The following is a 72,089-nucleotide window of genomic DNA, read 5'->3' on the forward strand; positions in this document are numbered from 1 at the left end:
AAACAAGCACATTTAATTTAACACAATCCATTTCCTTGTTGTTACAATGGGCCTTCTTTACGCGGATTGAAAACGGTGTTAATCGCCGGCAGCCGCATCGCACTTTCGTATATCCTTACTACTATTTACGAGGTCTATCTCGAAGCTTGCCGGAGATGGCCGAGTTGTTACGATTGCGGCTTTTCACAATCGGAACTCGCTAGTCTATTACGAAAACATGCGGGAGCTGGCCGAGTTGTTACGATTGACGCTTTTCAATGAGGAGCATTCAATCGGAAGATCTCGGTCATATCCAACTGGCACACGATTGCGTAAGCATTTTTCAATCTTCACATGACAATCATGTGACTTGTTTTGACATTTGGATTGTAAACATACAAAATGGTGGATCGTTTGGTTATCATCCTTTTTCTTTTGCATGGTATGTACGTTTCTTTAGACTTAGTTAAGTTGTTACAGACATGGCATATTAAAAAATAACCTTTACAGTACTGCAGTATGATTCAGTCTACCAGTACACATTATCATAAAACTGCTTTAAACACTAAAGTTCTGTTTTATTGTAAACAATGGCTCTGTCACGTACGCTATGCCACAGGAACGCAACACAAAACTGACGTGAATGATTTTCATCTGTATTGATATTACTCGTATATCCAATAACATACAAAGTGTATTTTCACGACTTTGTATGTATTTTCACGCTCGTATACAGTACAATGGCTACTAAACGCCAGCTCCATCACTTATTCGTGGTGCAAAGAAAATGAGCTTACGACACTTCCGTAAATATTGTCACTGGTTTATAACTTATAAACATTAAGTTTGGCATCATGTTAATTGCATGAGTGCACCTATCACCTAAAAGAAGGGTTTAAGCACCTCCAGGGACACATTCTCTTGACCTCGCAGGACACCAGTGCTGGGGTGCGTTTCAGATAGATTTTACGAACTGCCATTATCGTAAATTTACGATCGTAATAACGACCAACTTAATGATAATCATTAAGGCGTTTCAGAAACGTCTCGTAAACTCTCCGGTCATACGTAAAAAATAACGATAAAGCACAGCGTTAAAGCGAGTGACCCAGTCTGAAGTGAAATGACGTTACGTCATATTAATCTGATGAGCGCACCTGTCTTTTTTATCAATGATAATTATAGTAATAACAATATTAATAATAATAATAATAATAGTAATAATATTAATCTCTTGAAGGGAATCAATTAATGTAACTCTCCTTTTTATAATAATTGACACAAATGATACAAGTCGTGGTCTCTATTATGATTAACCGTCTGCTATTTATGTTACTATTGTATCTTGAGTACATCATCATCCAATATTTTTTGTGATGGAGGCAGTGGCGGGTTCCGACGCGCCCTTTAAAATTTGTGTAATTATTATGAAAATTGGACAACAACAAAATACATTGTTTTTTTTCAGACTGGTGATTTTACTTTAAATTCGTCTTTGATAAGTGAAATATTATAGTATGCTTATTATGAATGTTCTGTAAAGTAAATGCAAACGTGCAGCATGGTGCTAATGATGATAGTCACGATGATGCGACGACAACGGCAATGATGATTTAATAATAATGCGACAACGACACTATAATGATGATGCGATGACGACGATAGTGATAATGCGGCGACGACGAAGACGAATATTATGATTATTATAATGATAATGCGACGACGACGACTAACATGATGATAATAATAATGATGATGCAACGACGGCAAGGATACTTATTATGATGTGACGATGACGACAATGATCATGTCGAGATGATGATGCGTAGATGTTGCTGATGATTGATGATGTGGATGATGATGAATGTGGTGAAGTTGGTGGTGGTGGTGGTTGTGGTGGCTGTGTAGGATGATGTTGATGATGATGATGATGATGACTGATTCCAATCACCAACAACCGACCTTAGTTCAAATAACGAGTAAAGTTCATACGTTTATGCATCAAAACTGTGACTGAGAGTTTATTGTATTGGGAAACAGTTCGAAAATACAATTTTGACTGGTAAGATTTTTTGTATGAAGACAATTCATAAATCCATCTTTAATGTGTCAATCGTTGTATTAACAGTTAAATAAACAGTATTTCAGATCCATTCAAAATACATGATAAAATCTACATTTGCAGACATGCTTCAAATACACAAAATGACAGAAATACAGCTATTTTACAAGCTCGTCTCATCAAAACACATTATTCAACAAAAAAGTATCTTAACTGGTGCAGATTGCCATAGTGGTTAAGTGTTCAGAGTTTCATGCAAATATTATCTATTATCTATTTCAATCATGTTATGATATACACTGGAGTATACACTTTATGTAGCATTCTGTGTTTATACATGAGCCAGTCAAAGTAAAAATAAATGTATTCAGAAATATCAAAAGATTCACTTAATTTCTATAAAAATATAGTATGAAGGTTTACATGATCAACCATGGTAGTGTGTGTTTTATATATTATCATAAGTTTGAATAAATGTATCATTTAAATTTTCTAATATAATTCAAAAGTGTTTAAATCCTTAGAGGAAACATGTACAACTGGATATACATCACAGTTGAAACTGTATAAACATATATATATATTTGGAAAATCTAATGCTAATGGCTTTTAAATGCAAAGTCAAACTTTTTCATTTCAAATAATGAACGTTACACACAAATGCCTCACTGCCTATTTAACAGTTTAAAGTCTTATGTTGTGTTGGGATATGCAATTAATTTCATGTTCTGTGTCAATATATCTGTAGTTATCTGCTTGGTCTGATATCTCCAGTGTATGTAGGTATAAACTGGAACCATTAAGGTGAGTATCTTGAAGACTGACTGTGAGCATATTCTAACTGTTTGAAACCTTGTGATTTCTCAGTGTCCTGAAAAACACAAAAAGTTATAAAATATTGTTTAATACCGCACAATATAATACATTTATGAAAACGCCTTTTAATGGTTAAACTACAAGCAACACATAATTTACATTACCATTTTTCAACTGAAATAGTTTGCATATTTTATGAAAATTATTGTCTTTTTAAAAAAAATAAGTAGGGTATTTAAGAAAACATGAAAAACACCATTCTGGTCACATTTTATTTCTCGTTTAATGTTCATTTAAGTTAAATAACAATTCTGTTATACCAGTTAATTGCTCAAAGTAAGATGCCCAACATTGTATCAATATAAAATTCATCTAATTGTATTATTCATAAAATTGGTTTATATCCTATTGCATTTTATCATTTCCTACCTACTTCTACATTTCCCTCCATTGCCAGCTTGAAGCATTCCTGATAGTTTTCTATCACCAGCCTGAAATAATTAAATAAAACAAATATTTAACAAGCAAAAAAACTAAAAAAATGAAAACATAGAATATCAATAAGCATCTGTACATAGCCTGTGCATTAACTGCAGGTACATAATCTGGTTTGGCAGTTTAGTTTCTACATTTATTTAGTCCTTATGACAATGTGTTCATATGCTGAATAAACCTCTATTATTATTTATTGAACCAAGATTAGAATTTAATTCCATTTTCCATACCATTATTAAACAGAGGTCAATGAAGAGCATAGCATATTCCACCAAGACCATGACACTTCTGTTGTCAATTTTCATTTCAGTTTTTATTGTACACTTGGCATCAAATGGTATGACTGAAGAAGACAAGATTTAACCTTTGTCAGTTGAAACTTGAATGCTTTCATATGTACATATACTACAAAGTTATACATAAACCATATGATACCTTACTAAAACAAGTTCAATTACAAGTAAAGGTGAACTAAAATGATTACATTGTCACCTGATAGTGTCCATGGTATTATAGTTGCCAATAATCAACTTATTTGTTGTGACAGTGTTGTTTACACTTACAGTACAATATATTTACATTTAGCATCAGTTTAAGATGTGTAAAAATAAGAAAAATAATTATGTTATATCATGACATGACAAAATGGTCGCACTGTTTAATAATTCATTGACTCATGCCACAAAGACTGGTAATATTACAACAAAATGTATATACAGGCATTTATTTATCCGAATTAAAAACCATCCGAAATAGAAGAATTTCAAGAAAATGTTTTACATGACATATTAAACAGCAAAGAAACCAAATCAAATTCTACATCATATTCCATGTTTTAGATGTACACAATATCAGCACATTAACTAAATATAACAAAATGCTTACATCTTCTACAGTTAAAATCCTTTTTTGACAGAACGGCGGAAGTAGAACATTTTCGTACTGTCTCCAGCTACAGTACAGTACTATTAAGACCAAACTTTACACTCTTGTTCACTAGGAGTGCACTATTAGTGAACAATTTGTGCACTATTGATAAACTAATGTAGTCTGTAGTTTATTAGATAAGCCAGTATTGATTTTCCTGGTCCACTCAGATTGGCCTTACTATATTGATTTAATTTTACTGATAAGATCATTTTCTCTAGTAGTTCATTGTTTAACTTGTGACAAAACATTTTAGTATACTGCATTTATTGATGACTTTATGATGTTCATCATTTAATGGGCCAGTAACTAAAGACAAGGGGTTTCTACCCATCATTTACTTGTCATATTTGTCATTTTTTAAAATTCTAATGTAGGTGAAATAAGAATAAAACATTTCTTAAATAAATACAATAAATTTCTTTGTAAGCCAATATTTGAAAATAGGGTTGTTATACATATAATTGTGCTACTATTGTAACATCCAAACATTTTTTTTGGTAATTCAGATATTTAATTAAAGTCAATTAGTGATTACAAAATAATAATTCTGAATCCTAAGTATATAAGTGAACAGCACTATTATATATTCAAACTGTGAATGCAAAACCAATGTTTATGATAAAAAAGGTAATTGTAATTTAAAAGAAGAAGTGTTGATAAAAAATACCTCACCCTTAATTAGATTTAAAAATAGAAGCTCAGGCTATTTCTTCAGAAACAGCTTTTTCATACATGCATTACATTATAACTTCATCAAAAAGTTTATTAATACTTAAATGAATTTGCAATTGTCTGTAACTTTCCTGTATAGATGTTACTAACTATATTCACGACTAATTTCATTACTTTTCATAAATAAACATCTTAAAAGCCTAGTTTAAGCATTTGATACTGAATGTATCTATTTATCTTTATCTATAAAAAGAGCACAAAAGGGAATTATCCTACCAAATGGCCCACTTACCAGGCATTAAAATTGAATTTCAGAAAATGATAAAATGCTTATTCATATTTTTGTAATGAGATTACCCATTGTAACAATGTTAGCCCCGATAGGTCGAGGTAATAAACAATACACAGGAAGTATCAGGAACCCTGCTGTGATTACATTAAAAATGGCAAAAAAGGGAATTATCCTATGCATCCAACCATTAAACAGGCATTACAATGAATATAAGTGCTATTAAACTTGCTATTTGATGTTAAAATACATGATATGCATGGTAAATATTAAATATCTCTACCCAAACATCTTAACAATTTGATTAACAAATGATGAAAAGTGTCGTAAAGAAATAATATTTTTATTTTATAATGCAGTTGCAACACAAATTATAAACTATTTTCCATCTTTTATAAAAACATATTTGTTACCATCTCTTCTCTAAAACCAAATTTGTAAAACATTTATTGAGTTTCCTTCAAAGGCCTAGTTTTAAGAAGATTGTCATGTTAATTCTCTGCTGTGTATCCCTGGTTTATTGCACTGCTGTCATTGCAGGGCCAAATTCCTGTGTATTTGTTTATTGGCTCGGGGCCATTTGGAGGTGACAGTACAAAATAGCATTGTCTTATTAATACACAATATACTCTTGCATAAACAATATATGCATAGCCAATGTATTAATTTGACAGATGAGAAGTAAATAATAAACAAATAAAGTAACATTTAATACATTCATGTTGTATGATATAAATCATATAAATGGGATATTATTAATAATATCGAACATTACTCTTATTCTTACTCTAAAGCATTGTTATAATGCTTTTAATATGATTTAAAAAGTTATCAAAATGAAACAATAAGTCAAACACTGACAGATCTGAGATTTGATAGACAGCAGGAGGCAATAAAGATAAAGATCAATACACATAATTGTGTACTATGGGGGGCACTTAAAGAAGGCTTAGGGTAGCCTTCAATGGACAGTATTTCATTTAATAATGTCGCAGCAGAACCAATTATACAAAACCTCTAAAATATTTGTTTATTTAGTATGTGTTTCAAATCAGAAATGCAATTAATAAATCTGGGTACAATTTAGAAAATATACTATTATAATTAATGGTGTACTTATTTGATAATGATTGCTGCTAGGCTGTCACCTTAAATCATAATACATTTGTTAAACAAAAATAAACATAAAATTGAAAGTTTTAGAATAGATGGAAGAAAATCTTGGTTTATATAACCTTTGAATGAATCAACAACGGCACAACAATTTCAGTTTGAGCTTGGAACAATCAGGCATGAACTTTGATGATTAACTATTTCAAATAACGAACAATTTGTAATTATCACCTTGTGAAAAAGTTTAAATAAAGGCTCATGAATTCATTTCATCGTTATGTTCAATAAGTGTTTGAAGATGAAACCCTTTAACCCAGAACCAAAGTTATATCATTATACCTATCAATTAATATCAAAATAATGCAAAGCATATTTATAAAGAAAACAAAAAAAACGTTTAAATATCTTTGTTTTGACAATTTCTTTTTTATATAACAACATCAGTTATTTAATTTAATAAATCTATATTAATTACATGAAAGGTCCAAATGGATTATAATTATTCTATTAACATTAAAACATCTGTTTAAACTACACACATCATTCTAAGTTTCACTGTAAATATAGCTTTTATGACAGACTGAAGAAGCCTTATCTGGTCAGCCCCTTGTCTACATTTAGTCTTTCCCTGGTCTTCCCCTTGTCTTACCCTAGTGCACTACGAAGTGCACTGATGGTGAACTGATAGTGAACAAGAAATTCACTAACTGTCAAGTTTGGTCTTAACAGTACTGTATTTTTAGACATAGTTTGAAAATTGCACACAAGCGAACATGCTACACCCAATATTAAACTATCAAATGTTGATAAAAAGTAAAAGTATACTTTGATTTGGAGAAAATCTTCATCCGCCATCTTGATCGTTAAGTTAACGAGTGCCTCTTACCGGTCGTAGGTTTACGAGCAAAATTAACGATAAAGCAGGTGCACGTTGCGTCTCTGAAACGGTGCCGATCGGTAATTTTGGTCGTACTACCAAAATCAGCTAACGATCGCCTTAACGATCGTCTCTGAAACGCACCCCAGGTTTCTCTGTTTGCTCACCAAATCAATTTGAGAAATATCGAAATCAACCTTACTGTTTAGCTATTATCACAAACTACAATAAAGTATGCACTTAATAAAGTATTTGTTTCTATCATAAGCGGCAAGCCTGTCAGTCAAGCTGAGTTAAAGTTTGAACTTAATTAAGAATGTACCTGTTTCTTTAATAAACCTGTCAGTCAAGCTGAGTTAAAATTTAAACTTAAAGAATGTACCTGTTTCTTTAATTAGCCTATCAGTCAAGCTTAAATAAGTTTGAATTTAATAATGTACTTGCTGCTTTAATAAACCTGTCAGTCAAGCTTTAATAAAGTTTGAATTTAAGAATGTACTTGCTTTTTAATAAGCCTTTTAGTCAAGCTGATATGAAGTTCAAATTTAAGAATGTACCTGTTTCAATCATAAGCCGGTCTGTAGGTATAACTATTGAACACATGGCATCAAAGTTCTCATGCGTCTTCAGAGAACTGAAAAGGAAAAATCCTACATCAGAAGATTATTGCTAAGAACTCAGGCCCCCGTTTCTTGAAAATTCCTAAGCTTAACAAACTTAAGTAGCTTATTTCATTTATCCAAAATACATACAAAAAATGATTTGGATTAATGAAAATGGTTTATTGTTATTATCATAAAAGTGTGTGTATACCATGTGATAAATTACGTCATAAATGCAACATTTTGCTTCAAATGATAACTTTAACAAAGATAACTTTTATGTTTCTTCATCATTGTATGGTGTATATATATATATATATATATATATATATATATATATATATATATGTATATATATATATATATGTATATATATATAACAAAAAATCAAGCGCAGTGCTTCCCGTGCAAAGGAAAATAACCACTGCGCCTGGCCAGTGACCAGTATAAATAATTAGCAAGTGATTAAGTAGATTACCGCAATAGCCGTCTGGCTTATATTTCTTTTTAAAACCTGTTAAGTATCGATTGTTTAACTATTCTCGAACATCACAACGGTTCGATTACAACATAGATTAAAGAAAGTTGAAAGAAATTTGTTCATTATTGGCAAAAATAAAATCTGGGTAATCGGTTTAATACCTGAAATTATGTTTGATTTGAAAAATATATTCAAGTTTATTAAGAAGTAAGAATAAACAAATTTATAAAACACGGATATGAAGGCAAAATTTCTATCAACTGGAAAAAATCCCGACAGCTCTGGTTTTGACCTCAGTCATCAGGTACTACAGGGGAGGGAACTCAGATATACAATATTAATTCAAATGACAATGCGTTTTTCTCCCTTCTCCGCTGCTCTAAAAGCGAAATTAGCTAAACGACGAGTCAAGAGTCTTGAGCATGTTGCAAACGTATATTTGTTAACCACTGATATAAATTTGTTCATTTTGTCCACGATCGACAAAGGTTCAGGGCAATATTAGGATGCATCAATACATACAGGAATGATTAGTATGTTGGTGGTTCGATCCAGAGGAATTTTGCGCGAGGATCTTGTAATTTAAGAAATAGACCTTAAACATAAACTTTTTAATATGTTCAAACCATTTTCATTGTTTTGGATGCATAAGGTTTAGGGGGCATACCCTGGTAGTAAACGAAATAAGACGTATGTTTGAAGTGTAGAGTAGATTTGTCAAAAAAATCCTAAATGCTTTATCCGTGGCTGTTCATTGTTTATGAAATCAAAGTTTTTAAGTTTTAAATAAGGTTTCTTATGCAATTGAGTATAATTAATACTCGATACTTTTGTAATTATTTGCGTATCCCATGTGTTAAATGAGTACTTCAAGTGACTGATACTCCATGGTTTTGATTTTATTGGGTATCGGCATTAAAATCTAAAAGTATTGTCACGTAATGCTACTGTTCACTTAACTTGTTGGAAGTCTTTAAGCTATTAAACAACAACCGTTCGAATGTCAGTTCTTTATTGTTCCAGTTCTTTCTAAGTATAATAATCAAGTCTAAGTACAGCATGACATTTAAGGTAATCCCGCATCCTAACTGCCGTCCATTAAGGACCCAGATCCGCTTTCTTGCCTTCTCTAACCCAACTGTTTTTACATGGTGGTGGTGTTAGTAGTTTATACTCCGGGTCCCGGCGTGAGCACATTGAATGACTGTTTTTACATACAAAATCATCTCTCTTAAGTACTACTTTTTTGTATAAATATGACAGCTTTACAACCCAAGGAATACACGTTTTTGTAATTAACATGACCATTTTGTACATTTGTACCAGGTCGGCTGTCAACCACTTCCATATTCAAATGACAATAAAATATGCCCTACATTACTAAACATACAGTGTGTAGACACATATCCATTTAATTAAATCTTAATTATATCTTAACTATAACGTTTTTTAACGTATTACGTCACAGTATTTGTGAAGGAATTGATGTGCAAGCATAACTATCTTTAGATGTTTATCACGGTAAATTTGTTGTCATGAAACACTGATTAAAATGCTGATGCCAATTTGTATAAAAATTTAAGCATTATCATGTCTTACTCATTTGACTATTTAATAATAAAAATAAAAACGAATATGATCTGTTGTACAGATAAAAAAATACTAGCTTTTATAAATAGAATTAATAGCCACGTGGCAACAAATTTCCCACTTAAATGGCGCCAAAATATCGCGTATATTTTCTATCGCCCTGTGACATCGTTCGCATTCATATAACACGCATGTCTTGTTCAGGGGCTTCTTGCCTTGACTCCCTCCGGTTCCTGGCTGTGGGGGACTGGGGTGGCCTGCCCACTTTCCCCTACGAAACCCCCGTGGAACTTGCGGTGGCTAAGCAGATGGCGGATGTGACAAACACTTACCACACCAGCTTTAACCTAGCACTCGGGGACAACTTCTACTTTGATGGGGTGAAGGATGTGGACGATAAACGATTTAAAGTATTTATGCTTTAGTTTATCATCTTAATTATTGACGAGGGAAAGATGTATGTCGATCTATGATGAACGGTACATAATACTCGTGTGTGACCTTTCTATGAACTTATTTTGCATTTAGAATTCTGAAAAAAATGTGTAAGAACGGGTTAAATGCAAAAAGCCTCTATAAATTGTTTGTCTTTTTTATTTTTTGGAACATAGATTTAATATTGTATTCTTCTTATTTTTTAAGAATACATATGTTATTCATAGCATGTAAGGAATGGAGAAATGTGACTATCAGTTAGCATGCGTGCTCCCTCATAATGCTCATTATAACAATAACTTTGCTTTAAGAAGTAACTTCTTTTTTGAAGTTGTCGCGCCCGAATCTTCATATTGCATGGACTCACGGACATTATTATTCAATCCAAAATGAATATCTTTGTTCTTTTCTTTGTCTTTTCCTTGAAAATACATTTATAATCATCATATTAAACTGAGTTGTGTTTGTCGAAGAAATGTATGATAGTGATAGTGTGAATGTATGTTTTGTATGTTGCTTAATATGTATAGTACATGTGTTTTTGTAATACTTTTTGTGTGAAGGCCATGCTGGAAATAAGTAGTATGTCTGTAATGATTGTACACTTAGTATGTAACCTTCGTTAAATAAAGTTGTTATTATTATTATTATTATTATTATTATTATTATTATTATAAAATGATTGTTTCTAGAACATGTGCATGTAATGCATTGGTAATTGTTTCACCCTTTTTTTCTAATATATAAGCTGAAAAATACTTATCATCGACTGATATTATTTTAACATGATTAATGTGTCTATGATCTTTTGGTTATACTTAGTTCTAAATTGTATGAACACAGCACTGTTTTGTTTTAAAATTATTCAAGTATTTTACGCGCCTTTGTATTGTTAGACACAATGATAACCAAAACAATATCTTAAATTTGTTTTTTGTTTTCATTTTTCAGCTAAACTTTCGGGTCTTACAAGGCTCTCATTCATGCTAGAGTAAAAACAACAACATTCCTCTCTTTACAGGAGACATTTGAGCACGTGTTTCACTATGAGTCCCTTATGAACCCCTGGTATCTGGTGGCCGGGAACCACGACCATAACGGCAACGTCAGTGCCCAAATAGCCTACTCCAATAGGTCCGAGCGATGGTAAGTAAACCACTTCCTCGCCTCAACACTACAAGTCTCACTTGATAACTTTTACCACTACAAACCTCTACCGAACCCCTGGTATCTGGTGGCTGGGAACCACGACAATAACGGCAACGATAATGTCCAGTTAGCGATAGTAAGGGTATGATCCCACAAAGAACCGAGTAAAACAGATGGAGCGTACGTCGGTGGACAAGCTTCGCCACTATTTTGCCATGTACCACCTGAACTTAGGTGTTAAGTATGCTTACACGCCCGTTATTTACCAGTTTAACTGCTCCAAGTCATATATTTATTGCCCCTTCGAATGAGATGGGGGCATATAGGCTGAAAATGTTTGTAGGTTGGTCGGATGGTTTGATGACCGGTCGGTCGGTAAAACATGCCTTGTCTTTACTCTAACAGTAGTACGTTTTTACAATCAAACTAAGCAATTTGTTGTCATTGACAAACAGTTGACCTATTTTGGGGGGTCAAAGATCAATATTATTATAGAACATTGTGCTTTGTCCTCACACAAACTTTACAACAGTTTGACCAAGGACCATGAGACCCGAGTATGTTGCCCTTGAACATAATATGAAGAGTTGATTCTTACAACTCGATAACGGTGACATATATGTATCTTATAGCAGATGAATGGAAGTCAAAAAAACTGATTTAAAGTTGACTAGTGATACTTTAATATGTATGTCTACACCGAAACAAATATGGCGATATTCTTTACAAGCATCTTGTGGAATACATGAAGTATAAGAAGAGCAACAGTCATCCTATAAATCATTATCTACACAATGCACGTTGACCCGAAGTAGGTTCATGGTATATTGGCATGTTATTTGCGACAAGAGGAATATCTTTAAAGTATGTACATGTGTGTCGTACATAATTAAAATTGAGTAGAGAATGCGATAAAACATGGGCCGTAATCATAAATCAAAATTATAGTCCGTGTATAAATGCATAATTTCATATAGTTCGAGCGTGGCCCTCATTTCCCATGTTTGGAGTGTCGTACTTGTTCTCTTTCCCGGCCATGTTAACAAAATTGTCCGTTGACCGCTGACGACTTCCTTTACTTGCGTTCCACGGGAAGGCCATCTTGCGAGGACTGGGACAGGGATCACTTGGGCAGTCAGACTGTTCGTGCCCGATTTTTTACAGCTATTACATACCCAATCTTTTGGGTAGTCTTGATGTTTATGATCATTTTGGTGACACTTTTTACAGGAATGTTCAACCTGGCTACCAATCACTTTATTTTGCCCATAGTGAAAACTCTACATACAAACAGTATGCATACTAATTAAGAACAGCAGATCACTCCTTTTGATTTGATGTCGAAACATTTTTTACTTTACAATTGGAACTGAATCGAATTTGTCAAAAATGCGTTTTTTTCTATTAACACTCATGCTATAGAGCACATGTTTCTGACGAAGCGGTTTGCAGAGTGCATGATGTTGTATTAACACTTCATGTATTTACTTGTTTTAATTTTGTTTGATATATGAATCTCTTCCTATCATTTACGTGTTTGCAACCCCTTACGCTTACCTTCGATTTTTCAAGTTTGGACATTTTAAAGTTGATACAATTACTCTTTAGATTTGTGTTTTAGGAACTTCCCTAGCTGTTACCAACAGAGTTTCCAGTTCCGGGGGGGGGGGGGGACTTGGTCGACATCAGAATGATTTACACGATGAGCCGCTATATATTAGCACCGACTTCGATTCTTCATGAACTATCTTTCTTCAGGAACTTTCCGGACTATTACTACGCCCTGAGTTTCAAGATCCCTGGAGGGGGCGTGGTCGACATCGTCATGATCGACACGGTGCTGTTGTGTGGTAACACTGACGATGACGTAGTTGGAGACCAACCGCACGGACCCTCGAATGCCAGGGTGTCGGACGACCAGTGGAGCTGGATTGATCTACAACTGCAGTCTTCCAAGTAAACATAAGTGGCTGTTGTCTTGCTGTCTTGACGATAAAGATCGAGGTTTTGCAATGCTCTAGGTGTTTGTGTCCCCGAATTCGTGCGAAAGTTGTTTTTAGCATAACTGGAAATGTGTTCATGCTATTCATATGACGCATTACACACGTGTTACCAATGACAACACGTACATGCCTAGGGTGTCCGTTCACACGGTCTGAAATATAAAGTTACAGGTATGTTGATGCCCTTTTATCATCTGTGTCCGGTCACACTGATTGTTCTTGTTAAACTAGTCTCTCAGCTTATTTGGAAGCCAGATCATATTCAACAATACGTCCGTATTACTAGACTCTAACCTCTAGATATCTTGCATTTAAGTGTTCAAAGATAATCTTTGCTGTTGATTTCAGAGCGGACTTCCTTCTAGTAGCCGGCCATTTCCCAGTGTACTCTATAGCGGAACATGGCCCTACGGACTGCCTAATAGACAGGCTGAAACCTATGTTGTACAAGTACGGAGTGACAGCTTACCTTTCTGGACACGATCATAATTTACAGGTTTGTTTAATAGAAAATATTACAAATGCCCATTCTTTGTACTAGTTCAACTGACATATTGACATACTCAAACATACTCTTACACGATGTTTAGGACTGTTGGTTTTGGTCACGTCCCGTTCAAAAACTTATGAAAGGTTGTAAAATCATATCTTTGTTGACGTTTTTCACTTTAATATTTCAATAATACTAAACTCGTATGCGTTTTTGCAGCATATAAACAGCCAAGAAAATGGGAAAACGGTGGACTATTTCGTGACGGGGGCGGGCAACTTCGTTGATGCCAGCGAGGCCCACAAAAGCGACATCCCGAGTGGCACCCTGAAGTATCATTGGGCAGAAATCAAGGAGCTAGGTGGCTTCTCTTACCTCGAGGTCACGCCCAACAACATGACCATGACCTTTGTTAATGGGCGCCGTACACCGTTGTACACATACACGCTGTTTCCGAGAAAGTAGCTGAAAGCATCCTCGTTTGATAACGTGGTGAAAGGCTTAAAGGGGATAACAGGCTTGATTAAAAAAATGGTGACTATATAGAGAGAGCAATATAATTTCGGTCCAATTGAATAAACGGAACCTTCTGTTAGAGCATTAGCAAGTAAACATTAAAATGAGCTCCGCGCGACTTTTAAGAAAATTGCGGAAGAACTCATGATTTATTCCAAAAATATTCCTTTTGTCATCCATTTACAATTCCAGATCATAATGTGCATAATTAATTTCAATATGAATATGTGTATGAAAAGTGTGATTGTACATTGTTGTAGCTGGTCTGTGAGGGTATCATGAATTGAACAACATTTAAGTTTGTACATTGAAAATTTTATCCATCAGTCTGTGATCAAAGTAATTTGCAAAACCGGTGCAGTTATAATAGCAAAATATGTGTATTATGATTTGTTCATGATTTTATTGACATTGTGGAATATATCATTAAAATTTGATGTGGTCTCAGTGCCAAAGATTTTATTGACATTGTTGAATATATCATTTACATTTGATGAGGTCAGTACCAATTATTTTATTGACATGTTTCGTCTTATGTGTATTAATCTATTAACCTTGATAGAACCAATGTAACTGATATTTTAAATGTGTGTTGTCAGTCGCAATAACTGTTCTGTTTAAATGTGCAGGCACTAGCTTGTGACTGATGCGAAAATAATTTTACATAGAATGTACATCTAAATAATGCATAAAATACGCAATACCCCAGTTTTCCAACACTTTTGTAACTTTTTTACTTTGTTTTTACCATAAGTTTTTAATGCAATGGTTTTTTTTCTGAAATAAATGATGAAGTATGTTAATGTATTATCCTGTAGGTATTCAGAAATTCAGAAGTTATTTGAATAATTCATATATAAATCATTTCAATGTTGTCCCTTTACCATGCTCTTGAACGCCTGAAATACTCATAAATCTTGTTATAGTACAATGTGTGTTAGCAACCATTCCAGTTGCAAGTTTGGTTTTGTATTTTTTAACTTTTTAAACTAATGTTTATTTATAAAGTTCATTTAATGAATAAACGCTGTTGACCTGAATAATTTCTTTCTTGATTACTTTGTAAGTGTACAGTATGATCTAAACACACAGATTATCGTCGATCTGTTCAAATAGTTTTTGAATATGTCAGGCATAAGCTATTAAGACATTGATGCGTGGCTGATCGGGAGCGCCCATAATTTCTCTAGTTATATTGACCTTTACCTTTTTTACCGTTACCAACGTGTTTATTAAATTAAAAGACTCTACTCCGAGCCCTTTAAAAGTTACCGATCAGAAAAGAAAGTGTAACGCCGCTGACGACAGTTTGACACTGCGGACGACAGTGTGACACCGCGGACGACAGTTTGACACTGCGGACGACAGTGTGACGCCGCGGACGACAATGTGACGCCGCGGACGACAGTGTGACGCCGCAGACCGCGGACGACAGTGTGGCGCCGCGGACGACAGTGTGACGCCGAACGAAGTAATCCGTGTGTGTCGGACAATCTTCGGCACAGTAACATTTGTTTTACTTTCATGGACAATTATTTGTCTGTTAGGTCATATTCAACTGAGTGGATATAATTTAATGACAGAAGATAGAAAATCAGACACTCGTCAGCTATAAATATACTGTGAAAACTTAGTCCCAGTTTCTTATCACAAACTATGTGAAGTGGACTGAAAGTGCCAGTGTCTTAAAGTCGCGAAGACCTTATGGATGTTATTTAACAAGGTTTTAAACTATGAATTTATATTTTGATTTACTGTCGACGTTGGTTGCACTTGCAGGTAAGACTCGATTTTATATTTCCTTTATTACTGAAACAATGTTCCAACAACTATTAAGCATTTCATTCGTCAAGGCCTCATTGACAGTAATTGTAAAAGTTCGATATATATAGTAACCTTGCATACTAATGGCATCATTTCAGGATCTGAACTAGTGATTCGAATACTGCAAACCCTCATATACACTTGATCACTTCTAGGGGTAAGCACGATATCTTCCTCGAAACCCAGGTTCAACGATGGCCACCTACGGTTCATGGTTTTGGCCGACTGGGGCGGGCTGTCATTCCATCCTTTCACCTCACCCGTGCAGAAGGCCGTCAGGGACCAGATGACGTCATATGCACGTGAAAACAGCCCTGAGTTCCTGCTCGTGTTAGGGGACAACTTTTACCTATATGGCGTTAACAATGTTGATGACCCTAGATTTATGGTAAGGCATTGACATGTAATTTTCGTATTGTGTTCAAGCGTTATCAGTTTAATTGCCATACATTGCCATAGTGTTGAGTGGCTGTGATGACTATACATTTCATAAGTATGTTTACTTTTTCATCTGATAACACTAAAATATTTCTTTTAGAAGATTTCGTTCGAATTGTAGATATTTAATGTTTGGTCCTTTCGGATAATTCAAAATGACCTTGTGATTTAACACATAAAATATCCTTTATGTCTCAGCTAGACAGCGTTTGCAGTGCTTAAGCATGCGCTAGGGAGCGTTGACAATGGTTAAGCCTGCGCTAGGAAGCGTTGACAATGGTTAAGCCTGCGCTAGGAAGCGTTGACAATGGTTAAGCATGCGCTAGGGAGCGTTGACAATGGTTAAGCCTGCGCTAGGAAGCGTTGACAATGGTTAAGCATGCGCTAGGGAGCGTTGACAATGGTTAAGCCTGCGCTAGGAAGCGTTGACAATGGTTAAGCATGCGCTAGGAAGCGTTGACAATGGTTAAGCCTGCGCTAGGAAGCGTTGACAATGGTTAAGCCTGCGCTAGGAAGCGTTGACAATGGTTAAGCATGCGCTAGGGAGCGTTGACAATGGTTAAGCCTGCGCTAGGAAGCGTTGACAATGGTTAAGCCTGCGCTAGGAAGCGTTGACAGTTTAAAAGCCTGCGCTAGGGAGCGTTGACAATGGTTAAGCCTGCGCTAGGAAGCGTTGACAATGGTTAAGCCTGCGCTAGGAAGCGTTGACAATGGTTAAGCATGCGCTAGGGAGCGTTGACAATGGTTAAGCCTGCGCTAGGAAGCGTTGACAATGGTTAAGCATGCGTTAGGAAGCGTTGACAATGGTTAAGCCTGCGCTAGGAAGCGTTGACAATGGTTAAGCCTGCGCTAGGAAGCGTTGACAATGGTTAAGCATGCGCTAGGGAGCGTTGACAATGGTTAAGCATGCGCTAGGAAGCGTTGACAATGGTTAAGCCTGCGCTAGGGAGCGTTGACAATGGTTAAGCCTGCGCTAGGAAGCGTTGACAATGGTTAAGCCTGCGCTAGGAAGCGTTGACAGTTTAAAAGCCTGCGCTAGGGAGCGTTGACAATGGTTAAGCCTGCGCTAGACAGCGTTAACAATGTTTAAGCCTGCGCTAAAGGCGTTGACAGTTCTTAAGCCTGTGCTAGGGAGCGTTGACAATGGTTAAGCCTGCGCTAGGAAGCGTTGACAATGGTTAAGCCTGCGCTAGGAAGCGTTGACAGTTTAAAAGCCTGCGCTAGGGAGCGTTGACAATGGTTAAGCCTGCGCTAGGAAGCGTTGACAATGGTTAAGCCTGAGCTAGGAAGCGTTGACAATGGTTAAGCCTGCGCTAGGAAGCGTTGACAGTTTAAAAGCCTGCGCTAGGGAGCGTTGACAATGGTTAAGCCTGCGCTAGGAAGCGTTGACAATGGTTAAGCCTGCGCTAGGAAGCGTTGACAGTTTAAAAGCCTGCGCTAGGGAGCGTTGACAATGGTTAAGCCTGCCCTAGACAGCGTTAACAATGTTTAAGCCTGCGCTAAAGGCGTTGACAGTTCTTAAGCCTGTGCTAGGGAGCTTTGACAGTGCTAAAGCCTGCGCTAGGAAGCGTCTACAATGCTTAAGCCTGTGCTAGGGAGCGTTGACAGTTTTTAAGCCTGCGCTAGACAGCGTTAACAATGCTTAAGCCTGCGCTTAAGGCGTTGACAGTTTTTAAGTCTGTGATAGGAAGCGTTGACAGTGCTTAAGCCTGCGCTAGACAGCGTAAACAATGCTTTAGCCTGCGCTAGGGACCAATGACAGTGCTTAAGCCTGCGCTAGACAGCGTTAACAATGCTTAAGCCTGCGCTAGGGAGCGTTGACAGTTTTTAAGCCTGCGCTAGACAGCGTTAACAATGCTTAAGCCTGCGCTAAAGGCGTTGACAGTTTTTAAGCCTGTGACAGGGAGCGTTGACAAGGCTTAAGCCTGCGCTAGACAGCATTGACAGTGCTTAAGCCTGTGATAGGGAGCGTTGACAGTGCTTACGCCTGTGCTAGGGAGCGTTGACAGTGCTTACGCCGGCGCTAAGGAGCGTTGACAGTGCTTAAGCCTGTGATAGGGAGCGTTGACAGTGCTTACGCCGGCGCTAAGGAGCGTTGACAGTGCTTACACCTCTGCTAGGGAGCGTTGACAGTGCTTACACCTGTGCTAGGGAGCGTTGACAGTGCTTACGCCTGTGCTAGGGAGTGTTGACAGTGCTTACGCCTGTGCTAGGGAGCGTTGACAGTGCTTACGCCTGTGTTATGGAGCGTTGACAGTGCTTAAGCCGGCGCTAAGGAGCGTTGACAGTGCTTACGCCGGCGCTAGGGAGCGTTGACAGTGCTTACGCCTGTGCTAGGGAGCGTTGACAGTGCTAACGCCTGTGCTAGGGAGCGTTGACAGTGCTTAAGCCGGCGCTAGGGAGCATTGACAGTTTTTAAGCCGGCGCTAGACAACGTTTTAAAATGCTTAAGCCTGCGGTAAAGGCGTTGACAGTTTTTGAGCCTGAGCTAGGGAGCGCTGACAGTGCTTTAGTCTGTGATAGGGAGCGTTGACAATGCTGAAGCCTGTGCTATGTAGCGTTGTCAGTGCTTAAGCCTGCGCTAGGGTATCGTTGACAGTGATTACGTCTGTGCTTGGGAGCGTTGACGTGCTTTAGCTTGTGCTTTGGAACGTTGACTGCTTAAGCCTGTGCTATGGAGCGTTGTCAGTGCTTAAGCCTGCGCTAGGGAGCGTTGACAGTGCTTAAGACGGCGCTAGGGAACGTTGACAGTTTTTAAGCCTGCGCTAGACAGCGTTAACAATGCTTAAGCCTGCGCTTAAGGCGTTGACAGTTTTTAAGCCTGTGCTAGGGAGCGTTGACAAGGCTTAAGCCTGCGCTAGACAGCATTGACAATGCTTAAATATGTGATAGGGAGCGTTGACATTGCTTACGCCTGTGCTAGGGATCGTTGACAGTGCTTACGCCGGCGCTAAGGAGCGTTGAGAGTGCTTAAGCCTGTGATAGAAAGCGTTGACAGTGCTTACGCCGGCGCTAAGGAGCGTTGACAGTACTAACGCCTGTGCTAGGGAGCGTTGACAGTGCTTACGCCTGTGCTAGGGAGCGTTGACAGTGCTTATGCCTGTGCTAGGGAGCGTTGACGGTGCTTACGCCTGTGCTAGGGAGCGTTGACAGTGCTTACGCCTTTGCTAGGGAGCGTTGACAGTGCTTACGCCTGTGCTAGGGAGCGTTGACAGTGCTTACGCCTGTGCTATGGAGCGATGACAGTGCTTAAGCCGGCGCTAAGGAGCGTTGACAGTGCTTACGCCGGCGCTAGGGAGCGTTGACAGTGCTTACGCCTGTGCTAGGGAGCGTTGACAGTGCTTAAGCCGGCGCTAGGGAGCGTTGACAGTGCTAACGCCTGTGCTAGGGAGCGTTGACAGTGCTTAAGCCGGCGATAGGGAGCGTTGGCAGTTTTTAAGCCTGCTCTAGACAACGTTTTAAAAGGCTTAAGCCTGCGGTAAAGGCGTTGACAGTTTTTGAGCCTGAGCTAGGGAGCGCTGACAGTGCTTTAGTCTGTGATAGGGAGCGTTGACAATGCTGAAGCCTGTGCTATGTAGCGTTGTCAGTGCTTAAGCCTGCGCTAGGGTATCGTTGACAGTGATTACGCCTGTGTTAGGGAGCGTTGACGTGCTTTAGCTTGTGCTAGGGAACGTTGACTGTGCTTAAGCCTGTGCTAGGGAGCGTTGACAGTGCTTAAGCCTGCGTTAGGGAGCGTTGACAGTGCTTAAGCCGGCGCTTGGGAGCGTTGACAGTTTTTAAGCCTGCGCTAGGCAGAGTTAACAATGCTTAAGCCTGCGCTAAAGGCGTTGACAGTTTTTAAGCCTGCGCTAGGGTATCGTTGACAGTGCTTACGCTTGTGCTAGGGAGCGTTGACGTGCTTTGGCTTGTGCTAGGGAACGTTGACAGTGCTTAAGCCTGCGCTAGGGTGCGTTGACAGTGCTTAAGCCTGCGCTAGGGAGCGTTTACAGTGGGTAAGTCTGCTTTTGTCAGCGTTTCCTGTGCTTAAGCCTGCGCTAATCAGCGTTTACAGTGCTTAAGCCTGTGTTAGGGAGCGTTGACAGTGGTTAAGCCTGTACTTGTCAGCGTTTATAGTGCTAAAGCCTGCGCTAGGGAGCGTTGACAGTGGTTAAGACTGCATTGTTGCGTTTTCAGTGTTTAGCCTGTGGTAGGGAGCGCCTACAATGTTTAAGCCGGCACTAGGGAGCTTTGTCAGTGCTTAAGCCTGTGCTAGGGAACATGGACAGTGCTTAAGCCTTGCTAGGGAGCGTTTACAGTGCTTAAGCCTGCGCTACGGAACGTTGACAGTACTTAAGCCTGCGCTAGGGACCAATGACAGTGCTTAAGCCTGTGATAGGGAGCGTTGACAGTGTTTAAGCCTGCGCTAGGGAACGTTAATGTGCTTAAGCCTGTGTTAGGGAACGTTGACAGTGCTTAAGCCTGCGCTAGGGAGTAATGACAGTGCTTAAACCTGCGCTAGGGAGCGTTTACAGTCGGTAAGCCTGCTTTTGTCAGCGTTTCCAGTGCTTAAACCTGCGCCAATCAGCGTTTAAAGTGATTAAGCCTGTGTTAGAGAGCGTTGACTGTGGTTAAGCCTGTACTTGTCAGCGTTTCTAGTGCTAAAGCCTGCGCTAGGGAGCGTTGACAGTGGTTAATACTGCACTGTTGCGTTTTCAGTTCTTTAGCCTGTGGTAGGGAGCTCCTACAATGTTTAAGCCGGCACTAGGAAGCGTTGTCAGTGGTTAAGACTGCACTGTGGCGTTGGCAGTGGTTAAGCCTGCGCTAATTAGCGTTTACAGTGCATAAGACTGTGCTGGGGAGCGTTTACAGTGGGTAAGCTTGCGCTAGTCAGCGTTTCCAGTGCCTAAGCCTGCGCTAGGGAGATTTGACAGTGGTTAATCCTGCGCTAGGGAGCGTTAACAGTGCTTAAGCATGCGCTAGGGAGCGTTGACAGTGGTTCAGACTGAACTGTGGAGTTGACAGTGGTTAAGCCTGCGCTAGGGATCGTTAACAGTGGTTAAACCTGCGCTAGGGAGCGTTGACATTGGCTTAGCCTGAGCTTGGGAGCGTTAAAAGTGGTAAAGCCTGTTCAAGGGAGGCTTGATCGGGGTCAAGCCTGCGCTACGGAACGTTGACAGTGGTCAAGCCTGCGATAGGGAGCGTTGACAGTGGTTTAGACTGCCCTGTGGCGTAAAGAGTGCTTTAGCCTGTGCTAGGGAGCGTTGAAAGTGCTTAAACCTGCGTTAGAGAGCGTTAATAGAGCTAAAGCCTGCGCTAGTCAGCGTTAACAGTGCTTTAACCAACGCTAGATAGCGTTTATAGTGCTCAAGTCTGCACTAGACAGCGTAAACAGTGCGTAAAACATGCGCTAGACAGCGTCTATTGTACTTAAGGCTACTGTTAACGCCACTATACAGCAATGACACCACTGTAAACGCTTTCTATACAGCAATGAAACTACTGTAAACGCTCTCTATACAGCAATGACACCACTGTAAACGCTCTCTATACAGCAATGACATCTATGTTAACGCTCTCTATACAGCAATGACACCACTGTAAACGCTCTCTATACAGCAATGAGACCACTGTAAACGCTCTCTATACAACAATGAGACCACTGTAAACGCTCTCTATACATCAATGACACCACTGTAAACGCCCCTATACAGCAATGACACTACTGTAAACGCTCTATATACAGCAATGACATTACTGTAAACGCCCCTATACAGCAATGACATCACTGTAAACGCCCCTATACAGCAATGACATCACTGTAGACGCCCTTATCCTTATACAGCAATGACATCACTGTAATCGCCCCTATACAACAATGACATCAATGTAAACGCCCCTATACAGCAATGACATCAATGTAAACGCCCTTATACAGCAATGACATCACTGTAAACGCCCCTATACAGCAATGTCATCAATGTAAACGCTCTCTATACAGCAATGACACCACTGTAAACGCTCCCTATACAGCAATGACATCCCTGTAAACGCTCTCTATACAGCAATGGCACCACTGTAAACCCTATCTATACAGCAATGACACTACTGTAAACTCTCTCTATACAGCAATGGCACCACTGTAAGCGCTCTCTATACAGCAATGACATCACTGTAAGGGCTCTGTATACAGCAATGACATCACTGTAAACCCTCTCTTTACAGCAATGACATCACTGTCAACGCTCTCTATACAGCAATGACATCACTGTAAACCCTCTCTTTACAGCAATGACACCACTGTTAGCGCTCTCTATACAGCAATGACATCACTGTTAGCGATCTCTATACAGCAATGACATCACTGTAAACCATCTCTTTACAGCAATAACATCACTGTTAACCCTCTATATACAGCAATGACATCACTATTAACCCTCTCTATACAGCAATGACATCACTGTAAACCCTCTCTATATAGCAATGACATCACTGTAAACCCTCTCTATACAGCATTGACATCACTGTAAACGTTCCCTATACAGCAATGACACCACTGTAAACCCTCTCTTTACAGCAATAACATCACCGTAAACCCTCTCTATACAGCAATGACATCACTGTAAACGCTCTCTATACAGCAATGACATCACTGTAAACCCTCTCTATACAGCAATGACATCACTGTAAACCCTCTCTATACAGCAATGACATCACTGTAAACGCTCGCTATACAGCAATGACACCACTGTAAACGCTCTCTATACATCAATGACACTAATCTTAACGTTCTCTTTACAGCAATGACATTACTTTAAAGGCTTCCTATACAGCAATGACACCACTGTAAAGGACTCTATACAGCAATGACACTACTGTAAACGTTTACTATACAGCAATGACATCACTGTAAACGCCCTATATACAGTAATGACATCACTGTAAACGCCCCTATACAGCAATGACATCACTGTAAACGCCCCTATACAGCAATGAAACCACTGTAAACGCCCCTATACAGTAATGACACCACTGTAAACGCTCCAAATACAGCAATGAAATCACTGTAAACGCCCCTATACAGCAATGACACCACTGTTAACGCCCCTATTCAGCAATGACACCACTGTAAACGCCCTTATGCAGCAATGACACCACTGTTAACGCCCCTATACAGCAATGACACCACTGTAAACGCTCCCTATACAGCAATGACATCCCTGTAAACGCTCTCTATACAGCAATGGCACCACTGTAAACGCCCCTATACAGCAATGACATCCCTGTAAACGCTCTCTATACAGCAATGACACCACTGTAAACGCTTTATAAACAGCAATGACATCACTGTAAACGCCCTTGTGAACGCCCCTATACAGCAATGACATCATGGTAAACGCCCTCTATACAGAAATGACATCACTGTAAACGCTCTCTATACAGCAATGACATCACTGTAAACGCTCTCTATACAGCAATGACATTACTGTAAGCGCTTTCTTTACAGCAATGACATCACTGTAAACGCTCTCTATACAGCAATAACGTCACTGTAAACGCTCTCTATACAGCAATGACATCATTCGTAAGCGCTCTCTATACAGCAATGACATCACTGTAAACGCCCTCTATACAGCAATGACATCACTGTAAACGCCCCTATGCAGCAATGACATCACTGTAAACCCTCCCTATACAGCAATGACATCACTGTAAACGCTCTCTGTACAGCAATGACATCACTGTAAACGCCCCTATGTAGCAATGACATCACTGTAAACCCTATCTATACAGCAATGACACTACTGTAAACTCTCTCTATACAGCAATGACACCACTGTAAGCGCTCTCTATACAGCAATGACATCACTGTAAGGGCTCTGTATACAGCAATGACATCACTGTAAACCCTCTCTTTACAGCAATGACATCACTGTCAACGCTCTCTATACAGCAATTACACCACTGTAAACCCTCTCTATACAGCAATGACATCACTGTAAACCCTCTCTTTACAGCAATGACACCACTGTAAACGCCCCTATACAGCAATGACATCACTGTAAACGTTCCCTATACAGCAATGACATCACTGTAAACCCTCTCTTTACAGCAATAACATCACCGTAAACCCTCCCTATACAGCAATGACATCACTGTAAACCCTCTCTATACAGCAATGACATCACTGTAAACGCTCTCTATACAGCAATGACATCACTGTAAACGCTCTCTATACAGCAATGACATCACTGTAAACCCTCTCTATACAGCAATGACATCACTGTAAACGCCCCTATACAGCATTGACATCACTGTAAACGCCCCTATACAGCAATGACATCACTGTAGACGCCCTTATCCTTATACAGCAATGACATCACTGTAATCGCCCCTATACAACAATGACATCAATGTAAACGCCCCTATACAGCAATGACATCAATGTAAACGCCCTTATACAGCAATGACATCACTTGTAAACGCCCCTATACAGCAATGTCATCAATGTAAACGCTCTCTATACAGCAATGACATCACTGTAAACGCTCCCTATACAGCAATGACATCCCTGTAAACGCTCTCTATACAGCAATGGCACCACTGTAAACGCACCTATACAGCAATGACCTCCCTGTAAACGCTCTCTATACAGCAATGACACCACTGTTAACGTTCTCTAAACAGCAATTACATCACTGTAAACGCCCTTGTGAACGCCCCTATACAGCAATGACATCATGGTAAACGCCCTCTATTCAGAAATGACATCACTGTAAACGCTCTCTATTCAGCAATGACATCACTGTAAACGCTCTCTATACAGCAATGACATTACTGTAAGCGCTTTCTTTACAGCAATGACATCACTGTAAACGCTCTCTATACAGCAATAACATCACTGTAAACGCTCTCTATACAGCAATGACATCACTGTAAGCGCTCACTATACAGCAATGACATCACTTTAAACGCCCTCTATACAGCAATGACATCACTGTAAACACCCCTATGCAGCAATGACATCACTTTAAACCCTCTCTATACAGCAATGACATCATTGTAAACGCTCTCTATACAGCAATGACATCACTGTAAACGCCCCTATGTATCAATGACATCACTATAAACCCTATCTATACAGCAATGACACTACTGTAAACTCTCTCTATACAGCAATGACACCACTGTAAGCGCTCTCTATACAGCAATGACATCACTGTAAGGGCTCTGTATACAGCAATGACATCACTGTAAACGCTCTCTATACAGCAATGACATCACTGTAAACCATCTCTTTACAGCAATGACACCACTGTAAGCGCTCTCTATACAGCAATGACATCACTGTTAGCGCTCTCTATACAGCAATGACATCACTGTAAACCCTCTCTTTACAGCAATAACATCACTGTTAACCCTCTATATACAGCAATGACATCACTATTAACCCTCTCTATACAGCAATGACATCACTGTAAACCCTCTCTATATAGCAATGACATCACTGTAAACCCTCTCTATACAGCATTGACATCACTGTAAACGTTCCCTATACAGCAATGACACCACTGTAAACCCTCTCTTTACAGCAATAACATCACCGTAAACCCTCCCTATACAGCAATGACATCACTGTAAACCCTCTCTATACAGCAATGACATCACTGTAAACGCTCTCTATACAGCAATGACATCACTGTAAACCCTCTCTATACAGCAATGACATCACTGTAAACCCTCTCTATACAGTAATGACATCACTGTAAACGCTCGCTATACAGCAATGACACCACTGTAAACGCTCTCTATACATCAATGACACTAATCTTAACGTTCTCTTTACAGCAATGACATTACTTTAAAGGCTCCCTATACAGCAATGACACCACTGTAAAGGCCCCTATACAGCAATGACACTACTGTAAACGTTTACTATACAGCAATGACATCACTGTAAACGCCCTCTATACAGTAATGACATCACTGTAAACGCCCCTATACAGCAATGACATCACTGTAAACGCCCCTATACAGCAATGAAACCACTGTGAACGCCCCTATACAGTAATGACACCACTGTAAACGCTCCATATACAGCAATGAAATCACTGTAAACGCCCCTATACAGCAATGACACCACTGTTAACGCCCCTATTCAGCAATGACACCACTGTAAACGCCCTTATGCAGCAATGACACCACTGTAAACGCCCCATATACAGCAATGACACCACTGTAAACGCTCCCTATACAGCAATGACATCCCTGTAAACGCTCTCTATACAGCAATGGCACCACTGTAAACGCCCCTATACAGCAATGACATCCCTGTAAACGCTCTCTATACAGCAATGACACCACTGTAAACGCTTTATAAACAGCAATGACATCACTGTAAACGCCCTTGTGAACGCCCCTATACAGCAATGACATCATGGTAAACGCCATCTATACAGAAATGACATCACTGTAAACGCTCTCTATACAGCAATGACATCACTGTAAACCCTCTCTATACAGCAATGACATTACTGTAAGCGCTTTCTTTACAGCAATGACATCACTGTAAACGCTTTCTATACAGCAATAACATCACTGTAAACGCTCTCTATACAGCAATGACATCATTCGTAAGCGCTCTCTATACAGCAATGACATCACTGTAAACGCCCTCTATACAGCAATGACATCACTGTAAACGCCCCTATGCAGCAATGACATCACTGTAAACCCTCCCTATACAGCAATTACATCACTGTAAACGCTCTCTATACAGCAATGACATCACTGTAAACGCCCCTATGTAGCAATGACATCACTGTAAACCCTATCTATACAGCAATGACACTACCGTAAACTCTCTCTATACAGCAATGACACCACTGTAAGCGCTCTCTATACAGCAATGACATCACTGCAAGGGCTCTGTATACAGCAATGACATCACTGTAAACCCTCTCTTTACAGCAATGACATCACTGTCAACGCTCTCTATACAGCAATGACACCACTGTAAACCCTCTCTATACAGCAATGACATCACTGTAAACCCTCTCTTTACAGCAATGACACCACTGTAAGCGCTCTCTATACAGCAATGACATCACTGTTAGCGCTCTCTATACAGCAATGACATCACTGTAAACCCTCTCTTTACAGCAATAACATCACTGTTAACCCTCTATATACAGCAATGACATCACTTTTAACCCTCTCTATACAGCAATGACATCACTGTAAACCCTCTCTATATAGCAATGACATCACTGTAAACCCTCTCTATACAGCATTGACATCACTGTAAACGTTCCCTATACAGCAATGAACCACTGTAAACCCTCTCTTTACAGCAATAACATCACCGTAAACCCTCCCTATACAGCAATGACATCACTGTAAACCCTCTCTATACAGCAATGACATCACTGTAAACGCTCTCTATACAGCAATGACATCACTGTAAACGCTCTCTATACAGCAATGACATCACTGTAAACCCTCTCTATAAAGCAATGACATCACTGTAAACCCTCTCTATACAGCAATGACATCACTGTAAACGCTCGCTATACAGCAATGGCACCACTGTAAACCCTCTCTATACATCAATGACACTAATCTTAACGTTCTCTTTACAGCAATGACATTACTTTAAAGGCTCCCTATACGGCAATGACACCACTGTAAAGGCCCCTATACAGCAATGACACTACTGTAAACGTTTTCTATACAGCAATGACATCACTGAAAACGCCCTCTATACAGTAATGACATCACTGTAAACGCCCCTATACAGCAATGACATCACTGTAAACGCCCCTATACAGCAATGACACCACTGTAAACGCCCCTATACAGTAATGACACCACTGTTAACGCCCCTATTCAGCAATGACACCACTGTAAACGCCCTTATGCAGCAATGACACCACTGTTAACGCCCCTATACAGCAATGACACCACTGTTAACGCCCCTATACAGCAATGACACCACTGTTAACGCCCCTATTTAGCAATGACACCACTGTTAACGCCCCTATAGAGCAATGACACCACTGTTAACGCCCCTATTTAGCAATGACATCACTTTAAACGCTCTTTATACTGCAATGACATCACTGTAAACGCTTTCTATACAGCAATGACATCACTGTTAACGCTCTCTATACAGCAATGACACTACTGTAAACGCTCTCTATACAGCAATGAGACTACTGTAAACGCTGTCTTTACAGCAATGACACCACTGTAAACCCTTTTTATACAGCAATGACACCACTGTAAACGCTCTCTATACAGCAATGACACCACTGTAAACGCTTTCTATACAGCAATGACATCACTGTAAACGCTCTCTATACAGCAATGACACCACTGTAAACGCTCTCTATACAGCAATGACACCACTGTAAACGCTCTCTATACAGCAATGACATCACTGTAAACGCCCCTATACAGCAATGGCATCACTGTAAACGCCCTATACAGCAATGACACCACTGTAAACGCTCTCTATACAGCAATTACATCACTGTAAACGCCCCTATACAGCAATGACATCACTGTAAACGCCCCTATACAGCAATGACATCACTGTAAACGCTCTCTATACAGCAATGACATCACTGAAAACGCTCTCTATACAAACATGACATCACTGTAAGCGCTCTCTATACAGCAATAACATCACTGTAAACCCTCTTTATACAGCAATGACAATACTGTAAACGCTCTCTATACTACAATGACATCACTGTAAACGCTCTCTATACAGCAATGACATCACTGAAAACGCTCTCTATACAGCAATGACACTACTGTAAACGCCCCTATACAGCAATGACATCACTTTAAACCCTCTATATACAGCAATGACATCGCTGTAAACGCCCCTACACAGCAATGACATCACTGTAAACGCCCTCTATACAGCTATGGCATCCCTGTAAACGCTCCCTATACAGCAGTGACACTCCTGTAAACCACAGGGGCAGGTTGCGTTGTTTTGACACACCACGCCCCCGTCCGTTTTTTTTTTGTTTTTTTTGTCTTTTTATCAATTTTTTTTATCAAATTTGAGTTAGAATATGATGTGGTAACTGTAACTTGTGAAAATTGGCAAAAAAAATATCTTTTTAATTTTTTTATTTTATTATCTTTATTATTACAAAGATAATAAAATAAAAAATTTAAATTGGTTTTTTTTTGCCAATTTTCACAAGTTACAGTTACCACATCATATTCTTACTCAAATTTGATAAAAAAAAACTGATAAAAAAACGGACGGGGGCGTGGTGTGTCAAATCAACGCAACCTGCCCCTGTGCTGTAAACGCCCCTATGCAGCAATTACATCACTGTAAACGCTCTCTATACAGCAATGACATCACTGTAAACGCTCTTTATACAGCAATGACATCACTGTAAACGCTCTCTATACAGCAATGACATCACTGTAAATGCTCTCTATACAGCAATGACATCACTGTAAACGCTCTCTGTACAGCAATAACATCACTGTAAACGCTCTTTATACAGCAATGACATCACTGTAAACGCTCTCTATACAGTAATGACATCCCTGTAAACGCTCTCTATACAGTAATGACATCCCTGTAAACGCTCTCTGTACAGCAATAACATCACTGTAAACGCTCTTTATACAGCAATGACATCACTGTAAACGCTCTCTATACAGCAATGACACCACTGTAAACGCCCCTATACAGCAATGATATCACTGTAAACGCTCTCTGTACAGCAATAACATCACTGTAAACGCTCTCTATACAGCAATGACACCACTGTAAACGCCCCTATACAGCAATGACATCACTGTTAACGCTTTCTTTACAGCAATGACATCACTGTTAACGCTCTCTATACAGCAATGACATCACTGTTAACGCTCTTTGTACAGCAATGACATCACTGTTAACGCTCTCTTTACAGCAATGACATCACTGTTAACGCTCTCTATACAGCAATGACATCACTGTAAACGCTCTCTATACAGCAATGACATCACTGTAAACGCTCTCTGTACAGCAATGACATCACTGTTAACGCTCTCTTTACAGCAATGACATCACTGTTAACGCTCTCTATACAGCAATGACATCACTGTAAATGCTCTCTGTACAGCAATGACATCACTGTTAACGCTCTCTTTACAGCAATGACATCACTGTTAACGCTTTCTATACAGCAATGACATCACTGTAAACGCTCTCTGTACAGCAATGACATCACTGTTAACGCTCTCTGTACAGCAATGACATCACTGTAAACGCTCTCTATACAGCAATGACATCACTGTAAACGCTCTCTGTACAGCAATGACATCACTGTTAACGCTCTCTTTACAGCAATGACATCACTGTAAACGCTCTCTATACAGCAATGACACCACTGTAAACCCTCTCTATACAGCAATGACATCACTGTAAACGCTCTCTATACATCAATGACACTACTGTAAACGCTCTCTATACAGCAATGACACCACTGTAAACGCTATCTATACAGCAATGACACTACTGTAAACGCTCCCTATACAGCAATGACACTACTGTAAACGCTCTCTATACAGCAATGACACCACTGTAAACGCTCTCTATACAGCAATGACACTACTGTAAACGCTCCCTATACAGCAGTGACACTGCTATTGATGTACGTGAAGGAAGCTGTGAATGGACGAAGACTGCTATTTGAATTTTTACATTTTGTTATGTTTTCTGAGGATCTGATCCAGTAATGTTTGATCTTTTCGAAAATGAATATACATTTGTAGTTTTTAATTGTTAAATATCCTTTGCCTTTAATTTAACAAATATAGATGCTTTATTGAATGTTGTACTATCTTATAAAGCCATTTAAGCATTTAACGTTTTTATACCAATTGATTTCATTATTCTTGAGAATTCCCCGTATCGCTGCAGACGACATTTGAGAACGTGTACACGCACCCTTCGCTTCACGTGCCGTGGCATATTGTAGCCGGAAACCATGACTACTTTGGAAACGTCTCCGCTCAGATTGCTTACTCCAAGGTTTCAGATAGATGGTAACACGAAATGCATTGTTCTGCTCCTGTGATGTTATAATCAATTTTGATAAATTGAAAAATGATTGCGTAATTTATGATGAGCTCTTGAAATGTCTGTTCATTGGCTATACAACTTTACATGACGAAATATTAAATTATTAACCCTATTTTTTAGCTTTTCTTATTTGGCAATGTTCACATTTAACGCTAATAAATCCAGGTATAAAACCATTATTATTGTAAAGTGTAAAAGCCAAACCATGAATACAACACCACGTGTTATCACTTACGATCATCATACAGGAAGTTCCCGGACTACTATCACAAGTTCACAGCCCCGATAGCGGGTGGGCGGACGGTGGAAGTGGTGATGATCGACACGATACTTCTTTGCGGGAACGTGTACACCCTCCGTGGTCAGCCCGTGGGTCCGGATGACAAAGCCGCTGCGGAGGCTCATTTTCGCTGGATTGAGGAGGCGCTCAGCCAGTCAAGGTATAAACTTGCTTATTGTTTCATTACTGTTATTCAGACTAAGTTTCGGCGAAATTACGCATAGCCATCACAGCTCATTAAGACTGAATTCATTGGTTGCAGTTAGTCAAAAGACTCAATATTCTTGCGTCATATTCATAAAATGGACTCAAATTTCAAATAATTCTTATGGCCCAAAATACTCTCAAATATACGTATCATTAGTATGATACTAGTATTATATATATATTATGCTGTTTGCAGGGCGAACTATTTGCTGGTGGGTGGACACTACCCCGTCTATTCAGTGGGAATGCACGGACCCACCGACTGTCTAAGAGACCGACTAGAGCCAATGTTGATTTCAAACAATGTCACTGCATACCTTGCTGGTCACGACCACAACTTGCAGGTGACATTCGCATACGACTATATATAATTATGATACATGTGAAGTGCTTAATAATTCGTTTAGTTAATATTGTCAAAAAGTGAAAAGTAATGATTCATTTTACGTAACAATGATGAACATACGCTATGAAAAACTATGTTACGTGCATGCTATTAAGAACCATCTACCATTTCTGATGATAACTAATACTAATAATCGTGTGTGCCGACACACTAACCGCTCGGCAATCACCACCAATTAAAGAAATCATTGACGGAATATATTTCTGTTGTTTTCAGCACATAAAGAGAACCACAAACGGAACAACCCTAGACTATTTCATCGTCGGATCTGGAAACTTTGTCGATCAGAACCGCTTTCCGTATACAGACATCCCCGACGATATGGTCAAATTCTTTTTCGCTGATCTTATACAACTAGGAGGGTTTGCTCATTTCGAAGTGACCACTGACACAATGACCATACATTTCCTGGACGGAGCTGGTGTTGACATATATCAATATACGTTATATCCAAGAATTTGAACGTATTGCATGGTTTCATACATGTTCCAGTTTCTTGTTTTGAAATACAACTCTTTTCTACAGCATAATTATGTTAGAGCTCCGTCTATGCTCCCACTGAAGAAGGTTGGTCTGATATAATGTGTTCACTACAACCGTTTCTATTATGAATTCGCCATTATGTGTTTATGCAAACTGGCGGTATTTATAAATCTCATATTTTGTATGATTATTGTTTATCTGCTGCGCCTCAGAGACAAAAATGCACAAATGTGTAAGTGTATCCATATACTTTATTTCGTAATATCTATTTATTCTAATATTCTTATGCTATACAGAATTAAAGGTAACAAAAACGTAAACATAGTTCTTATTTAAGGACAAAATATCACAGAAAAGCATAATCCCGGTACAATATATCACCGATAAACGTCTGTGACCTAAAACAGACTTTAAAACAGTGAACAGATAAATGCATCTATAAATAAACACTATATTGCTCTGTAAAAATATAAAAACATGTTCTCTGGTATAACTATGAATCTAATCAGTTCAAAGATAAAACATATATACATATATTTCTAAAATTGGAAAAATAAAAGCTTTTTACTCAGAATAAATGCAATAAAATAAATGTAAAATTCCGCAAAAGAAAACGCTAAACAAATGCGGGTAGTTCTATCGTAAGAACAACAATCGAACGTATTTTTCAAAATATTTAAAAATGTGTTCTTTTTTTGTTCCAGGACGACTCTCAACTGGTCTTTATCATAATTTCCAGTTTAAATGTCTGGCCAGAAATTAACACTCATTGTACATTGCAGGACCTGGATCGTTCATTCAAATATATCAGCGTTTCTGAGCTTGGGCGGTATTTTGGCGCGGGTTCTACTTGCTTGAGTAAAACCCTTTCTTTTGGACCCGTCAAAAGGGCGGACGGAGGGCGAGAATATGTCGGGCACTTCTGATCTTCCACGCGGTCCCACGTACGGGATGTTCTACCAGATAGCAGGCCATTTCTGCTGACGTCATCAATACAGCGACTGCCCATTGTACGGATGATTTGGTCGACGTCGTCCACAGCATGGTCAATGATTACATACGATACAACGGTTCCATCATGGCAGCCAACAAGGAGCGTTCGCTCATCTGAACAGACTGTGATACTGGAAATTGAAGAATGGACATCGCATCTTGCGATTGGTAGGTCAGTACGAAGACTGACCACGAACACATGACTGTCCTTGTAGTAGATAACGGCACCACCTTGGAGGACTACAGCCGTTGGTGGCACTCTGGGACTCTGGAGGCTGTTGATAAAACGACCCTCTCCGATGTGAAAAATGTTGTAGTCAGAATCTATACAAACAGATGTGTCTGAAAACACAATGGAATCGGTAGGAGTTCCTGGATTCATAAACGGTTCGCATATGGTGATGATGGCGCCTGTGAAAATATTGAGCACCAACAGACCTAGTTGAGTTTGCCATTGGTCAGCGGGCTTTTCGTTGTATTCTATGCTCACAGCATTTGTACTGTACATGACCATGACGCAATTGCTGTCCTGATTGGAGCAAGGGGTGACCTTCTTGATGGTGTTGATGTTGACAACTTCAGAAAAACTTTCTGGCGTATAGTATGAAACCTTGTAATCGTCTTCGAGAGAGAAGACGCAAATGGTTGGAGTATCAAAATCAGCCTCCACTTCCAAATAATCCTGAGCGGTCAGAACGACGACGTTCTGATCATCGCTGGTCAAGAATGGCTTGTCCAAAATGTACTTGAGTGAAAGTGGGTGTGTACTTTCTCTAAACCCTTCTGACATGAAACTGAACCGTGTAATGTAGAAAGGTGCTTTGAAATTCAGCTCTTCTTGAGCAACGTAGATGATGGACTGTGTATTCTTTGCGCCTAAGCAGTACCCCTTTGTATTGCCGAATTCCTTTACAACCTTTCTTTCATCCATATCCCATATTTTGACAGCGACGTTACGTTTCTTTGGAATGCTCGATATCAGGACGTATTGCCCATCTGGAGTACAAGCAAAATCTTGAATGGGTGCATCGTGTGTAAGTAAATCGAGCAAAATGCCATTTCGCATGTCAATTACCCCTAACTCATCGCTGTCCTTGCATCTCACAAACGCAACTGAGTTATCCACGGTGAGTTTGGCTTCTATCACCTCGTTTGTGAGCTTGTCAAGCATGTTAATTTGCTTAACAGCATCATCGACGTTCCACACTTGCACGTCCTTGGATCCTTTCAAGTGGGTAATGACTTGGCTAGTGTTCTGCGAAATTAGCATTTCCGTGATGATGCCTACTGGTGCTTGAATCGTAGTTATTCTTTGGCCGGTCGAGACTTTCCACAGGTATAGGTTTCTAAACATCGTGGCAAAAACAAATTTTCCATCTCGAGAAAAGTCAGCATTGGTGAAATACAAATCTGTGTAAAAACTTTTTGGCAACTTGAATTCTTTTGGCACATCATCTGGGCGAGTAAATTTCACCGTTACTTTCTCAGCGAATCTGTCATACACGAGTATGGTATCGTTTCCTCGTATAAGAAGCATATCATCTTTTGGTGAAACCTTCAGATCGACAATCTGGTCATCTGGAAAATCTTCTTCCAGGGGGCTTTTGTAAGCCATTTCAACCGTTCCTTTGTGAATATGCATGACCAAGAGCTTGGCTTCGTATGGGTTGGCAAGGTATCCGCGGAATCCATCAGATGTGAAAGCAAGAGTGGATGGACGATGACCCGTTGGAACCGTACAAATGTGTTCCAATGAGTACATATCGTAGCATAGCATGAACTCATTCGAGTTGCAGAATATGTGTCGCCCATTTGGAGCAATTCGGCTGACTTCACATTTCCCGTCGAGTGCAATGATTTGCAGAAACTCACAACCAGCGAGGTCAGCGATACATAAGTAGCTGACGTCTGTAGTTACAATGACGCTCAATCGCTCGTTTGTGAGGCTTACACAACACATTTTGTACTTTTCCTTCACTTTCAATTCGATGTGATTCATAACTATCAACTGCCCGACGAATTCCCCCGTGACTGAATTATGTACCTTGATGGCTTTTTCTGTTATATGGTCCACGATGACAAAGAGCTTCCCGTTTGGCGTAACATATAGATCGCCGTTTGATGCAAATATACTGCCCTTGTCTTCGCCTGTTGCAACGTCAAACTTGTGAACAAGGGAGCTGTCCTTGACCTTTTGCAATAAAAATCTATCCTCTCCACTTAGTATGTAAAAGTCACTGCAAACATCTGACGCCAGCGTATGCTGCAATGCACTTCCGGGTACTTGTAAGTAAGGAAAGTTTGGAACAAGGGCACAGTGTTTCAGGCCCGCTCTGTCACATTGTTGAACTAGAGCTCGGATGTTTGGATGGGTCTTAAAGTATGGCAGCAGGTGACCAGAAATTTCGGGCCCCAAGTTATTAATGTCGGATTGAATGGTTGATTCCGCTACGCGCAAGGCTTCTTCTACAAGAGTTGCCTCTTCACCAGGGTTGAGAACAAAATCTGCCATAATATGAGTCAACGAGAGAGCCTTGATTTTGTTATACAACCATTCATAGTTAAACAGCACCAGACTGTTGAGCTCCTCAAGTCTTCCGGCGAGGTAGAGATGTCTCGGAACCTGGTCGTATTTTCGTTTGTTGAACCTGACGCCATTTCCAGGGGTTTCAAACGACAGAGGCTGAGAAGCGACCAAGCGATCAGCCTCTTTTCCACAGGGCAAAAGCAACTGAACTCCGTTGCACTCAGGCACCTGGACGGGCTTTTTCCTACCTGACCACGTTCCCAAAAAGTAATCTGCCAGCATAGAGTGGACATCTTTCTTTACTTTTTCGTCTGACAGGTAGCGCTCTTTGATGACGTTTTCGAACTGTTCGTGGCACAATAGCGACACCGTTACGCCGTCCGCTTCTCGTGATGTCAGGAAAACGTCGATGTCTTTTTTCAGCATCAACCATTTCACGTATGGTATTCGTCGGACCGGTGGATGGTACGATATGAACACAGAATTCAGCACATCTTCATCTAATGAAAGAAGATCTTCCATTTCACAATCACTTAAACCAGTTACTGAAGCTACCAAATAGCTTAATGATCGTCCAACTAACACTTTTCCGTGCATCTTCTCCAGTTCATTGTAAAACTTGTTTATTGCTTCAGAAATGTTAGACGGTACATCATCCACAACTAACTTGTCAAACGACGAAATATGCTTGGCCATATGAGTCAACAACTGAACAAACATAGCCAATGAACAGTCCCCGAACTTGGCTTTGAACACACTATGCTGCAGCGTTGTCACTTTTCTACCATAAAGGCTGAGCGCGTATTGCATTAGACCATCAGCATCCATTTGTGACATCTGTGTCACTCTCAGTGTGTAATTCACATCTTTGATAATCTCACTTTGTAGCCGGTCCAGAATACCATGTTTGGTTGGATGTGTGGCAATGATGATTTTAATATTCGGCGACAACTCTGTGGGCAACCAGGACAAATAATGAGCGTTGTATTCAGGAATCAGTTGCTCGATAGCATCCAAAAATATCACAACATTGAGCTCTTTGGGGAAAGAATTGAGCAGGTCTGCAAAGTAGCGCTGTAGGTCCTTACAATCATAAGGGGGTCATTGGAGGGTCGGCCTAGGGTGTGTAGTAACTGGTGACAGAGGGTCATCAGTACTTGCTTGATGTCTGAACTCTTCGGAGTGTAGCCGATGAAACGGATAGCGCAAATTGTACGGCCAGATGAGTTTTTAACAACCTGAAAGTACATATAAGACTATATACAGTATGCCAAAATACACCATTGTATTCGCTATACATCAGTAACATAGGCGATGATCAGCTTCATATAAAAAGTTATTCCACTGTGTGTCGACTAAAACGAAACCCATTTCGATCTAGCAGAATCTAAAACAGGTTTATAAGTCACGATCCAGTATATAACTTAAATCAGAACCTGCACATTTATATGTAAGTACTTTTCAAAAGATAATACTGTCATACTCTCGTATATCTACCGATGTATGAAATTTATACTGACCTCAGTTGCCGTTTTAGCAAGTAGAGTGGATTTTCCAGAGCCGGACTCGCCGTACACAATGAGCGGTTTCTTAGACTGGGCAGCCAGGTATCTCTTTACCCCGCTAACGATTTCCTCTTGACCGTAGAAATTCACAGCCTTCCGCTTACAGCAAAGCCAGTGTTGCAGAACCTCCTCATAGATGTCCGGTTCGACGTCGAAACGCGTTTTCGGAACTGTTTGGTCGATCATCATTGTCAGTGTCTCACGAAACTCTGTACACAGCTTGTTCAAATATGGAGCGTGCAGTTTTGGGTGTATGACGTCATCATATCGCCATAAAACGTCATAATCCAAACAGTTCCTATTTGACAGCAGTCCTTTGACACGTGTTTTAAGTTGGGAGAGTTTTGTTGCACAAGTTTCATCAAGTTCTAACAAGTCTGTTTTCTCGTTGAGGGATATTTCAGCAAAATCGGTCGCCTTCTTATCTTCAACGTAGTTTTTCAGGTCAACAATGGTTCGAGCAAACATAACACATCGGTTCTGCGATTCACCGGATTCTTCTGTCAAGTGCTGTATGCATATATCTTGTGCTAAAAGAAAACAATGAGCATGACTTGCCAGGTACAGATATCCCAAAAGGTTTTCATCCTATATTTTAAAATATAAATTATAAATCAACATCAAAAAATATATCTCAAAGGTCTTAAAAGAAAACAGAGCCGTCGTATATCACAAAACCGATTTGAACAAACTGTGCTCAATTACATCCAGATTAAACCACAAACATGTTTTATGTATATAAAATAATGCGCATATTGCTTACTTGAGGCGGTGTATTTTTGCTGGGTTTCCCCGTCTATAAGACCCTGGAGGTATGCGAGTTCCGCCGCCTTCTGCAGAAGCCGCCTCATCTCCTCCTTTTCCTCCATCCACTTCTGCTGGGTCGCCTCCCGACACTCATTCTCCCTCTGAAAACGTACATTTAGAAACATTAATACATCCTTATATACAAGTGCACATAGTAAATTCGTTTTAAACACTTTGAATAAACAATCCTGCTATTCGGCAATCAAAGTTTATTACTGAATACTGTCAAGGTTTCAGGTTTCTGAACAGAATAAATGCTATTACGCACACTGAAATAGTCAGGCAGCCGCTCAGTCAACCTAGTAAGGAGATACGCGGGTGGTACAGAGTTATCGTCCTTCTGGTACCAGTCGTCCAGGAGCGTCGCCGACCGCGTGTCCCGGTTCCTGTGACCGCGGAGGGTCACCATCAGTGTCTCAAATTCTTCAGCAGGGATAACCGACGGCAGCGGCCGCTCACCGTATTTCTGGCCTATGAACGCCTGAAGCAATACAGTATACATTATGCGCAAAATCATTAACGGATCATTCGCATGCCGCCTTGATTTGGTTTTGTTAACACCTCTGCTACGGTGACCATGAAAACAGTATATAATCTAGTTTTTGTTTTTTACAGATATGTATGTTGCTCAGTTCACAATGCATGTAGAGATATGTATGTTGCTCCGTTCACAATGCATGTACAGATATGTCTGTTGCTCCGTCCACAATGCATGTAGAGATATGTATGTTGCTCCGTCCACAATGCATGTTGAGATATGTCTGTTGCTCCGTTCACAATGCATGTAGAGATATGGATGTTGCTCCGTTCACAATGCATGTAGAAATATAATAATAATAATAATAATAACAACTTTATTTAACGAAGGTAACATACTAAGTGTACAATCATTACAGACATACTACTTATTTCCAGCATGGCCTTCACATATGTATGTTGCTCCGTTCACAATGCATGTACAGATATGTCTGTTGCTCCGTTCACAAAACATGTTGATATATGTCTGTTGCTCCGTTCAGAATGCATGTAGAGATATGTATGTTGCTCCGTTCATAATGCATGTAGAGATATGTGTGTTGTTCCGTTCAGAATGCAAGTGGAGATATGAATGTTGCTCCGTTGACAATGCGTGTTGAGATATGTATGTTGTTCAGTTCATAATGCATGTAGAGATATGTATGTTGCTCCGTTCACAATGCATGTAGAGATATGTATGTTGCTCCGTTCACAATGCATGTAGAGATATGTATGTTGCTCCGTTCACAATGCGTGTAGAGATATGTATGTTGCTCCGTTCACAATGCATGTAGAGATATGTATGTTGCTCCGTTCACAATGCATGTTGAGATATGTATGTTGCTCCGTTGACAATGCGTGTAGAGATATGAATGTGTAGGTATAGTTCATGTATTATTTAAATGCATTTATATCAATTATATACTGCGACTCGGCTGTGATTGGCGATGAGCTATAGATTATGAAGATAGTGAACATATTACTGCAACAGTTCAACATCAATAGTTATTTCATGCACATGCTGCATTCTGTGATCCTTTTACAGAGACTTTCATTGATAGATAATATCTTTTTACATAAAAGACGCTTGACTGAAACATGAAAGTTGAATTATTTGTTAAAATAAATAATTTGTTTACCAGACAACTTACGAAGCACGGACTCATTCTACATTTGTGAATCAAGTAGAAGGCTTGAAAATCAACCGTAATGCATTTAAAAGTTTAGATTTAAAATACGTGCCTGTGTGCCTTTACAACCTTAAGTAGTTTGTAATCTCTAGACAAGGAGTTTGCTGCTAATGGTATAAATATTTGATGACCTTAGCGTGTGTCTTCAAAACATCGGAGAAAGTAATAACCTGATTCAAAACAGATCGCAAAACCACAGAATCAAACCCTTCAAGAGAATACAGCGTTCACTGTATTTAGGGAATATATTTAATATTGGTATACCAGCCCTTTACTTGATATGTTACACAAATATTACTTCAAGGTGCAATGGTGAGCGCAATGTATGAATGGCAGCTTAATGAAACATAAACAAATATTTGAATGGCAAATCAAACGTGTTCTTTATACCAAGTTTTATTTGCTGAGGCAAAGAAAGAAAAGATGGATCAATGTTTTAATGATATGTCGGGGATGCATGTCTTTTGATCTAGCTTAAATTACCACAAAGCTTGGTCCGGCAGACATTTGTTGACAATTGTGCAGCTCCCGGAACCTGAAGTCAGTGAGGTAGGGGTCCGCGACGTTGTCCTTGGGCAGCACTCCCCACTCCAGGTCAACCATCTAGAAACAACAAAAAGAAAACCCTTGTCAAAGTCAGAGGGCAAAATTATAGTTCTACGGTACGAGTATATATAACTACGGTGCGTGTATATAGAACTACGTTACGTGTATATAGAACTACGTTACGTGTATATAGTGCTACGGTACGTGTATATATAACTAACATATGTGTATATAGAAAAACGGTACGTGTATATAGATCTACGGTACGTGTATATAGAACTATGGTACGTGTATATAGAACCACGGTACGTATATATAGAACTACGGTACGTGTATATAGATCTACGGTACGTGTATATAGAACTACGGTACGTGTATATAGATCTACGGTACGTGTATATAGAACTATGGTACGTGTATATAGAACCACGGTACGTATATATAGAACTACGATACGTGTATATAGAACCACGGTACGTATATATAGAACTACGGTACGTGTATATAGAACTACGGTACGTGTATATAGATCTACGGTACGTGTATATAGAACTACGGTACGTGTATATAGAACCACGGTACGTATATATAGAACTATGGTACGTGTATATAAAACCACGGTACGTAAATATAGAACTACGGTACGTGTATTTAGAACTACGGTACGTGTATATAGAACTACGGTACGTGTATTTAGAACTGGCAAAAAAATTGAGCTTCGGGGGCAAACTTACGCCATATCCGGAGGTGGGGTAAATTTGCCTCCTTGGGTATTTAATGTTATATTAACGCAGGAGCTGAGATAGCCCCGGGGTCATTTATATTTTGACAGGGAGTTTCAGATAATATCTACCCTATTTTAAAAAATATTGCCGAAAAGTGTAATAAATACATTGTCATTTACTTTACTCAAACTCTTATCGATTTTCCTGAACTTTTTTTCTGAAAAGCGACTGATACGGTTTACCCCCTCGTTTAGGGGATCTAACATACAAGTTTTAATATCTAACATCACATGGAATGTGAAATCCTTTTAATATGCAGTTAAAAGCTACCGCATTCCATTCGGTATTATACTTTGAACTTGAAGTTATAACATTTAAAATTATCATTGATTCTTAAATTGTGTTTTTAATATAATATTCGAAACAGTTAAACAAATGTAAACAGCTAAAATGCAAGATTTCTAACAGTCTTACATTAACTTAATGAGAGGACAGAGGACCTAGCTGTTATTGTTGACTTATTTAAAGTAACTCGCTCATGGTTTGAAAAATGCACTTTTTTAAATTACGAAATAAAGTGCGGCAAATCATAAGGAGTGTTAAAACAAAAATACCAAAAGCTGTTGATATTTGCACAAATATTGTCTTTGAAGACCACTATTTTTATTAGCGTTAGTAACGCGATTGAAAATTAATTACGACTGTGGTGTTGGATGATTGGTTGATTGACATTATCACGTGATGTTATCAATGTATCCTTAAGATACAGCATATCAATCATCTTAATTAAAGTCACGGTGGCCGTGTGGACTAGCCGGTGTTTATGCTATAACTGTATTGTTTCTGCATTTTCGATATCATAGAGTAAAATGATCTTAAAAAAGTGTTTTTCAGATGCATTACTTGGAACTATTTTTCCTCCAAAAACATGAGCCAGTCAGTTTAAGCGAAATAATTATGATAGTATTTAATATATATAAATCGACAAATGTCACCTATGATAGCTATCAATAAAATTTAATGAAACAATATGCAATTTCTAACACAAATTATTGGCTTTTTTATTAAAAATATTCTTTTATTTTCAATTTCCGTTTAAACGAGTCCAAAATTTACCCCAAGGACAAATTAATGCTTGTCATATAAACGGGGTATACTATGGCGGGGTTTATCCTTTAGTGTGTTACAACTTCCAGTCTATACTCCTTTGGTAAAATACCACAGGATATTTATCCTGTGATCCTATTCAATCAACATGTATGCTCCATTAACGTGACAATAACTTTAAATGATAGACTATGCTTTTTAATAAGATATTGATAAGCAAAAGGCTTATAACCTAACTTATTGTATTAGACATTGTCAGATTAGTGATGAAATACAAAATGATTGATGACTGAAACCCCCGTAACCGAGATACATGTACCTTACTTTAAATATTTCAACATAAGATTTGGGCCGGATTAGCGCAATGACTACGAATAATCATGGTTAATCCGACCTGCTTATATACCTGAAAGTCGACACCATATTTCTGACGGCAATATTCTCGTAACGGGGGATACACACGTTCAACCAATGCATTACGTTCCGTCTGGGAGTCTGAAACAAACGTTTAATTCATTATGGTAATGCAAATATAATAAGATTCAACACAATCAAACTGACTTTTCGAGCAAAAGTTTGTTTCCGCGTCAAGTCTGATTTTCATTAATATTGTAACTCAACTGAATAACTCAACATTACTGTGATCGAAATAACCATTACACACGTGTGGTGATTATTAAAATCCTTGTTTTAAGGCTCAGTATACATATCTATTAACATAATTGGCAATGTCCCCGTTTTCAATGGTGTGCTAGCTCCTACAAAAGTGCACCCACTCCCTCCCACACAACCTCCCGCCTAAACCCCTCCCACACAACCTCCCGCCCCACTCCCTCCCAAACAATCTCCCGCCTAACCCCTCCCACACACCTCCCGCCCCAATCCCCTCCCACACACCTCCCGCCCCAATCCCCTCCCACACACCTCCCGCCCCACCCCCTCCCACACAACCTCCCGCCCCACTCGCTCCCACACACCTCCCACACACATCCCGCCCCATCCCCTCCCACACACCTCCCACACAACCTCCCGCCCAACCCCTCCCACACACCTGCCACACAACATCCCACACAACCTCCCACACAACCTTCACCCCCCACACAAACTCCCACATACCTCCCACACAAACTCCCGCCCAATCCCTCCAACACACCTCCCGCACACCCTCCCGCCAACCCCCTCCCACACATCTCCCACACAGCTCCCGCCCACCTCCTCCCACACACCTCCAACACACCACCCGCCCAACCCCTCCCACACACCTCCCACACAACCTCCCGCCCACACCCTCCCACACAACCTCCCACACACCTCCAACACATCCTCCCGCCCACCCCCTCCCACACACCTCCCACACAACCTCCCACACACCCTCCCATCCACCTCCGACACAACCTCCCACCCCCTCCAACACAACCTCCCACATACCTCCCACACAAAATCCCGCCCACCCCCTCCCATCCACCTCCCAAACAACCTCCCACACACCCTCCCATCCACCTCCGACACAACCTCCCACAAAACCTCCCACATACCTTCCACACAACCTCCCGCCCACACCCTCCCACACAACCTCCCACACACCTCCAACACATCCTCCCGCCCACCCCCTCCCACACACCTCCCACACAACCTCCCACACACCCTCCCATCCACCTCCGACACAACCTCCCACCCCCTCCAACACAACCTCCCACATACCTCCCACACAAAATCCCGCCCAACCCCTCCCACACACCTCCCACACAACCTCCCACACACCCTCCCATACACTTCACACAAAACCTCCCGCCCACCCCCCTTCCCAAACACCTCCCGCCCAACCCCTCCCACACACCCTCCCACACCCCTCCCACACACCTCCCGCCCATTCCCCTCCCACACAACCTCCCACACACAACCCACACAACCTCACGCCCACCCCCTCCCACACACCTCCCACACAACCTCCCACACACCCTCCCATCCACCTCCGACACAACCTCCCACCCCCTCCAACACAACCTCCCACATACCTCCCACACAAAATCCCGCCCAACCCCTCCCACACACCTCCCACACAACCTCCCACACACCCTCCCATACACTTCACACAAAACCTCCCGCCCACCCCCCTTCCCAAACACCTCCCGCCCAACCCCTCCCACACCCCTCCCACACACCTCCCGCCCATTCCCCTCCCACACAACCTCCCACACACAACCCACACAACCTCACGCCCACCCCCTCCCACACACCTCCCGCCCACCCCCTCCCACACACCTCCCACACAATCTCCCATACACCTCCCACACAACCTCCCGCCCACACCCTCCCACACATCTCCCACACACCTCCCGCCCACCCTCTCCCACACACCTCCCGCCCAACCCCTCCCACACCCCTCCCGCATCCCCTCCCACATACCTCCCAAACAACCTCCCACACAACAACCTCCCGCCCACCCCCTCCCTCACAACCTCCCGCCAATAAAACTATATTTTTAATATCAGTGCACGATATGTAGCATACAGATCAAACTAAGCGTACGTTAATGGGTTGAATATCAATCGCTAATACAGCAATAGGAGGAAATCAATTACACTATCTAACTGGAATACAAATTTCTTAAATGGACATTTGTTAAGTATGAGCATTCAAATATAACCAATGAAAGGGTAAAACATCCATTAAAGTCCACCCGTGTGAAATCAATATTTTCTCATTAAAAGACGAAGCCCCTGACAAGATATATTTTTTGTTTACAGTGAGATTTTGCTGTCCTGGTGATAACTGTTCGGTCTTTGGTCTAAGCGATTTTTGTTATCTAGCACCGTGGGATGACTTTTTCATACATTAACACACATGCTTTAACCGGCTTGGTATGACCATTAAATACAAACGAGTCTTCGCGACACGTGGTGTGTTCCGTAATAAGGTTATAGGAATAACACATTAACTAACAATATATTCAATAGCAAAATCAAGATTCTGTTAACGATTATCACCTATTGTCTAAATCAGCACGTACTTGTTTTGCTGTGGGATTATGACCAATATTACAGTTATGTAAATAAATCGACTTCTGTAGAAGAACAAGAAGCTATGTTGACTTTTCCCAAGCTGGCATTTGTGAAAAGTCAACTGAATGCTTTATATAAACTTTCAATACTATTTAAATGATCATTGAAGAATCTATATCGAACGTAATATTTTTAAACTCAAGTTCAATAAGCAGAAAAGAATAATCTATAAAAAGGTCGATTTATGAGGTATAATAGACTTTTGTATTTCTATGTACAGAACGTAACACATTTAAGATAAGTTTACTTAGTGATTTCATAACCAGATGCATATTAATGTTCACTTTAAAGCGTAATTAACATTCCATGTTCTCCAAGTTTAATGTAGGGAACTCCAAACAATCGCCCCTGAAGTAAAACACCTACCAACTCCCGTGGAGCTGAGGAACACACGAACGACCCTCTGAGGGATTTCCGGTAGCTCTTCCGGTAGCACATTTCCGGCAAGCACCCGATGGACGATGGGCTCCCAGTCTGCACCTTCCATCCCTTTATTACTTCTGGTCCCTGGCCTTAACAACTTCCGTTGGAATACAGTTTAACCACTATAGATGCATTGTATAAATGTCAGTTTATTTATCCAGACACCTTTTGACGTTAAAAGTCTATCATTATATCAATTTCATTAAAAGTACGCGCATTGTCTTGAGGTAACAATTAAATTTTGTAAGATATCTCATTTAGTGAAACTTTAAACCACTACTGCAATAAACATAGCGGTCCGGTTTGTACACGCGCTAGGTTGCTATGTGACGCCATCTTGTTTACCGAAGCTATATTGGATGAAGGTTTTCAATGCATTCCGAATATAGACGGTTTAAAACCAAACCTACATTCGTAAGCCTATTGAACGGGGCCTTCATGCGGGCTTATATTGAGACGTTTCAATTTAAATCCATTATTCATCATGATCGCTTTCATTTTGATAATCAGATATTTAGTGCTTTAATTGTAGGTAGTAGTTACCATGCTTAGTAAGGGAAAGGTAACTGTTTTATTTGCAATGTGCCTTTAATGTTGTAAACTAAACAAAAACCAGTGTATGAACTTTTTTTTAAAGGTCCGGTATTTGCTAAATTGTTGATTTAACGTGCATATAAGATAACATGCACTAAAAGATTACTTTGTATCTCTCCATTTAGCAAATCTATGTTTATGTTATATTGTAGCGGAAAGTGGACAAATAAACTAAATATATCTAGAGCTATCATAGAAAGTGAGTAATACCCCCCATACACAAGTGTCGGAAATACTACTTGGATAGAACAATTCAAGATATCAAGTGGATCGTGTTTCACTGAAGGTTAACGTGCCACAGAATCGTCAATAATGTAGGGGTAAGAGGAAGATTGAAACTATTGGTACTGTTATATGACACAAACTATCACCAGTAAGGCTTATATAGCAAAACATACTAAATTAAGAAGGTTGCTGTAACCTTGAAGCTAGGAACACGTGTCTTGTGCGCATGAAGTCCCCATACTATATTGGTTATTTCTGCCAAATAATTTAAAATCCGACATTGTCTGACAAAGATATGGACCGGAAACGAACTTTTATCAGTTAGGCTTATATGGCAAAAACATATATGATCAAACGGTTGCTGTGACCTTAAAGCTGCACTCTCACAGATTGAACGTTTTGACAACTTTTTTTATTTTTTGTCTTGGAACGAGCCATTTTATTCGAAAATGCATGGAAACAAGTGATATAAGTCTGCTGACAAAAATTCAGAACGCAGATTTTCATATTTAAGTTCAAAAATTGATGTTTTATGTATTTGCCTTAAACCGTTAGTACATAAAACATTAATTTTCGAACAGAAATATGAAAATCTGCGATCTGACCTTTTGTCAGCAGTCATATATCACTAATTTGCAGATTTTTACACAAAAATTGGCTCATTCCAAGACAAAAAATAAATAAGTTGTCAAAACGGTAAATCTGTGAGAGTGCAGCTTTAAAGGTAGGGACACGGATCTTTTACGCAACATATCCTCATGATATGGCGGTCACCTTTGCCAATGATTTTAAACTCTGACCGTAAATGGGTATTGGACCGACATACCATACGATGTTCAGAAGGTTGCTATGACCTTAACATTGAAGATAGGGACACAGGTTTTTGTGCACGACAAATCCTCATACTATTGGTTTCACGTCTGCCAACTATATTTTTCTAAATCTGACCATGAAAGATATGGACAGAACAAAAAAGGGACGGACTTGACGACGCGCTAGATTCCTATATAGCCACCAGGTTACTTTTCGAAGCGGTGTATTTAAAGAGTTTATACAACAATTAAATTTAAAGTAAAAACAATGAAAACTACAAGGACATGTCCAGTAGTGTAAACGTTCTGAATTCAATTGATTGTTCGATAGTTCTAGTATCATAAACAAACAGGCATGAGCTAAGGCAAACAAACACATTCAGTTACAAATGTCATACCAATGTTGCAATGTTGACACCCTTCAGCACTGTACAGTAACATTTTTTATTAACTCGTCTGTCGTTGATCGCAAATTTCCAGGCGTAACCTCGATTTGGCGTACAATGCGTTTCAATAAAAAAATATCGTTAGAACATTAGAGTTTCTGCCACGATCGCCCTTAAGCTTAAGGTTTCAGACTTAAGATATCTCATTAAAACGGGCCCCATGTCCAGAAAACTTCGTGGCCGACTTCTTCACATCCAACGAATTTCCACTGCCGATAAATTATGTTCTGAATTTGTAACTTTTTACCTGCAAAGGAGCATTCTCCATTTCAAACACACATTTGTTGTTTTTTTCTCAAAAAATGCGCACGGATATAAGTTACTTATTAAACTCTAACCTACACGTAACTTTGCTTGCTTTAAAGGCTAAATCAATTATTTAAATCAAGTAATTTACACTGAATGCTTGCGTTATAAGTAAATGAAACCACGGGTTTATTTATATGTAACTTTGTAATGGGTCTATTTGTAATTAGATCCAGGTCGGCCACATGTTCATGTTGTTTCAATTAGTCGAGCTACAATCTATGACCCAGGTAAACCAATCTTAATGTCAATGAGAGGATGCATGGATCTATGATCTACGATCCTGGTCAACCAATTTTAATGTCCAATAGAAGGTCGATCTGCGATCTTTGATCTCATATTTGACTTTGAGAGACAATGTGCAGCCTCATCTTGGACTTTGAAAGAATTGAAGGTGTACTCTGAATCACTATTATTTTACTGCAGTATGCCGTAACAGTGTATGCCATCTCGACATTTCACTGTGATAACGCGATAAACAGGGTAATAAATTTGATTTGTCGTAAGTTTTCCACAGTATCTGTAAGGGGCGACGCCAGTGTGTTCATTCGGGAGTCTTCGAAGCGAAGTGCGATGTATTGCCATTTAAATATAATGCACCAGTCAACTGTAACCACGGCCCCCAGGTCCGGGGAATAGCGGGGACTTTGACTTTCGGTCCAGCCAAGCCCGGGTAAAATCCCCGCCCTGCTGGAATGAACTGATGGTAAAATCCCCGCCAAGTGCCACCCGCACCTCAGGGACCCTAGATACGGCCCATTCCCCGCAATATTTGGCGCGAAGAGAAAACCACTGCATTCACCTGGCACTGCGGGGCCACCGGGAAGGTAAAAACACGGCCCATTTCCCCGGCTATCCCCGGTATACCCCGGACCTGGGGGTCGTGGTTACAATTGACTGGTGCATAATGAAAACTACAGAGACAAGCCCAGTAGTAAAAACTATTAAAGTATAAAGCTGTTTAGAGGCACAAGGCGGGGCTCAAACAACACTGAACTGAGACACACGTAAAGTATATCATGCACACGTACACACGCCACAAGCAGATCATAAACGCATCGAAATAGCTTTACAAAAACCGCTTGGATTATCACTTTGAAACACAAGTTCACTGGAACAAGAGTATACTGGGAGCCTATTTGGGACTTACACTAGTTTATACGGCCCAAACCTCAAACTAGTCACAGTCAATAAAATCTTTAAAGATATAAGCCTCATATGTTTAGGGTATTATTTGAAAACGCAGACATGACGATAATAATATGGCATGGTGGTATACCATGCCAGAGCTTCTGCAACAATCTGCCACTCTTTCACCATTACTCATACATAGTAATGGTCGAATGTAACTAAGCAATGTTGCTTTCGTTTCAAGGTTAGATAACAGTTGATGCATTTCATCTATATTCTATAGTTAATCGACCCATTTGCACGCGCAATAACATTGAGTAGTAGTGTTTCACGGCCTTCAACACATTATGTGGGAAGAAAGTTCCACTTGTGTACGAAAATGTAAACAACATTTTATATTAAACATAATGGTTTATTTTTTTCTTTCATGCTTTCGATGAAATATGGGGTTTTATCAGTGAAATAAAAACAGTGAAAATATCACTAAGGAGTGAAAATATCAACTTTCAGATCTACTTTAAAATCCTTTGTAGTAACTTCCCCTTGATCAAAACAGAACACTTTCACTTTGAACCAGAAAAGGTTACCAAAAATGTTTAAAATTTAAAGAAATGTTTTATAGATTTAAATAGAAATATATTTGGAAATTAACAACTGACCGATTATTACTGGTAATCCCTTTTTTCAACCGTTTTCTTGATCTAGAAGCTGAATGTTCGATTATTTGCTTTCATGCCAAACAAATTACAGACGAAAACAACTGTTAAAACATAAATACATTTTTATATCATCGTTCAAATGTATTTAGAACTGATTGTCGTTGTAATACGTAAAACGAGCTTCCCGAAAAATTCACACAACAATTTAGAGATAATCTGATATTTTTTACCCCACCCACGCCTCAAAAATTGTCGACAAACTAGCGTGGCATTCACTCTTTACCTTAAAAAAACAAACCTATTTTCAAGCGAAACAGACTGGTCTCTGACATTAAGTTGACTGAATATTCATGTATCATGAAAAACAATCTAAAACTTAGAAAAATGTTTAAAATCCAATGATTGACCTTCCAAATTTCATTCATTAAATGGCGGCCTAGTAATTTGGTTGTGTTTTCATGCCCCGCTTAATATAAAAGTGTTTTCGTTATTTTTTGGAACATATGTGCACTAATAAAACTTCATTGATAACGGTTCATCAAAGCTTTGCACTAAAAAACGAGCGAATAATAAACTTTAAGAATGAATAGCAGAGAACTTTTTCTCAACAAACAGGAAATAGAAAAGTTGACAGCTATAATTTTGCGTGAGGGGCGCCCCATAACACCCTTTTGAAAAAATAAGAAAAAGATTAAAAAAATACTGATCAAACTCCGAAAATAAGCATAAAAAACCCAGAACATTTGTTTATTTCAGTGTAAGATCGTATTTAGTTTCACTCGTGATCATACAAAAACTATATTTTCTATGCACTCATGAAATAAAATACGATCTCACACTGAAATAAACAAATATCCGCTATTTCTTTATATATTCAAAAAAAAACTAGGGGCCGAAATGTCTCTGTTGAAAATCAGTAAGGGGCCGAAACGTCTCGAGTCAATTTAATAAAAGGGACGAAATGGCAGGGCCGAAACGTCTTAGGGGCCGATTTGGTTGTAGGCCGATTTTGTAAGGGGCCGATGTATCTCGCTCCCTCTTTCTCAAATAGAAGCTGCAGCCTATCATTTTATTTTAGTATCTTTTATACCAATGGAAAATTTCAATAGGCTATGTTTAAATTTTTAAACAATATCATAAGTTACGGGGTAAGTACATGTAGGTGACCGTCGACAACCTGTTTACATGATTTAATGTTTCATTTATTCATCGGAATATTCATCGGATCGGAAAATAGACGACATTCTGGTACGATATAAATTTGGAGACCCAATATGGAAAAATATGGGATCACCGCGTGACCATTCCTGGACCAATGGCATTGCATTACTTATGTCATTCGGAACTCCTCGGCCATTTTTATCGAAAACAACCTCGGATGTATTTGGACGGTTTACATACTCAAAAAGCAGTACGTTTATGTCCGCTGCAAGTAGATCGCGTAGTAATTTTATTTAGCAGTTAAACTTTATGTATAAACTCTTGATAATCTTAATCATGTTTGCAATAATACACTACACTGGCAATCAATTTAAACTTAGACCAATAAATATAACAACACTACATTTCATTAATGATATAATTCAAAAATTTACGAACTACTTCAACTGATGTACTGGCATATATCCGAAGTTGTTTTCGATATAAATTGACGAGGAGCTCCGAATGCATTTATGTTGGAGGCATGATATAACGATATAAATAACCGATATTTTCCTTGCGAATCGAGCGTGATCGCGACCCCGTCTTGAATTGTAACCAACCATTTGGTCGCGAGGATTTATACCTTCAGTACTAGACGTAACTAGTAGATTGAAAATTGAAATCCACGCAGCGCTGACTGTCCCCTTCGATCATGTCATTGTTCACATATCACTGTCGTCACATCGTCACGCATATCACTGTCGTCACATGCATCACTGTCGCCACGCATATCACTGTCGTCACACATATCACTGTCGTCACACATATCACTGTCGTCACACATATCACTGTCGCCACGCATATCACTGTCGTCACACATATCACTGTCGTCACACATATCACTGTCGTCACACATATCACTGTCGTCACACATATCACTGTCGTCACACATATCACTGTTGTCACGCATATCAATGTCGTCACACATATCACTGTCGTCACGCATATCACTGTCTTCACACATATCACTGTCGTCACATATCACTGTCGTCACGCATATCACTGTCGTCACGCATATCACGTGAGGAAACATTTTTTTTAATTTTTTATAACATAGACAGGGTGTGATACGTAAAATGTCCTCCTCAAAATAATGTGATGACGACATTTTGAGAATGGGTATATCTTTTATAATGTGAAAGTCAATCACAAACAAGAGATGTTTGTCAAACATTATGCGCCCATCCCCCCTCCCCCTGAGCGCCATGTTGTCAGGAATATTTGGACAATTTAATGAAATATGCATAGAATGAAATGACAGCTGACTTGTCATTGACATCGGATGCCTTTGAGGCAGTTTGAAGATTCAAAGTGTGAGGACAGCAAGAACAGTTTTTAATCATGTCCAGATCATGACTAATATTTGCAGATAAACATGTATTATCTTAGCAGCAGGGAATAAGTAAATATGGCGTAAATTTTAATGACCTATATGAGTTGTGACCTTGACCTTTGACTCTATGAACTCAAACTCCATAGGGGTCATCTTCTGGCCACCCCCAACATAAATGTCTAGTTTGAGGGCCATGAGTGCAGGTATTGTCGAGTTGCCACACAGACTAGCTTTAAACTACTGAAATTCGTTCCAAGTGGTCTTTTTAGTGAGAATGAATGTTGTATATGATTTAAAGAATAACATATGCTATCGTAAAGTTTTAAATGTGCATGCACACTGCCATGTTTACTTTTTATACGTAACTCTTATTGGCAATGAAACATTTGTCTAACAAATTTGCCTCCCTTTGACTTAAAGAAAGCCGCCAAAGATGCTATAAAAATCAAGACATTCTGAGTAGACGACTTAATGTAACATTAAAATTACAAATCTTATATTGACCCAACTTATGTCACTCGTGGACAAAATGAACAGATTTATATCAGTGGTTTAAAAATATCCATATGCAACATGCTCAATGCCCAGGGCTGAACATACTGAGACAAATTGAGAAATCTTTACAAACTTTTCGTTCCTTTCTGCATTACATGACTATCTCACCAATCGTAGCACGCCGAACGCCTGTCAACGCTTTAAGAGCTTTGATTATTATTGTAAAAGTGTATAGTATGCATAGGTCGTTGACCACCGCAATTCAAACAGCGCCGGGGCACTGTAACGCCGCATAACAGCATCGCCGCATAAACGTGTTTTTTTTTTTCTTTTATGCGGTGATTTTCAACGCATAAAAAAAGTCACCACGTTTATGCGGCGACGCTCAACGCATAAAGCAGAAATTGTTTATATGGGGCGCATCTGTGCCTTTGTACCACATAAAGAGGATTAACTTAACTATTTATTATAAAGCTAAAAATAGAGTTCTAATATTTCAACAAAACACGATGGTGATGACGTTGATGATGATGATGATGATGATGATGATGATGTCCATCCCGAAATCTTGTGACATGGGAGTCTCCAGAGTCACTTACCTTTATTCATTGGTGTAAGAAGCTGTGTACCTGCTTTAATTATTTCATTTCTATTGTTCCAGTAAAGAAAAATGTTCCTTGATTCAGTCAAAATTAAGATATTCTTTTCAGAATAATATTCAAAAGGGATTGGTCCAAAAGCCCCAATATTCCCCGGGCAATAGATATAACATGTGCATAAGTTATATCTATTGCAATGGACATTGGAACAAGTAAAGTTTGAAAAATATTATTATCAGTCGGGCCAAACATCATTTCAAACGTTTTCGCATAAAGATCAATTGGTTTGGTTCACATTTAAACTGATCTTACTAAATCTTTGTTAGAATTTACGCCTCTTAAAGTCTAGTTCAAAGTCCGCTCTTGATGAAACGTTATCAACCACTTTGATATAGTATGTGTTTTTATTGTTTTTATGCGGCGAAAGTGTGCCTTTTTGCCACATAAGAAAGTCCTGCTAATGCGTTGAAAATCACCGCATAAACGTGGTCAATTTCGTTTATGCGGCGATGTTGTTATACGGCGTTACAGGGCACATTGGCCGTAAAACGGGATATCGCATAATTTTGAACTGTAATCAAAGCACTGAAAGCGTTGAAAGACTGTCGGTCAGATAACTGAAGCAAACACTAAACAAACACTAAGTCATTTCAAGTGAAAAGCGATAAATTTATTTCATTCATTTTATGAACTTGTTTAAAATTTATATCTACTTAGTCAAGTATCCAATTTCCCATAATTGGTACTCAATTCAAGGTTCCTTAGTTTGAAACGCTATCAGTCAGTTTAACATATATATTGACTTCTTTTATCATAGTTTTAGTAAGCATTTACATGCCTTCATTTTGTTTGGGTCTGTTTATGGCATTGTGGTTTATTGCATTGTTTGTGATATGAATATGCAATACAAACTATACCAAAGATTCAATAAAAAATGACAATATAACTTTTATTATGCTCCATCAATGGCTGAAACTGTCTTGAAGAACCAATTAACATATCTGCAGCAAGTAAACCTATCAGTTAATATGATGTTTTGAAGATTTATGAATAGGTGAGGTATATGTTAGAACTCTATTTTTTACCAGGAAACATTTATATTAACTTTTATAATTATTTTACTCTTTGATACTAAAATTGCAGAAAAATACAATCCAGGATTAAAAAAAACCCTGGTTGTAGTGGAAGGCGAATATAAGCTCGTACAGCCAAAACAAGAACAATTAGAAAACTGATACCATATCAACTAGCTCACTAGGACTCTTACACAACCTGGTGGATATTTAACCTGTATTGAATACTTTGGTAGACTCACGTCATAATGCTAATCAAGCAATTACGCTGCAGCTTTTTGCTGAATCAAGATACTAACTTCATTCAAAATCATGGTTCCCAAAGAAAATATTTGAGCATGTACACGGCGGGTAATCATTGAAGCCATAACATTTTGTTATGTGTTGAAAATGCTCCAACGCGTCGTCCGTTATAGTGCCAATGAGTGGAATATGGATGTAAACAGTGAGTATGGTTTCTTATTTTTCATTTTAAGAGGTTTATACGAGTAAATTGAAAACATTTGGAGAATGTAGTTCCACATAGGAACGACCATGAGTTGTTCTAAATGTAAAGTTCTGAACAAAATTTAATATTTGATCTTCTAGAACTTGCATAACTTGCTATACGTTAGTGTTGACAACGTAAAAATCTGGATTTTCGTGAGAATTGTTCTCGTACCTTAGGTTTAAGCATTTTATTTACATGTGTGTGGCTTTTATAATTATTTTACTCTTTGATACTAAAATTACAGAAAAATACAATCCAGGAATAAAAAAACTCTGGTTGTAGTGGAGGGCGAATATAAGCTCGTACAGCCAAAACAAGAACAATTAGAAAACTGATACCATATCAACTAGCTCACTAGGACTCTTACACAACCTGGTGGATATTTAACCTGTATTGAATACTTTGGTAGACTCACGTCATAATGCTAATCAAGCAATTACGCTGCAGCTTTTTGCTGAATCAAGATACTAACTTCATTCAAAATCATGGTTCCCAAAGAAAATATTTGAGCATATACACGGCGGGTAATCATTGGAGCCATAACATTTTGTTATGTGTTGAAAATGCTCCAACGCGTCGTCCGTTATAGTGCCAATGAGTGGAATATGGATGTAAACAGTGAGTATGGTTTCTTATTTTTCATTTTAAGAGGTTTATACGAGTAAATTGAAGACATTTGGAGAATGTTGTTCCACATAGGAACGACCATGAGTTGTTCTAAATGTAAAAGTTCTGAACAAAATTTAATATCTGATCTGACTTCTAGAACTTGCATAACTTGCTTTACGTTAGTGTCGACAACGTAACAATCTGGATTTTCGTGAGAATTGTTCTCGTACCTTAGGTTTAAGCATTTTATTTACATGTGTGTGGCTTTTTTATTGACAAAAGGTTTCCGCGTTACAAATTTTAGAACTTTATTTGTTATACTTGCTGCACTATGCTCGATTTTCTGAACGTTGTGGTGCCAACGAATAGGTTGTGGTGCTCATGAATAGTAATTTAGTAGGAAACGAATTGTGAAAAAACTGTAGCAATTTCATAACATGAAAATTAGCACTTAATTGAATTAAAATCATTTTCGATCTTTTTAAAGTATGACCAACTATCACACTGCTTTGCGAACTTTAAGGTTCATTTTATGTCTAATAAATTAAGACTTAAAAGCAAATGGTCGTCGTAATTCCAATTCTGTATGTCCAGGTATTATAAGGCAAAAATCTATCGATTGTGTTTATTTATTTTCAGAAGAGTGTCTTTAAAGGGAAAAAGAGGTGGGTATATTCATGTCGAGAAAAATAATCACTCCGTAGCTCAAAATTGCAAGAAAAGGTATTTTACAGTCAATGACCTAAATTAACAAGCACTCCCTTGCCATCTCAGAAAAAAAGGTTCCTTCGTTTGCATTGGATGATTTCACTTTTGTGGGTAGATAATTCAGCATGTATTATCGGCGAAAGAAAACGTGCTCGTTAAGTAACTATCTTTTTTCCAACATTCGAGGAAAAGTGTTACTGGTTTTTGGCTCGGAACCATGACCGTCGGAACGCTCCCACGGCGCTCTAACCAACTGAACTATACAGGCGCCTGGTTCTTACCAACACACACTACACTCTTCCACCATAATCTTTTAAGGCTCTTGGAGGCACTCCTGCCATTTACTATTGCTACTGTTAAAACATAACTAGGTATAAAAGTATGACCGGTGTGGGGCTGGAACCCACGACCCCAGAACACTACCTCAGCGCTGTTACCAACTAGCTCACCGGACGACTAGTTTTACGTACACACACTACAGTTCTTAGCTTTGCCCAAAAAAGAATACATATCATCTTTCCAGAAATAGTTGAATTTAAGTCCTATGTGACACAGCTATATTTCGGGTGTTGGCAACTCTTAAGACTGCCGACTGCTGTCGTTCCAGACATAATGAATGAACTTATTATCAAAATACAAGTTATCTGAATTCATTATAACGTATGTAGAAACTAAGAGGTCAAAGTGATGAATCATTTGATTGCTTCATTATCGTACATACAAGAATCGAACCAGCCATTATATGGACCTGCGCAAACGATTACCGATCAAGAAGACATGCTCTTGAAGTTAGCAAACTTTAGATTTAACCTAGCATATATGAATATAAGTCAATTATATTTTGTATTGCATCTGATGATATTATAAATAATGTCTGGACGCATTTTCTGTTTTCATGCAATTTATCGTCTGATAATATAATTGATTTTAGAAATACGCTCAACGAAAACGATAAATGTTCATTATTTCTGTTTGTTAATATGGAGGCTAAGTTGCAATATTTGTGTGTGACAAATGTAAAGACATTGAGCTTTCATAGACAATAAAGTACACAAACATTTCTTGAGAATAGCAATACACTTTGTCTACAAATGCTGAAGTATTTTGAAGATAGATTTCAATTTCAACTTACTTGTAAACATAAGTTAACGCAGAACTTCGAACGATGAATATAATGATTTTGTGATTGATAATGATAGTTTTATTTCACTGGTAGCATATTTACATAATCAAATGTTTGCTTTTAAGATAATGTCGATGCCCATGTAACGTAAATATCGTACACGTTCATTTTTCTCCTCTTATTATTTCTAAGCATGTTAGAGAACCCTTTTCAAGTCGTTATTTGCATAGCCATTTATTTTGACTGATAACGTTGATTTTTTTCTCATTTTTTGACATAAGCATATACTTTACAAATGCATTTATTTTGCCATATTGTATCATCTTTATGTTTGCAAATGTATACCTGATCATATAATTAATTTAATTCGACATGCATTTTATTTGTTAGTACATGCACATGCATTTATTATGTTTCTTAATAAATGTGTCTCGATCAGAGGATATACATGTGAAAAACGGGGTTTTTTTCCTGGAAATTTACGATCTTAAGGTAGCACGCCCCTAATGAAAACCTCCGCTTGAAACTCTTCAATTTTAATGCTTTAGCCTATGTTGTTTAGAACAGGACTACAAATCTTTTGAGGGTTTCAAGGTAGTGGTTCGAATCCAGCCAGAAGCACAAATATGTTTTTCATCTTTATTTTCATTAGCTAACATTTTTTACAAAAGTTAATATTGTATTTTCATTAAAAAGTTATTAAATACATTTTTACACATACATATTAGCTTCTGTGAAGATTTTATAACTTGTATGCATGGCTGAAATAGATGGTTGGGAATTACAAACTTTATTTATTTTTAAAACGAGACGGTGAAACATTTTGATTTTTTGGCATAATGTTCCCAAAAGATTAAATATAATTTTTAATATAGAACAGGCCATGAGTATTTCTAAAACTTGTTACTTTTGCTTTTAAACATTGATGTTCCAGTTTCACGCGGTCAAAACAGTATGTTAAAATTAAAATACCATATGGCTATTTTAGTACAGTATGATTATGTTTGTGTGTGATGTGATTAATAATGTATATTTCTTAAAGCAGATATATTTCTTGTTACTCTGATACCGAATTATTACCAAAATGTTGAAAAAAAAAAATGAAATAATTGTTCTTGTCTTTCGGTTGATGTCGTTTTGTTTTTGAATCCAGGAAATGATACACATTCAGAAATTATCAAGCTGATCACAGTTTGAAATGGTGCCCATTAGGGATGTCAAGCTGATCATAGTTTGAAATGGTGCCCATTAGGGGGCTGCTACCTTAAGATATACGATCTTTATTTGAACGCGACCGAAGGGTCTGGATTGATAATATGCTTTATAACGAAGAAATGTAAATACTCATTTCAGTTATATACAATTATTTAAAACATAAAAACATCTAACTTAAGTAGAAACATACGTTTAATGAGTATTGCAGTCCATTTCTCTTCATGTTCATACCATGAGATTACTGTACCAAATGGTTCGCACGCACATGTACACACAGGTCCGCACGCTGATATGCACACAGGTCCACAGGCACATGTACACACAAGTCCGCACGCACATGTTAACACAGGTCCGCACCCACTTGTACACACATATCCATACGCACATGTAAACACAGGTCCCCATGCACATGTACACACAGATCTACACGTGCATGCGCACATATACACACATGTCCGCACGCACATATACACACAGGCCCGCACACACATACACACACAGGTTTACACGCACATGTACACACAGGTCCGAACACACAGGTTCACACAAGTCCGCACGCATATTTACACACGGGTCCGCACGCGCATGTACACATCAGTCAACACGCGCACATATCCACACAGGTCCACACGCACATGCACACGCAGGTCCACACGCACATATACACACAGGTCCACAAGCACATATACACATAGCGTCAAACGCAGATGTACACACAGATCCGCAAACACATATACACACAGGTCCGCAAGCACATATAAACACAGGTCCGCACGCACATGTACACACATGTCCGAACGCGCACATATACACACAGGTCCAAACGCACAAGTACACACAGGTTCGAACGCGCACATATACACACAGGTTCGCACGCACATTAACACACAGGTCTAAAAGCACTTGTACACACAGGTCCACACGCACATTTACACACTATTCCACACGCACATATAAACACAGGTCAACACGCACATGTACACACAGGTCGGCACGCACATGTACAAACAGGTTCACACGCACATGTACACACAGGTCCACACGCATATGTACACACTGGTCCAAACGCACATGTACACACAGGTCCACACGAATATGTACACACTGGTAAAAACGCACATGTACACACAGGTCCAAACGCACATGTTCACACAGGTCCACACGAATATGTACACACTGGTCAAAACGCACATGTACACACAGGTCCAAACGCACATGTACACACAGGTCCACACGAATATGTACACACTGGTCAAAACGCACAAGTACACACAGGTCGGCACGCACATGTACAAACACGCACATGTACACACAGGTCCACACGCATATGTACACACTGGTCCAAACGCACATGTACACACAGGTCCACACGAATATGTACACACTGGTCAAAACGCACATGTACACACAGGTCCAAACGCACATGTACACACAGGTCCACACGAATATGTACACACTGGTCAAAACGCACAAGTACACACAGGTCAGCACGCACATATACACACAGTTTCACACGCACATGTACACACTGGTTCAAACGCACAAGTACACAGAAGTCTGCACGCTCATGTACACACCGTTTCACACGCACATGTACACGCAGGTCCGCACGCACATGCACACACTGGTCCAAACGCACAAGTACACACAGGTACCCGCACACAAATGTACCAACAGTTTCACACGCACATGTACATACACGCCCGTACGCACATGTACACACAGGTCCGCACGCACATGAACACACAAGTCCAAACGCATATTTACACACAGGTCCGCACGCATATGTACACACAGGTCCGCACGCACATTTACACGCAGGTCCGCACGCACATGTACACACAGATCCACACGCGCATGCGCACATAATTATACACACAGGTCCGCACGCACATATACACACAGGTCCGCATGCACATGTATACATAAACCAACACGCGCACATATACACACAGGTCCGCACGCACATGAGCACACAAGTCCAAACGCATATTTACACACAGGTCCGCACCCATATGTACACACAGGTCCGCACGCACATTTACACGCAGGTCCGCACGCACATGTACACACAGATCCACATGCGCATGCGCACATAATTATACACACTGATCCGCACGCACATATACACACAGGTCCGCACGCACATGTATACATAAACCAACACGCGCACATATACACACAGGTCCGCACGCACATGTACACATAAGCCAACATCTACCATGTCCGCACGAACATGTACACACAGGTCGCAGTTCTATCAGCTATGCCCATTGTTCGTTTTCGTTTTAAACATGTTTTCGAATAATTGTCACCTTTAAGAGTATCCGTTATGGATGGTACTTGAACCTTAGTAATGACATGTTTTATCCCTCCTTCGTCTGACGAAAAAAATGAGTAATTGGCTATTGACCCGGACTGACCAATTCCTGAACCCCAATCTTCTAAATGTAGTGAATTTTTCATGTTACAAACAAGTGAACCTTGTGAACCTCCATTTCACATTATTAACTGATGTATATGGATTATCCGGTAATTATTGACGTTATTACAAGTCATGGTTTTACTGACTCCATACAGTTTTGGCAACAGCCAGCCATTAGAATAATTAGAATAATTATGTTATAATTAAAGAAACAAGGGCTGGTATTGGAAGAAGATGGAAGTTAATGTTAATATAATAAGGTCTATTATGTGTTAGCCGTACATGAACATTTAATACGATTAATAATTTCCATTAGTAATTGTATTCTTATCAGTACCTTTCAACGTTACCAGTAAGTTTTCGGTTGACATTGACTTTTCCAGACTGCCACGGGGCATGACTTGACAATCATAAAAACCAGAGTTATAAGCAATGCGATCAATGTGCGTTTGGTTACTTGTAACATGTGTGCAAGGTTCGATTTGGACGGTTTTATAAAAACGGTGTTCGCCGACGACAACTCGGAGATGACAAATACTCACATGTTTGTGTTTCGATGTGAACTGAAGATGCAGAGAAGGAGGCTTAACGCTGTGTCGAGACTTCTCTGTAATACAAGCAGTATTTGGCTGTTGTTGATTTATTATTTGTACTAAAAGAACTGTACTCCGGGTTCCAGTGGAGAGGTGTGCCAGCCCCATAAAACTGTTATAATAGTCATAATATTTACGAATACATTGGTAAGAACTTTGAGCTTCTCTGTTTATTCCTCTGTGTAATACGGGACGTCCGTTTGACACCATTCACCATTCACGGAAGACGATAAGTACTTTAAATTGTAAGGAAGAAATCTAACATGAGTGCCCTTTGTGCCTTGAGTGCCCTTATTGCCCTGAGTGACCTGGATTCCCTGTGTGCCCGTGATGCCCCGTGCGCCCTGTGTGCCCTGTTTGTTCTGTGAGCACCGTGTGCCTTGTGTGCCTGTGTGCCCTGGATGCCCTGACTGCCCTGACTGCCCTAAATGACATGAGTGCCCTGAATGACGTGAGTGACCTGAATGACATGTGAGACCCGTGTGCCCCGTGTGCCCTGTGGGCCCCGTGTGCCCTGAGTACCCTGAGTGACCTGAGTGACCTGAGTGACCTGAGTGCCCTGGGTGCCGTAAGTGCATTGAGTGTCCTGTGTGCCCTTAGTGACTAGAGTGACCTGGGTGCCCTGAGTGTCCCCCTGAGTGCCCTGGATGCCCTGAGTGTCCTAAGTCCCCAGAGTGCCTTGAGTACCCTGAGTGCCCTAAATAACCTGAGTGCCCTGAATGCCCTGAGTGCCCTGATTGCCCTGAATGCCCTGAGTGCCCTGATTGCCCTGAATGCCCTGAGTGCCCTGAATGACCTTAGTGCCCTGAGTGCACTGAGTGCCCTGAGTACCCTGAGTGCTCTGAATGCCCTGAGTGCCCTGAATGCCCTGAGTGCCCTGCATGCCCTGAGTGCCCTGAGTGCACTTAGTACCCTGAATACCATGAGTGCCCTGAATGCCCTGAGTGCCATGAATGCACTGAGTGCCCTGAGTTCTATAAGTGACCTGAGTGCCTTGAGTGTCCTGTGTGCCCTGAGTGCCCTGAGTGTATTGTGTGCCTTTAATGTCTTGAGTGACCTGGGTACCCTGGGGACCCTGATTGCCCTGAGTACCCTCGGTGACCTTAGTGCCCTGTGTGCTTTGAGGGTTGGTGCCCTGGGTACCCTGAGTGTTCTGAGTGCCCTGTGTGCCTTGTGTACCCTGAGTGCCTTGTGTGCCCTGGGTGCCCTGAGTGCCCTATGTGCCCTTAGTGCCCTAAGAGCCCTCGGTGACCTGAGTGCACTGATTGTCCTGAATGCCCTGAGTGCCATGTGAACCCAGAGTGCCCTGAGTGCCCTCGGTGACCAGAGTGCTCTGATTGTCCTGAATGCCCTGAGTGCCATGTGTACCCTGAGTGCCCTGAGTGCCATGCGTGCCCTGAGTGCCCTGAGTACCCTGAGTGCCCTGTGTGCCCTGGGTGCCATGTGTGCCCTGTGTGTCCTGTGTGTCCTGGGTGCCTTGTGTGCCCTGAGTGCCCTGTGTGCCCTGATTGCCCTGTGTGCCGTGAGTGCCCTGAGTGCCCTGGGTGCCTTGTGTGCCCTAAGTACCCTGTGTGCCCTGGGTTGCTTGTGTGCCCTGTGTGTCCTGTGTGCCCTGAGTGCCCTGTGTGCCCTGAGTGCCCTGAGTGTCCTGGGTGCCTTGTGTGCCCCGTGTGCCCTAAGTGCCTTGTGTGCCCTGAGTGCCTTGTGTGCCCTGGGTGCCCTGAGTGCCATGTGTGCCCTGAGTGCCCTGAGTGTCCTGGGTGCCTTGTGTGCCCCGTGTGCCCTAAGTGCCTTGTGTGCCCTGAGTGCCTTGAGTGCCCTGTGTGCCCTGGGTGCCCTGAGTGCCCTGAGTACCATGAGTGCCCTGAGTGCCCTCGGTGACCTGAGTGCACTGATTGTCCTGAATGCCCTGAGTGCCATGTGAACCCAGAGTGCCCTGAGTGCCCTCGGTGACCTGAGTGCACTGATTGTCCTGAATGCCCTGAGTGCCATGTGTGCCCTGAGTGCCATGTGTGCCCTGAGTGCCCAGTGTGCCCTAAGTGCCCTGAGTGCCCTTGGTGACCTGAGTGCACTAATTGTACTGAATGCCCTGAGTGCCATGTGTGCCCAGAGTGCCCTGAGTGCCTTGAGTGACTTGAGTGTTCAGAGTTCCCTGAGAGTCCTGAGTAACAAGAGTACTCTAATTGCCCTCAGTGTCCTGAGTGTCCGGAGTGCAATATGTACCCTGTGTGTATCGTCGTGTGACCTGAGTTCCCTGGGTACCATGAGTGCCGTGAATGCCCTGAGTGTCCTGTGTGCCCTGAGTGACCTGTGTGACCTGAATGCTCTGAGTGACCTGAGTGACCTGATTACCCTGAGTACCCTGAATGGTCTGGGTGCCCTAAGTGCATTTAGTGCCCTGAGTGACCTGAGTGCCCTGAATGACCTAAGAGCCCTGAGTTGCCTGAATGACCTGAGTGTCCTGTGTACCCTAAGTGACCTGTGTGTCCTGAGTGCCCTGAGTGTTCTGGGTGCCTTGAGTGTTCTGGGTGCCCCGAGTGTCCTTAGTGCCCTAAGTGACCTGTGTGTCCTGAATGTTCTGAGTGTTCTGAGTGCCCTGAGTACCCTAGGTGACCTGAGTGACCTGGGTTGGCTTGAGTGACCAGAGTGACCTGAGACAGCGGTAGTTGCCTTATTGCAATGGAGGTGATGGCACAGCAGTAGTTGCCTTAATTGGAATGGAAGTGATGGCACAGCGTTAGTTGCCTTAATGGAATGGAAGTGATGGTACAGCTTTAGTTGCCTTAATGGAATGGTAGTGATGGTACAGCGTTAGTTGCCTTAATTTGAATGGAAGTGATGGTACAGCGGTAGTTGCCGTAATTGGAATGGAAGTGATGGCACAGCGTTAGTTGCCTTATTGGAATGGTAGTGATGGTACGCCGGTAGTTGCCTTATTGGAATGGTAGTGATGGCACAGCGTTAGTTGCCTTATTGTAATGGTAGTGATGGTACAGCGGTAGTTGCCTTAATTGGAATGGTAGTGATGGTACAGCGGTAGTTGCCTTAATTGGAATGGTAGTGATGGTACAGCGGTAGTTGCCTTAATTTGAATGGTAGTGATGGTACAGCGTTAGTTGCCTTAATTTGAATGGTAGTGATGGTACAGCGGTAGTTGCCTTAATTTGAATGGTAGTGATGGTACAGCGGTAGTTGCCTTAATTTGAATGGTAGTGATGGTACAGCGTTAGTTGCCTTAATTTGAATGGAAGTGATGGAACAGCGGTAGTTGCCTTAATTGGAATGGTAGTGATAGTCAGCGGTAGTTGCCTTAATTTGAATGGTAGTGATGGTACAGCGGTAGTTGCCTTAATTTGAATGGAAGTGATGGTACAGCGGTAGTTGCCTTAATTGGAATGGTAGTGATGGTACAGCGGTAGTTGCCTTAATTGGAATGGTAGTGATGGTACAGCGGTAGTTGCCTTAATTTGAATGGAAGTGATGGTACAGCGGAAGTTGCCTTAATAGAATGGTAGTGATGGTACAGCGTTAGTTGCCTTAATTGGAATGGAAGTGATGGTACAGCGTTAGTTGCCTTAATTTGAATGGAAGTGATGGTACAGCGGTAGTTGCCTTAATTGGAATGGTAGTGATGGTACAGCGGTAGTTGCCTTAATTGGAATGGTAGTGATGGTACAGCGGTAGTTGCCTTAATTTGAATGGTAGTGATGGTACAGCGTTAGTTGCCTTAATTGGAATGGTAGTGATGGTACAGCGGTAGTTGCCTTAATTTGAATGGTAGTGATGGTACAGCGTTAGTTGCCTTAATTGGAATGGTAGTGATGGTACAGCGGTAGTTGCCTTAATTGGAATGGTAGTGATGGTACAGCGTTAGTTGCTTTAATTGGAATGGAAGTGATGGTACAGCGGTAGTTGCCTTAATTGGAATGGTAGTGATGGTACAGCGGTAGTTGCCTTAATTGGAATGGTAGTGATGGTACAGCGGTAGTTGCCTTAATTGGAATGGTAGTGATGGTACAGCGGTAGTTGCCTTAATTTGAATGGTAGTGATGGTACAGCGGTAGTTGCCTTAATTGGAATGGTAGTGATGGTACAGCGGTAGTTGCCTTAATTGGAATGGTAGTGATGGTACAGCGTTAGTTGCCTTAATTGGAATGGTAGTGATGTCACAGCGGTAGTTGCCTTAATTTGAATGGTAGTGATGGTACAGCGGTAGTTGCCTTAATTTGAATGGAAGTGATGTCACAGCAGTAGTAGCCTTAATTTGAATGGTAGTGATGGTACAGCGTTAGTTGCTTTAATTGGAATGGAAGTGATGGTACAGCGGTAGTTGCCTTAATTGGAATGGAAGTGATGGTACAGCGGTAGTTGCCTTAATTGGAATGGAAGTGATGTCACAGCAGTAGTTGCCTTAATTTGAATGGAAGTGATGGTACAGCAGTAGTTGCCTTAATTGGAATGGTAGTGATGGTATAGCGGTAGTTGCCTTAATTTGAATGGAAGTGATGGTACAGCAGTAGTTGCCTTAATTGGAATGGTAGTGATGGTATAGCGGTAGTTGCCTTAATTGGAATGGAAGTGATGGTACAGCAGTAGTTGCCTTAATTTGAATGGAAGTGATGGTACAGCGGTAGTTGCCTTAATTGGAATGGTAGTGATGGTATAGCGGTAGTTGCCTTAATTGGAATGGAAGTGATGGTACAGCGGTAGTTGCCTTAATTGGAATGGAAGTGATGGTACAGCGGTAGTTGCCTTAATTTGAATGGAAGTGATGGTACAGCGTTATTTGCCTTAATTTGAATGGAAGTGATGGTACAGCGGTAGTTGCCTTAATTGGAATGGTAGTGATGGTACAGCGGTAGTTGCCTTAATTTAAATGGTAGTGATGGTACAGCGGTAGTTGCCTTAATTTGAATGGTAGTGATGGTACAGCGGTAGTTGCCTTAATTGGAATGGTAGTGATGGTACAGCGGTAGTTGCCTTAATTGGAATGGTAGTGATGGTACAGCGGTAGTTGCCTTAATTGGAATGAAAGTGATGGCACAGCGTTAGTTGCCTTAATGTAATGGTAGTGATGGTACAGCGTTAGTTGCCTTAATGGAATGGTAGTGATGGCACAGCGTTAGTTGCCTTATTGGAATGGAAGTGATGTCACAGCAGTAGTTGCCTTAATCGGAATGGAAGTGATGGCACAGCGTTAGTTGCCTTATTGGAATGGTAGTGATGGTACAGCGTTAGTTGCGTTAATGGAATGGTAGTGATGGTACAGCGTTAGTTGCCTTAATGGAATGGTAGTGATGGTACAGCGTTAGTTGCCTTAATGGAATGGTAGTGATGGTACAGCGTTAGTTGCCTTAATGGAATGGTAGTGATGGTACAGGGTTAGTTGCCTTAATGGAATGGTAGTGATGGTACAGCGTTAGTTGCCTTAATGGAATGGTAGTGATGGTACAGCGTTAGTTGCCTTAATTGGAATGGAAGTGATGGTACAGCGTTAGTTGCCTTAATTTGAATGGTAGTGATGGTACAGCGGTAGTTGCCTTAATTGGAATGGAAGTGATGGCACAGCGTTAGTTGCCTTTATTGGAATGGAAGTGATGGTACAGCGGTAGTTGCCTTAATGGAATGGTAGTGATGGTACAGCGTTAGTTGCCTTAATGGAATGGTAGTGATGGTACAGCGGAAGTTGCCTTAATGGAATGGTAGTGATGGTACAGCGTTAGTTGCCTTAATGGAATGGTAGTGATGGTACAGCGTTATTTGCCTTAATGGAATGGTAGTGATGGTACAGCGTTAGTTGCCTTAATGGAATGGTAGTGATGGTACAGCGTTAGTTGCCTTTATTGGAATGGTAGTGATGGTACAGCGTTAGTTGCCTTTATTGGAATGGAAGTGATGGTACAGCGTTAGTTGCCTTTATTGGAATGGTAGTGATGTCACAGCAGTAGTTGCCTTAATGGAATGGAAGTGATGGTACAGCGGTAGTTGCCTTAATTTGAATGGTAGTGATGGTACAGCGGTAGTTGCCTTAATTGGAATGGTAGTGATGGTACAGCGTTAGTTGCCTTAATTGGAATGGTTGTGATGGTACAGCGGTAGTTGCCTTAATTGTAATGGTAGTGATGGTACAGCGTCAGTTGCCTTAATTGGAATGGTAGTGATGGTACAGCGGTAGTTGCCTTAATTGGAATGGTAGTGATGGTACAGCGTTAGTTGCCTTAATTGGAATGGAAGTGATGGCACAGCGTTAGTTGCCTTAATGGAATGGTAGTGATGGTACAGCGTTAGTTGCCTTAATGGAATGGTAGTGATGGTACAGCGTTAGTTGCCTTAATTGGAATGGAAGTGATTGCACAGCGGTAGTTGCCTTAATGGAATGGTTGTGATGGTACAGCGTTAGTTGCCTTAATGGAATGGTAGTCATGGTACAGCGTTAGTTGCCTTAATGGAATGGTAGTGATGGTATAGCGGTAGTTGCCTTAATGGAATGGTAGTGGTGGTACAGCGGTAGTTGCCTTAATTGGAATGGAAGTGATGGTACAGCGTTAGTTGCCTTAATTGTAATGGAATTGATGGCACAGCGTTAGTTGCCTAAATTTGGAATGGTAGTGGTGGTACAGCGGTAGTTGCCTAAATTGGAATGGAAGTGATGGTACAGCGTTAGTTGTTTTAATTGGAATTGTAGTGATTGCACAGCGTTAGTTACCTTAATTGGAATGGTTGTGGTGGTACAGCGTTAGTTGCCTTAATTGTAATGGAATTGATGGTACAGCGTTAGTTGCCTTAATTGGAATGGTAGTGATGTCACAGCGGTAGTTGCCTTAATTTGAATGGTAGTGATGGTACAGCGGTAGTTGCCTTAATTTGAATGGCAGTGATGTCACAGCTGTAGTTGCCTTAATTGGAATGGAAGTGATGGTACAGCGTTAGTTGCCTAAATTTGGAATGGTAGTGGTGGTACAGCGGTAGTTGCCTAAATGGAATGGTAGTGATGGTACAGCGTTAGTTGCCTTAATGGAATGGTAGTGATGGCGCAGCGGTAGTTACCTTAATTGGAATGGTAGTGATGGTACAGCGGTAGTTGCCTTAATTGGAATGGAAGTGATGGTACAGCGGTAGTTGCCTTAATTGGAATGGAAGTGATGGTACAGCGTTAGTTGCCTTAATGGAATGGTAGTGATGGCACAGCGTTAGCTGCCTTATTGGAATGGTAGTGATGGTACAGCGGTAGTTGCCTTAATTGGAATGGAAGTAATGGCACAGCGTTAGTTGCCTAAATTGGAATTGAAGTGATGGCGCAGCGGTAGTTACCTAAATTGGAATGGTAGTGATGGTACAGCGGTAGTTGCCTTAATTGGAATGGAAGTAATGGCACAGCGGTAGTTGCCTTAATTGGAATGGAAGTAATGGCACAGCGGTAGTTGCCTTAATTGGAATGGAAGTAATGGCACAGCGGTAGTTGCCTTAATTGGAATGGAAGTGATGGTACAGCGTTAGTTGCCTTATTGGAATGGTAGTGATGGTACAGCGGTAGTTGCCTTAATTGGAATGGAAGTGATGGCGCAGCGGTAGTTGCCTTAATTGGAATTGAAGTGATGGCGCAGCGGTAGTTACCTAAATTGGAATGGAAATGATGGTACAGCGGTAGTTGCCTTAATTGGAATGGAAGTGATGGTACAGCGGTAGTTGCCTTAATTGGAATGGAAGTGATGGTACAGCGGTAGTTGCCTTAATTTGAATGGAAGTGATGGTACAGCGTTAGTTGCCTTAATTGGAATGGTAGTGATGGTACAGCGGTAGTTGCCTTATTGGAATGGAAGTGATGTCACAGCAGTAGTTGCCTTAATCGGAATGGAAGTGATGGCACAGCGTTAGTTGCCTTATTGGAATGGTAGTGATGGTACAGCGTTAGTTGCGTTAATGGAATGGTAGTGATGGTACAGCGTTAGTTGCCTTAATGGAATGGTAGTGATGGTACAGCGTTAGTTGCCTTAATGGAATGGTAGTGATGGTACAGCGTTAGTTGCCTTAATGGAATGGTAGTGATGGTACAGCGTTAGTTGCCTTAATGGAATGGTAGTGATGGTACAGCGTTAGTTGCCTTAATGGAATGGTAGTGATGGTACAGCGTTAGTTGCCTTAATTGGAATGGAAGTGATGGTACAGCGTCAGTTGCCTTAATTTGAATGGTAGTGATGGTACAGCGGTAGTTGCCTTAATTGGAATGGAAGTGATGGCACAGCGTTAGTTGCCTTTATTGGAATGGAAGTGATGGTACAGCGGTAGTTGCCTTAATGGAATGGTAGTGATGGTACAGCGTTAGTTGCCTTAATGGAATGGTAGTGATGGTACAGCGGAAGTTGCCTTAATGGAATGGTAGTGATGGTACAGCGTTAGTTGCCTTAATGGAATGGTAGTGATGGTACAGCGTTATTTGCCTTAATGGAATGGTAGTGATGGTACAGCGTTAGTTGCCTTAATGGAATGGTAGTGATGGTACAGCGTTAGTTGCCTTTATTGGAATGGTAGTGATGGTACAGCGTTAGTTGCCTTTTTTGGAATGGAAGTGATGGTACAGCGTTAGTTGCCTTTATTGGAATGGTAGTGATGTCACAGCAGTAGTTGCCTTAATGGAATGGAAGTGATGGTACAGCGGTAGTTGCCTTAATTTGAATGGTAGTGATGGTACAGCGGTAGTTGCCTTAATTTGAATGGTAGTGATGGTACAGCGTTAGTTGCCTTAATTGGAATGGTAGTGATGGTACAGCGGTAGTTGCCTTAATTGTAATGGTAGTGATGGTACAGCGTCAGTTGCCTTAATTGGAATGGTAGTGATGGTACAGCGGTAGTTGCCTTAATTGGAATGGTAGTGATGGTACAGCGTTAGTTGCCTTAATTGGAATGGAAGTGATGGCACAGCGTTAGTTGCCTTAATGGAATGGTAGTGATGGTACAGCGTTAGTTGCCTTAATGGAATGGTAGTGATGGTACAGCGTTAGTTGCCTTAATTGGATTGGAAGTGATTGCACAGCGGTAGTTGCCTTAATGGAATGGTTGTGATGGTACAGCGTTAGTTGCCTTAATGGAATGGTAGTCATGGTACAGCGTTAGTTGCCTTAATGGAATGGTAGTGATGGTATAGCGGTAGTTGCCTTAATGGAATGGTAGTGGTGGTACAGCGGTAGTTGCCTTAATTGGAATGGTAGTGATGTCACAGCGTTAGTTGCCTTAATTGTAATGGAATTGATGGCACAGCGTTAGTTGCCTAAATTTGGAATGGTAGTGGTGGTACAGCGGTAGTTGCCTAAATTGGAATGGAAGTGATGGTACAGCGTTAGTTGTTTTAATTGGAATTGTAGTGATTGCA

The 72,089-nt window shown here is 40.3% G+C and overlaps 3 protein-coding genes and 1 long non-coding RNA gene across 4 annotated transcripts; 2 read left to right on the top strand and 2 right to left on the bottom strand.

Moving 5' to 3' along the window:
• Positions 1 to 281: 281 nt before the first annotated feature.
• LOC128213097 (tartrate-resistant acid phosphatase type 5-like) lies at positions 282 to 15,542 on the top strand. The gene is made up of 6 exons (XM_052918624.1): positions 282 to 421; positions 10,111 to 10,316; positions 11,363 to 11,487; positions 13,249 to 13,446; positions 13,842 to 13,989; positions 14,203 to 15,542. Exons 1-6 carry the CDS (start codon positions 382 to 384, stop codon positions 14,446 to 14,448), a joined length of 963 nt encoding a protein of 320 aa, XP_052774584.1. The 5' UTR covers positions 282 to 381; the 3' UTR covers positions 14,449 to 15,542.
• LOC128213102 (uncharacterized) lies at positions 1,893 to 4,941 on the bottom strand. Its single transcript, XR_008257681.1, has 4 exons — positions 4,238 to 4,941; positions 3,583 to 3,695; positions 3,291 to 3,348; positions 1,893 to 2,912 (listed from the first exon to the last, which is right to left on the bottom strand). It is a non-coding gene; the product is annotated as an uncharacterized LOC128213102 (long non-coding RNA).
• Positions 15,543 to 16,219: 677 nt separating the features above from the next.
• On the top strand, positions 16,220 to 33,269 carry LOC128213099 (tartrate-resistant acid phosphatase type 5-like). The gene is made up of 6 exons (XM_052918626.1): positions 16,220 to 16,278; positions 16,479 to 16,711; positions 31,685 to 31,809; positions 32,095 to 32,286; positions 32,530 to 32,677; positions 32,956 to 33,269. Exons 1-6 carry the CDS (start codon positions 16,233 to 16,235, stop codon positions 33,199 to 33,201), a joined length of 990 nt encoding a protein of 329 aa, XP_052774586.1. The 5' UTR covers positions 16,220 to 16,232; the 3' UTR covers positions 33,202 to 33,269.
• Positions 33,270 to 33,461: 192 nt separating this feature from the next.
• On the bottom strand, positions 33,462 to 46,989 carry LOC128213092 (NACHT and WD repeat domain-containing protein 2-like). Its single transcript, XM_052918618.1, is given in 8 exon segments — positions 33,462 to 37,842; positions 37,845 to 37,980; positions 38,263 to 38,837; positions 39,071 to 39,215; positions 39,383 to 39,595; positions 41,304 to 41,423; positions 43,605 to 43,693; positions 46,627 to 46,989. Coding segments are annotated over 8 exon segments (5,253 nt in total). The 5' UTR covers positions 46,748 to 46,989; the 3' UTR covers positions 33,462 to 33,988.
• Positions 46,990 to 72,089: the final 25,100 nt, after the last annotated feature.

Source organism: Mya arenaria, chromosome 13 (genome assembly GCF_026914265.1).
Source record: "Mya arenaria isolate MELC-2E11 chromosome 13, ASM2691426v1".
Lineage (NCBI taxonomy): Eukaryota > Metazoa > Mollusca > Bivalvia > Myida > Myidae > Mya > Mya arenaria.

Coding starts and splice junctions, on each gene's coding strand:
- LOC128213099 (XM_052918626.1), top strand. CDS start 16,233: ATGAATTTATATTTTGATTTACTGTCGACGTTGGTTGCACTTGCAG. Junction 16,712..31,684: donor TTGATGACCCTAGATTTATG/GTAAGGCATTGA, acceptor GTATCGCTGCAG/ACGACATTTGAGAACGTGTA. Junction 31,810..32,094: donor TCCAAGGTTTCAGATAGATG/GTAACACGAAAT, acceptor ATCATCATACAG/GAAGTTCCCGGACTACTATC.
- LOC128213097 (XM_052918624.1), top strand. CDS start 382: ATGGTGGATCGTTTGGTTATCATCCTTTTTCTTTTGCATG. Junction 11,488..13,248: donor TCCAATAGGTCCGAGCGATG/GTAAGTAAACCA, acceptor ATCTTTCTTCAG/GAACTTTCCGGACTATTACT. Junction 13,447..13,841: donor CTACAACTGCAGTCTTCCAA/GTAAACATAAGT, acceptor TGTTGATTTCAG/AGCGGACTTCCTTCTAGTAG.